Source organism: Aquarana catesbeiana, linkage group LG04 (assembly GCF_042186555.1).
Source record: "Aquarana catesbeiana isolate 2022-GZ linkage group LG04, ASM4218655v1, whole genome shotgun sequence".
Lineage (NCBI taxonomy): Eukaryota > Metazoa > Chordata > Amphibia > Anura > Ranidae > Aquarana > Aquarana catesbeiana.
In genome coordinates this window covers 659,012,595-659,084,683 of record NC_133327.1, presented here as the reverse complement: position 1 = coordinate 659,084,683, position 72,089 = coordinate 659,012,595, and the positions used below count along the sequence as shown (strand labels likewise).

The window sequence follows — 72,089 nt, the reverse complement described above, 5'->3', positions numbered from 1 at the left end:
TGCACTCTGCATTTGCAGTTGCTACAGGACTTAGTAAATGAGCAGAAGCTCTGCTGACTTCCATCGTCCAATCACGTGTAGGTAAAAATGCAGTTTTTTTTATTTTCCTTGCATGTGATTGGGTATTCTTTGCAAAGTGAAGCTTTACCTCATTTACTAAGCTCTGGAGCAACTGCACTTTAACTGCACTGCAAAGTACACAGACTATTTGTCTTTAGTAAATCAACCCCAATATGTCAAAAATAAGCACAAATGAACAATGGAAGGAAAACAAAAAGGTGTATGAGTCACATAAGCCACTAACATGGTAATTTATTGCTTTTTGATTCACATCAATTGCACAACGTATTGACTCGAGTATAAGCCTAGGGTGGGAAATGCAGCAGCTACTGGGTAAACAATGCCCATCTGCAGCCTCACTGTGCCCATTTGCAGCCTCACTGTGCCCATTTGCAGCCTCACTGTGCCCATTTGCAGCCTCACAGTGCCCATTTGCAGCCTCATTGTGCACATCTGCAGCCTCACTGTGCCCATTTGCAGCTGTACCTGTGATAACTAAAACAGCGGGTGTCTCCCGCTGTGTCATGCAGTCTGTTCAGCGGCCGTGATAGACGGAACACTGATACAGTTTCCCAGCATTGTATCAGTGTTCCTCTATCACGGATGAGGAGGAGGCGGGGCTTTGTTACAATGGACGGCCGCCGAACAGACTGCATGACATGCATGACACAGCGGGAGGCACCCGCTGTTTTAGTTATCACAGGTACAGCTGCAGATGGGCACCCTCACTCGAGTATAAGCCGAGGGGGGTTTTCAGCCTAAAAAATGTGCTGAAATACTCGGCTTATACTCGAGTATATACGGCATATATATATATATATATATATATATATATATATATATATATAGCACTAATGCCCCGTACACACGGTCGGACTTTGTTCGGACATTCCGACAACAAAATCCTAGGATTTTTTCCGACGGATGTTGGCTCAAACTTGTCTTGCATACACACGGTCACACAAAGTTGTCGGAAAATCCGATCGTTCTGAACGTGGTGACGTAAAACACGTACGTCGGGACTATAAACGGGGCAGTGGCCAATAGCTTTCATCTCTTTATTTATTCTGAGCATGCGTGGCACTTTGTGCTTCGGATTTGTGTACACACGATCGGAATTTTCGACAACGGATTTTGTTGTCGGAAAATTTTATATCCTGCTCTCAAACTTTGTGTGTCGGAAAATCTGATGGAAAATGTGTGATGGAGCCTACACACGGTCGGAATTTCCGACAACAAGGTCCTATCACACATTTTCTGTCGGAAAATCCGACCGTGTGTACAGGGCATTACTCTCGGTGGAGCTACTGGTTTAAGCGGGCTTGTTACCTTCACTCTCCTTCCCTCTGTTTTACCGGCACCGGGTCTAGGGTTCCGTTGAGTTTACCTCTGGACGATACAAGCACCAACACTTGAGTACGTTTTCAATGCTTTATTAAACGATTTACTAAGGAAGTAGCAGGAAAGAGGCAGAAGGGAAACTGCAGAAGAAACTCAAATATCTTCTTATAAGGTTCTTGACAAATGTCCTGGTAGAATTTGGATAATATAATAGAATGCGCTCCCCTCGTGGGACACAATCTTTGCTCGCCTGGATAGGCCTCTCTCACTTGCCTAGCAGCCATTACGTAGCACGAACAAAAAGTCTCTGCCACAGACTTGTTTGGGATAAACCTGTATGGTCCTCTGCCACAGGATGTACTGTTTTTTTCTTGTAGTGAAAGTCAGTCACAGTGCTTGAACCTTTAAGCCAACCCGGCAACACTATGCTGTATAGTTACTTTTAGGATACGTCCTCCAACCGAGTCACCAGGCCCCTCTCCAGACCAGCACGTTGCGTGATCCTTCCATGACGGGTCCTCTCCTGGGATCTCCTCGGTTGTCCAGCTTCTTCCCTTCTGGATAGACAGCTCAGGACCATTCGTCGGCTGCTGTGGTAAGCCCCAGACAAACTTCTGGGCCCACCCCTGCACCACTGCGACGTGGGCCTCAGGAACGGAGGATCACGAGATTGCTCTCTAACGCATATCAGCATGGATGGAAGTGACTGAGGCTGGGTTCACACCTCCAACGAATGCGGCTCACAGCAAGGGTCTGGTGTGTCCCTGTTCTCCGTTTCAGGGAGGAATCAGCGCCGAATTTTGGCTGAATTGGGCCCTGAAACAGAGCCAAAGACGCACAGCACTCCTGCGCAAGCCGCTCTACAGCCGCAACAGAGATATGTGAATCGGTTCCATAGAGAGCCAAGCACAATCTCCTGTAATGTGAATTGGATGAGGGAAACCCACATTCAATTCTCATAGGTGTGAACCCAACCTGAGATGTGCACACAGAAAAGCAGGGCTGTAGGAAGAGGAAGCAGCTGAGGATCCCAATGCTGGTGTCCTGTCAGAAAGCCGCTACCCATCAGAAAATGCAACCGAAGTGACGTTCCGTTGCGGCCATCTTGGTACACCCGCAGTCATCCGCAGTAAGCCTATAGTCAGAAGGCGGCAAGCGGACATCTTTTTACACCCACTGGAGTCTTGCATTTCACACTTATTTTTACCAGTAAACTCTGCTTATATAGTGAAATACAGTACAGGTATTTGGAACTCTGTGACACTGTTTTGATGTTGAATTTTAAAAGCAGCGGCAAGCCTGCTGATCTCACAGGTTTGCTAATCTAGCAGAACACAGCTGCTTTTAAAATTCAACATCAAAACAGTTTGACGGATTTCAAAATACTGTATTTCTTTATATGGGCTGAGTTTACTGGTAAAAATAAGTGTGAAATGCAAGACTCCGGTGGGTTTAAAAAGATGTCCGCTTGCTGCCTTTTGACTATAGGCTTACTGCAGACGAGTGCAGGGTGCACCAAGATGTCCGTGACGGAACACCACTTCAGTTGCATTTTCTGATGGGTATCGCTAATCTGATACAACACCGGCATAGGGGGACCCTCTCAGTGTGACATTTCTGGACTTGTCTGAACCTTTTTCAAGCCAGAGCTATACTTGCTAGAGTTCTGAAGACCATTCACCATAAGGAAGACTCCAAGAGGTCATGTGACCGACCAGAGGAGCCCAGCAAAAAAGGTACATGTAAGGGAAAAAAAAAAAGTATGGTGGTGGTGGTGGTGGGGGGGTTGGAGCAAAAAGGGTGTGATTTGGGAACAAAAAAGAAACCAGAATGTCAACCTTCAAGTCAAACAACTTGACATTTCACACGGAAAGGCCAGTAATCCTCTATGTGTCTCTCATAACAGGTTTCCTTTAGCCCAGGGATTAAAACTCAGATCTTCTTTGAAGACCTGCAAGAAAAAGTCAACTTGCCTTCCTTAACTAACTGAAATGATTTGCAAGTTAAGTATTTACTACTAAAACACACCAGAAGTGCCCAATTTCCAAAGCCATCAGCTTCTAAAGAGCTTTTTCTATCGACCCAACTTTTGAGGGGGGGTCTTCTCTTTTCCACCCTTTCTTATAAGGAAGGAGCCTTCAGTTTCAAAATAAATATAATTAGTTAATTCTGATATGAGGAAATGAAGAGGTGACAGCAACCTATGTACAATTTTAAATATTTCTACATGATTCTTCCTCATAATATGATCCAGGCTGACAAAACCCCCATGGCATTGAGAGCAAACCTCTTTAACCTTTCATGGTGACAGGGTGTTCTCCACATGCGCAAATGGAAAGTTACGTGTCTTTACTGGACAAGATGACCACAGCCTCAAAGGATGTAAGTCTTTTTTTTTTTCAGTTTTATCCGATCAGTAATTTTTTGGGGTTAATTGCCTTTTAATACACTATAAGGACTCTCCTGTCTGCCTCTTTTCTCTTCCGGTGGCTACTAATGCCCCCTTTGGGCCATTAGCCAGCCTTTTATAGCCGAACACCTCAGACTCCCATGAGCCACCACATCCTAAATCTTATAAAATCCCAGACATAACAGACCAATGCTGAGAACTGTGGCCTACCCCATGGAGTGTTGCAGCTGCATCACATGACGTGCTACATGACATGGAACAAAATGGGGTTAATTTAGGCTTGGTTCACACTGCCGTGACTTGGAATCCGAATTGTGAGACCCCAAGTCGCGTGAAATCCCATGTTAGTCAATGAGAGCTGTCTTAAAGCGGGGCTCCAGGCTCCTTCAGAAAAAAATTTAAATCAGCAGCTACAAACACTGTAGCTGCTGACTTTTTATATTACGACACTTACCTGTCCAGGAATCCAGCAGTGTCCTCGCCCCAGCGATTTTTTAATCGGCTCTCGGGTGCTGCCGCCGCCATTTATTGTAAATGGAAACCGGCAGTGAAGTCTTGTGGCTATACAGCCAACTCCCTACTGTTCTTTGTAAATGGCCCGGCGGTGGGGGAAGGAGGAGGGGGGCCACTCCCCCCCCACCGAAGGGTGCCAAATGTGGCAGCGGAGGGGGGGAGGAAGCAAACAAGCAGAATTTCCCCTTTTGGGTGGAGCTCCACTTTAATTAGCACTACTGAAGTCGCTCCGACTTTAGAAAAGGTTCCTGTACTACTTCAAGGCAACTTCTATACAACTTGTGTCCATAGACTTTAACTGGTTCCCGACCGGCTCACACAGATACACTGCGGCAGAATGGCTCTCCTGGGCGAAACCCCGTACGGGTACGGCCTTCCCCTTTTCGGCCACCAGAGGGCACGCGCCCGCTGCATGGTGGGGGACCCAATGCGCGTGGCCGGCGGTCGTGAGCACCGCCGGCCACACGCGATCATGTGCATGAGCGCCAGCACGGGGATTTGTGTGTGTAAATACACAATTCCCTGGGCTATCAGAGGAGAGGAGACATATCGTTTGTTCCTAGTAAGGCCTCATGTACATTGCTGCTGGTAGACAGACGTTTAGGAGCAGTTGGGCATTTTTTTCAACTGCTCTTGAACCCTCCTCTATATTATCTTATCAGTACACAGGGTCGTTTACAGACGTTTCTAGGCAGTTGAGTTTAGAGGCTATTTTTGGACCGCAAAAAAAGGGTTCAGAAGCTGAGTTTAGAGGCATTTCAAGCGCCAAGCGCTTCTAAATGCAGCTAAATGTAACTCGCGTTTAGCCGCATTTCGTTTACAGGCGTTTTTTGTTTTTTTTAAATGCTTCTAAACGCAAACGCGGCATGTAAAACGCGGCATGTAAACGCGGCAAAACGGACGTTTTAAACGTGGGTCACTATCTCTCAAGTTAAATCGTTCAGGAGAGGTTGTAAAAACGTCCCGTGAATGTGATCCATAGGAAACCATGTTAAATAGGCTGTAGTGTGTTTCTGCAAAACTGAAAACACACAAAAAATTGCATAGGTGTGAACCAGGCCTTAAAGTGTTACTAAACCCAGGAGCCTGCATTCACTATAGCTGGTCTCCCACAGTACACAGATTTTAGTAAATATAAACTGCTAAATACCTTTTCTCATCAGCAGTATATAGCAGTCTTGTGACTTCTATCAGTGTACGGTTAAAGCTTGTAGGAGTAGTTTTCATTCTACTCTGACTGTCCTATGAGGCTGCAGGACCCCTGACCCTCTGTCTGGATAGTGCTGGCCCTGTGCTGATCACATGCACTCTCCCAAGAAAAAAAAAATCTCTTTAGCAATACATACCAAACTGAGCATGTGCGGAGTGACTCCAAAGACTCTGTCTTATCAGGAGATGGATTGGGGACTCTGGAAGAAGGGGAAGATCAGAGAAGATGGAATTAAACAGTCTTTTTACACAATGCAGAGGATTAACCCCTTAGGTTTCACAGTGAGTATAACAAGCATGCTTTACTGCATATACAGATTTTACTGTTCTGGGTTTAGTAACACTTCAAAGGGTAAGTCTACCCTAACACTAAAATCCCTGCATCTACAGACATCTACGATCTAACATTAACCTATCTAACCCTGTAAAGAAGAAATCAGTATACATACCTTTTTTGAAGCCGATCCGACCCGATCCCACGCTGAGCTGTCAGCTGCGGCCTCTCTGTGGAGGCGAGTGCAGAGGACACAGCCCCATAGTAAGTCTATGGGTGACTTACAGTAATTTTCCAGCCGTTGTTTGTTGTCTCCTCTGCAGAGCTTCCGCCGATGGAGACCGGGCCGGCTTCCAAAAAGGTATGTATACTGATTTATATACATATATATATATATATATATATATATATATATATATATATATATATATATTTATATTTATATATTTATATACTGTATAGGGCTAGATAGGTTAGTGGATCTCTGTAGATGTAGTGATTTTAACGTTAGGGTGGACTTATCCTTTAAACACTCAGCCCATTCATGGACTATGGGTCTTAGTGCCTGTATGAATGAGGCCTTAATGTCACCTGGCAGGGGTGCCATACCCTTCCACCCATGCAGTCAGCTTTTCTATGACCTGTGTGTTTTTGGGAATTTTTTTTGTTCTGGAGACCCAACTTTGGAAACTTTCTGATTTCAAATTGAACACAAGTCTAAAAACAGCAAAAGGCTGGGGTTCATGAGGAGCGCCCCCCCACCACCACCACCACCACCACCACTACCACCACCAGCTTCTCCAACCATCCACCCTACATACAAGTATGAACTGAGTAGTGCACATATCGTGGCCACCAGGGGCAGTCCGTCCATTAAGGGCGCACGGACACCACCCCCTCTCTCCAGCCACCCACTACATGGTTAATGGATAGATTCATGCATTGCATGAATCCATCCATGGCCCCGCTGCCACCCCCTATTCAGGCAGCCGGCCCCTTTTCTGACACCGGGCACCTAAATTACAGCGGCGGGGGTGTTTTTTTGAAGCACCTGATTTGAGCCATAGGCTCTAATAGGCTTCAAAATAGGGTGGACTCGGAGTCTACCCAGATGTGTTAGAAAAGCAAATTAATATTTGCTTTTCTAACACTGATTCGTCACTTCGGCAATCAAAAAGCATGGGTCTGTTACCCGTTTCCCGATTGGCTGAAAGGTTAGGCGACCCTATTAGATGCCTAGGAGGATGGTAGGTGATGCACGTCGGAAGCTGCCATGATCTCAGAAGAGAAGAAGAGGACACGGAAGGCGCTGCAAGATGCCTGCCGCAGCCTGTCCCCCTGCCCGATGATCCCCAATGTGCCCGCCTATTGGGTAAGTCCCGGTGGACCGGCAAACAGCAGGGGGGGGGATTGTTGCTTGCCGCCCCCCAGCAAAAAAACACCAGCCGCCAATGGTGGCCACAGGAAAAAGTATGCCCCATGTCGCATTCATCAGGCAGTACTGTCATCAAAAGCAACCCATTCAAATAGGTGGGGCTGTAGCGCAACTGCCCCGCTACCAACGCGTAATGCCGCGTACACACGACCATTTTCTCAGTTGGAATGAACTCTGAAGGACTTTCAGACGGAGTTCCGATGGAGTTCCGCTGAAACTGTCTTGCCTACACACGATCACACCAAAGTCCGACTGTCTAGAACGCGGTGACGTACAATGCGTAAGATGGGACTAGAAAAAGGAAGTTCATAGCGACTAGCCAATAGCTTCCGTCTCGTACTTGCTTCAGAGCATGCGTCGTCTTTGGTCCGTCGGACTAGCATACAGACAAGCGGTTTTCCCGATAGGAACTGATTCCATCAGAAAGATTTGAAACATGTTCTATTTCTAGGTCCGTCAGAATTTTAGAAAGAAAAAGTCCGATGAGGCCCACACACGATCGGAATGTCCGATGGAATGATTCAGTCTGACTTTTCCTGCCGGAAAGGCCGACCGTGTGTACGGGGCATTAGGCCCTCGATTGCGTTGCAGTGCTCTGGCGTTTTAAGTGTTAAAACAAGCATCCAGGACATATCACCTCTCAGTCGCCTGTCAACTGCTCTCTGAAAAGCAATCCAGCATGAATTGCTTTTCAAAGGAGCAGCAATCTCAGCTGTAAGTTTGTGTTATTAGTTCTCGTTGTTCAGCTCGCTTTATTTACACACAATTGAGCTGTTCTGCGGTTGTGCCAAGCGGAGTTCTGTAGAGTACATAAAGTTCTCCGATGAGTTCTATTATAATTATTGTTATTACCATTTATTTATACAGTGTCCTGACATTCAATAGCACTTTCCAGAAGAATGTTCAGTAGGCATACAATGTACCAATACAGAGCCTAATGGAATATAGAAAAAATATGGGCTTGTTAGAACCTCAGTCAAGCAGCAAACAGGACAGATATTTATCAAGCAACTCAAAGACAAGATTAGACTTGTAGCGCTACCCCAGCAAGAGCCGCTGGATAGGATGGGTCGTCTTGTTCTTTTGCCCAGACCTTCTCAAGAACCTCAGCCTCTCTGACTCACCTAGTTGAATTCAGACAAATACAGCACCACACATCTTACTGAACAATGCCTAGCACTCAGGGCACATGGGTGCAAGCGGGAACATGGGGCAACGGAGTTCCGGCACCTCCAGCACTGAATGTATGTAATAGCAAGTGGCGTGGGGTGTGCTGGAGGGTCTATTGATGCTGGCTGCAGGGGGATCTATTGTCAATGGTGGGGATCTGTGTTTGTGTGAGGGTCTATTGTTGCTGGTGGGGGATGTATTCTTACGGGGGGGGGGTGTCTTATGTTGCTGGGAGGGATCTACTGTTGAGGGAGAGGTCTATTGTTGCTGGCTGCTGGGAGATCTGTTGTTGCTGCTGGGGGGATCTAATGTTGCTGGGTGTAGAATTTTGTTGGGGATGATCCATTGTTGCTGTGTGGAGGGAGTCTATTGTTGTGTGGGGGATCTATTGTTGCTGGGGTGGGATCTATTGTTGTGTGGGGTCACTTGTTGCTGCAAGGGATCTCTTGTTGCTGCGGTGAAGTCCATTGTTGCTGGGGGGGGTGACTATTGTTGTATGGGGGATCTGTTGTTGCTGGGGGGGTCTATTGTTGCTGGCTGAAGGGGATCTATTTTACTGCTTTTCTTGTTATCATTACCACATTCCATACAGATTACTTAGCACCACAAAATGATACTTGGTTCTGTATTCTCTAACAGAGGTGGTACTGGGAGGTGGGTAGGGGGTGGAACCAAGGGACGGTGCTCAGAGGTGGGCAGGGGGAGGAGACAAGGGGTGACTCCGAAGGGGGAAGGTTCCTGTACCTATTCTCTGAGAAAAAAGGCTCTGCTAGCACCCAGTGTTCATGTTATACCATAAACAGGCATCAAATCAGTGAGTGAAAGTAATTAGATATATTACAAGTTGATTCAGTTGGTAACCAGGCAAATATTAAGTTATTTTAACATGGTACAGGCATTAACTGACATACCAGGTATTTACCTGCAAAAATGCTGGGTAAGGTTTGAAATTCCATCTCCTGGTCAGCATAAACAGTAATAACTGTACCTTAAAAGAAACCAAGAGCAGTAATGGGATCGGAGCTACCAACATACAGTATAAGGCTATACTGCTCACGTGCTCTATGGGCGGCTATGCTCCACCTAAGGTGGTTGAATAGGCATTTGTAGATGTTAAAATCGATGGGGCTAAGGGGAGATACCGAATGATAAATGAGAGAGGCAGTCACCAATATGGCTCTTCTGCCGGCTATCCTTGGGGCCCTTTAGGAGCATTGGTGCACTTGATTAAAGTCTTTTTATGAACCTGCAGGCTGTGTAGTAGATGTAGGCTTATTTTAGTGTAGTGTTTATGGCAGCTGTCAAATACAGTGGCAGTTTAATCCTCTGGCAGTTCAGGCTTGGGGAAGGTGCAGTGTGGCATTAATAGCAAGATACTGATTTTAAGTGGTTGTATACCTTTTTTTTTTTACTTTTACCTTATTTTGCCTTATTATAGGCTTACCTGTAGGTAAAAAAAAATATCTCCTAAACCTGTACGGTTTAGGAGATATTCCTCTCCCAATGAGCCGCTGACTGCAGCGGCGCATGTGCATAGGGGATTCTCGGCAGACAGCCCGGCAAACTCCGGAGCTTGCCGGACAGAAGTCTCCCGCGTGCATGCGTGGGAGTGCCGACATTGCGGCTCCGACCACTCACAGCGCCGGAGCCGCGATACCCGGAAGACACGCCGAGGGGAAATGTCAGCTCCCTCGCCGTGGACCGCGTGAGATGCCAGCGCCTCTATCTAAGGTAAGTATCTCATAATGAGCTAGTATGCGGTGCATACTAGCTCATTATGCCTTTTCCCTTGCAGGTGTAGAAAAAAAAACAGCGGGTATACAACCGCTTTAAATCAAGAGCAGTCTAATTCATGGACATCCTGCTGTCAGCAGCTTTGTGTATGCAAGTGAAAAGAAATATGGGCCTGGGGCCCTCTCATCAACTCCTGGAAGGTGGTAGAAGGCTTCCATGGCAGGAAGGGGCCCCTTCAGCTCTACTCTGATGAAGCCAGCATCCAGCGGTCCGTAACAATGGACCTAGTGGAAGCTTGGGTCTCCAGGCGGTAATGTGGAAGGAGGCTATGATGTGCGCTAAAATACTGGATGTTTTGTGCTTCCGTTTGCAGCTGGTGCTGAACCTGACCAGCTTGGCCTCTCTGCAAACAGAGAGTGAGTGAAAGACCAGCTCGGCCTCATCTGCCTGGACCCCTGCAGCACCAAGAAAGCGGTCTTTTCCCAGGTGATTATTTTTAAGCCCCCCCCTTGGCTTAGCTTGTTGGTATATGTGGTACCAACAGTCAGTTGCTCTATTACATGGCCATCATTATCGACTACACTTCCCAGGATTCCCAGCGGCCTGGATCTCCTCCTCCTGGCTAGAGGATAACATTGCAGCACAAAAAAAAAATGGAAAAAAAACCAATGCTTTTTTATACACACAGTTGTAGTCCAGAACTTGGCTACTCATGCAAATTAAGGTGCCTGCCATGTAGAGAATATGCCAGTTTTTTTGAGAATTTGCAACTCTTGTGCCTGGAATCCCAGGCAGCAAACAGACAGATTTGCAAAGGTCTGAGACAAATTTAGCAACCCAAGATGGGACGAAATTCACTCCAAACAGATGCGCAATTAACGTCTCGAAACATTTCCATAAAAAACATAAGGGAAATCTTGACGCGTTCTCCTTTTTTGGTATTGAACCGGTTAAGTGGCCCCTGAGAGGAGGAATATGCAAATAAATGCACATTTTCACCAGCACACCAAGGATCTTCAAATGTCATCCAAAGGTTTTTATTGCAGAAAGATCACATCACAAGAGAAAGTGCGAAACCCTGAGAGGAGGAGACATGCACCATGAAGTGTGGTGGATACATACCCTTAATACAAGGGTGCCCCAGGGCATGAACAATAGAATGGACATGAATCTCTTTTTGAAATGAATTTATATAATTAATTATAGAGATTATTGAAACAAATTCCACCTATGTATCAGCCCCCTTTTTCTCCTTTGATTTATGCTTTTTTCTTTATTGGGACTTCTTGTGCTTGTTTTTTTATTCTCTGTTTGTTTGTTTGTTTTTTTGTTCCATGTGCTAATAATTACATTTCTGTATGCTATGAGGAAATCTGAAAAAGACAAAATTCGTTAGAATTTTTTTGTATCATGCTTTTATACTTGTAGCCAATAAAGAATCACTCCGAGTTGCCGGCTTTCATCTCATTGACATCTACTGCTTTGGAAGTTGAACGGCCCAGCCAGAGCACTGGACCCCAGCTCCTGGATAATTAATATAGCGGTTGAGCTCGGGTAAACCTTTTTTATTTGCCCAGAGACCCAATTAAGGTCTGGAGCAGGTTTCAGCTGTGCTGCTTTAGAGCAGTAGAGGGAGAATTTATGAATCAAGCTGAAACGTTATAGAGAAGGAATTGTCTCATAATCTTTCTCACTGCTCCACTTTAGCATTATTTTGCTGAGCAATAGATTTGATAAATGCACCCCATAGAATGATACTGAAGACATAAAATATTTAAAGAGGAATTCCAGGCATGGTATGCCTTTACATATTTACATATACAGTTATAACTTTGTATACAGTATACCATACCTGGCTGATGCTCCTGGAAGCTGGAAGTTACTGTAGTAGGCACTGCTACTCCAGGGATCTCCACTTGCTTTTGTGTCCCATATGAGGTGGAGGGGTGGGGCAGTGACATCACACTCTAGTCTCCACCTTGTACAATCAGAGAATGCTTTGCATTTATTCAGAAAATGCGAAGCATTCTATGAATGGCACTCGTACTGAGCAGCTGACCTCCTGTGTTGATGCAATGCCGTGACATTCATTCTGAATAGCACCTTAATGCAAACACCAACAGACGTGCATCTTAGCGCAGAGCAACTCACGTGCATTGCAGTACACTGGTAAAAACTAGTGCATGCACCAATTTTTGACAACACACCCCACTGCATTTAGTGCATTGCCTTGAGTTGTGCTGTGTTGTAATTCACAGCCGCCACAAGGGGCATCGCATCAATGCATTCAGGCCTGATTTACACCTATGCAGGTTGCAGTTTGCATATTTCAGGTGCATTTTGCGTTTTTTTAAATACACGTTTTTGATCAATTGAAATCTATGGAACCAAAAAACAGTAAAAAGTCCCTGGCCCTTTCCGTAAAATGTACAGATGCTACATCCATAGGAAACCATGTTAAATGGACTGTACTGGCTTACGAGATTGATAGCAGCAATGATTACAAATAATCGACTGGATATAAGCACATACTAGCCGCCGCAGCAACAGGCGGTGAACAAGGTTTACCTTCTCCCCACTGTATACTATTGCACCTCACTGATGTGATAAGGAACTAACCGTACATGGGAGTCATGGAAAGCTACTGACAGTGCAGCCTTCGAACGGGGTGGTAATGTACCCTTATACAGGCTAAAACACCTGTCATACCATCTATATTAAGCTTGCTTGCAATCATGATTGAATTATGCCGTGTGCCTCAGATATATGCCATTGAGTGACTATATGTCCTAATACTTGTGATTACCAGAGCTAAAAACCAGTGCATAAACCGCTAATGCGATCAGTGAAACCTTTTGGCGTTTTTTGGTACAAAGTTGTAAAGGATTGAACTTTTGCATAAATACTTGTAAAAAAGCTGCACAATTAATCGTTAAAAAATCGTGATCTCGATTCACCCCCTCTGACCATCTGTCCTGCTGAGTTTGCTGACTCTTTCATATAAACAAGTGGAGAGATTATCAGCTCACTCAGCTGTCAAAAGAAAGCATTTGGGCAGTCTGCCAAGTTTAGAACTTGAAACATTGTAACTAACTTCCTTCTTAGATCAAAGGGATAGAACTTCTCTGTGTAAACAAATAACCTGGCAATCTGCCAAGTGTGTAAATGCAGGAAGTTTAAAGTGGGGGTCCACCTATCTATCGTTTTGTTTTTTTTTTAGTTCATTCACAAACTTTTCTTCTCAGCATTACATACTCACATATTGTGTGTAATATGTCCGCCTGTGTCAGATTTCGTCGGAAAGAATAACTTATATTATTCACTGCAGGCGGTTTCCATCTTCATTGTGGGCATTTGAAGCCCACAAGCATTTATTTCCTGGATGTGGTGAATGCTGTGCTCCCAGCATTCACCGCTTGTTCCCGCACATGCTCAGTGGCATGCTGGGAAGCCTGAGACTAGCTCCCAGGAGTCTGGGAGAGGCTAGAAACACGCCTACTCCCATGGGAGGAGAACCAGGAAGTACAAAGAAGAATAGAAAAATAAAAGGTAATTACGGCGATTTAAATTTTTTTAAACGGCATGTCAGCATCTAGGCAAGGAAGAGAATACATACAGATATTGTTCAAAATTTGGGTGGAACCCCGCTTTAACCACTTAAAGTCTAAATCTTTTTCTGACTTCTTTCTTAAGTTAAAATCAATATTTTTTGCTAAAAAAATTACTTGGAACCCCCAAACATAATATATATATATATATATATATATATATATATATATATATATATATATATATATTAGCAGAGACCCTACCTTAGGGAATAAAATGGCAATTGCTGCAATATTTTATGTCACACTGTATTTGCCCAGCGGTCTTTCAAATGCAATTTTTTGGGGAAAAAATACACAATAAATTAAAAAAAAAAAAAAAACGAAACAGTAAAGTTAGCACAATTTTTTTTTTGTTTTAATGTGAAAGATGATGTTATGTTGCGAGAATCGCGAGAGAATCGTGATCTATCCTCTAAGCAAAAAATCGTGATTCTCATTTTAGCCAGAATTGTGCAGCTCTACCAGCTACAGATTACCGTAGCCTGGAGGGAATCCCCTTATGATTCTGCCGTTGTGTTTTTTGCCTGCCCCAACTTTTTTCCTCAGCGCTATCAAAAGGATGAATATACTGCTTGACACTGTAGCTCCCATCATCAATAGTCAACATATGATGAATTTCCTTTTGTTTATTATCCTTCTTTCTCAATGACCAGCACACGTTCACTTTCTCTTCCTTCTCCCCCTTCTCCCCACTCCATAGTTGAATTAGCCCACTGCTGACCATTTAATAATTGACATAATAGGGAACACATTTGATCCCATCCCATCCAATTTTTTTTTTTTGTAATCATTATTTTATTTTGTATAAGAAAACACATAACAAGACATGTCCAATAGTCTGTAAAAAGAAAAAAAAGAAAAGAGAAAAAGAAAATAGGAACTCCGACCTCGCCGGGTCTCTTATACAGAACTCGCTCTATTAGACTAGTTGAACAGAAATTCAATCACAAGATCAAAAGCATCAGGCTACATGTAAAGTAGCCCAATGGAGTATACCGGATGGAGGATTATTTGGGGGTATAGGGGGAGCAGAGTCTAGAATAGCTGTAGAGACATGTGATCTTATTAGAATGTATCATGCTATGTGTAGCACATACATCAGTCGTGAGCTGAGAAGGTAGATCCTCTGCCAAATTCTGCAAGTATACGGTCCCCCGGCCTGCGATCGGGGCAGAGGGGGGGCACCACAGCCTCCATCAAACCACCCCCCACCCCTCACACGCTGGAGGGACCGAAAAGAGATAGCGGTGTGTATGTCTGACGGGACCCCCTATGATCCTGTAACATCGGGGGCTGATCTCATGGGTATGGGGGCTTCCTGTGATAATGTCTATCAACAGCGGGTTGTTTATTTCCCCAACCGGTAGCAGTATATCAATAAAACATTTAACTTTTGTAGAGTATATATGAGGGACAAAAGAGAAGAAGAGAGACGAGGAAGAGGGGAAGAGGGGAAGAGGGGGGGTTAGGGAGGGAGCGAATTAAGCGTACCTGTGGTCCATAAGGAAGATTCGTCTATGACCACATCGGGTGCACCGCAACACGAGCATCTCCCCCATCTGGCCAGACTCATTTGTAGTAACTCATCAAGATGTTAGGCCTCAGTGCTCTAGGGTTTCATTGGTCTGCGGGTTTTGAGGGAAGGATCTGCTTACTCTAGTAGGGCAGTGTCTAAGCTGGAGGGTACCCAATTTGGGTCGGAAACAGATTCAATCCAGGGTGCCCAGAGTGCTGAGTATCTTTCACGAGATCTTCTGCAGGTCGCTATCCAGTCCTCAGCCTCCTGTATCTCATTTACCCCATCAATCCACTGTTTCTGGGTAGGGATACTGGATCTTTTCCAGTAGGTTGGGAGTAGGCGCCTTGCTGCGTTCAGCAGGTGGGGCAACACGCTTTTTTTATACTGGCTAAGTGAGGTTGGGGGTACATGCAAAAGAAAGTGCTTTCATCCCATCCAATTTAATTGATATTTGGAACATGGTAGCAGTGGACTAAAACAACACGTCCAGACTTGGCTAGTGGTATATGTATTGTTTTATGTTTGTCCTGTATGTTCGATTTGTCTGTGACAATTTTGTTCCATGTCTGATTGAAATCAATCTGTTTTAACATACTGCACTTTAAATAATTAATCTTGAATTAACTTTCACAACTGTTATAGAAATAAAGCTGTTATTTTTGCATAATCCTCATGATTGATAATTGTTGCAAATTGTAACCCCTTTCTTAGCCCACCTCTACTGGGCTAAATTCCCCCTCTCCCCCTTTTTTACTTAAATGGACTGTAGTGTGTTTCTGCAAAAGTGAAAACGCATAAAAAAATGTATAGGCGTGAACCAGGCCTTTCTTGTTCTAATAATGCAACATGGTGTGAACGGCCCCACAAGTAGCACTGGGACATACAAAAAGAAAGAAAGAAAAATAAAAACATAGAACTTTGCAAATCTGTCTCAGTTTGCTGATTTGAATCTAAGTGTAATGGTTGATAAACATCCCCTATGCAATTATAATGTGGGCTCCAAAAAAACAGCAGAAAAATGAATTTCACTGTGAACTTTCCAATGACACTTCTCACAAATCCATAACATACCTGCATGTTGTACACAGCTCATCCATCAACTCACCTACCTAGATGTCCCCAGGCAATTCCAGTCTGACCTGTCTGTAGCTGCTGCAACTGTTTTTTTAAGAAAAGTTAAAAGGCAGAGAACCTAACTGAGACTCCATCTGTCTCTCTTTGGAAAGAATGTCTTTTTCCCCAAACCGTTCCCTTTATTTTCTTTTTTTATAATGGTCTAACATTTAAGACTTCTTATGCCCCGTACACACGATCAGATTGTTGGCCAACAAAACCATGGAATTTTGTCTGAAGGGTGTTGGCTCAAACTTGTCTTGCATGCACACGGTCACACAAATGTTGGCCAACAATTAGTGACGTACTAGACGTACTACGTGGTTTTTCAGCTCTTTAGCGCCACCCTTTGGGCTCCTTCTACTAATTTTGTGTTAGTAGAAGTTTGGTGAGTGTTGATTCGCGCTTTTCTTTTCACGTTTTTCATTTAGCGCTTTTCAGTTCACGCTTATCAGTTAGTTTCTGAACGACCGTTCGTCAACCAGACATGTTGCGGAATCGGAGGAGATAACGTTTATTTATTATTGGCCTTGGAGTTATTGCTTTGACATTATTTTTTTGGTTGAATAATGATTTGATTTGGTATATTTTCTATATTTTTGGATGCATAGAATGCACCTTTTGGTTAAGTTCTATTGGCAGATAGAATGTCTATTTTTTTTTTTTTTTAATGCATAATAAAAATTGTGTAGAATAATACTTGGCTATGTGTTTTACTTCAAATGACAGTTTGGGAGTAGGCAGTTACATTAAAAAAAAATACAATGTAAAATTGACAAGGGACACCAACATAGTTGTATCTTTGATCTTAAAAACTACGAGATAATGGTGTTGTGGTAACTTGCACAAATAAAAAAAAAAACATAATAATATTATTCTTGATATCACTAGAAAAATAAAGCCTTTGAAAATTTGTTTGCAATAACTCCATCAGTATCACCAGCAAAGCAGCTTCATTATTATCCCATTAAAGAAGAAAAGAATTGTGCGCTGCATTTGGAGATTTCATAATTTATCACGTCATGAATGTTAATTCTCCATTACGAACGCTAGTTTACAAGACCGACCGTTTCTGGCTCGTCCTTGCTTCCGAACATGCGTGTTTGTACTTTGGACTTTTGTCCGATGGACTTGTGTACACACGATCGGAAAATCCGACAACACACATTTGTTGGCGGAAAATTTAAAAACCTGCTAGCCAACATTTGTTGGCGGAAAATCCGACAACAATTGTCTGATGGAGCGTACACATGGTCAGATTTTCCGCCAACAGCCTGACATCCAACATTTCCTGTCGGAAAGCCTGAATGTGTGTATGAGGCTTCTAGGATTTCTTGGACACAGAACAATATTATGAAAAGTAGACGTGAACTCAAAAGTAAAGATCTGCTATATTTGAACCCCTTCCCACCGACCGTACGCAGATGTGCGGCCTCGGCTTTCGGGGGTTATCCTGGGATGATGCCCGCAGCTTCAGGCATCATCCCGGTACTGTTTTTTAGAGGCAGCTAAAAACCGCTCAGCTGTTATACTGGAGAAGCGGGAGGGGGCGTCCCCCCTCCCGCCACCTCCCGCTGCCTCCCGCCGCTCTTAATGGGCCTTCCGTTCCACCGGGAGACCCGGCAAGCCACAGACTGGAACAAAGCTGGAAATGGCTTCATTCCAGTCTCCTGAATGTAAACACGGAAGCGACGTCATGACGTCACTTCCCGTTTACTTGGCTGCCAATGGCGCCGGTTTTAAAAAAATATACAGTATTCAGAATCGCCGAAGATGGCGATCTGAATACTTTGAAGTACAAAGGAGGGATCGGGGGTCTTTTAGACCCCCGATCCCTCCATAAAGAGTACCTGTCACCACCTAACACAGTCACAAGGTATGTTTACATTCCTTGCGACAGCAATAAAAGTGATTACATTTTTTTTTTTAAACACAATTTATTAATATAAAAATAAATAAAATAAATAAGAAAAATTTTTTTTAAAGCGCCCCCGTCCCCGCGAGCTCGCGCAGCAAAGAAAACGCATACGGAAGTTGCGCCAGCATGTGTAAATGGTGTTCAAACCACACATATGAGATATCGCCGCGATCGTCAGAGCGAGAGCAATAATTCTAGCACTAGACCTCCTCTGTAACTCTAACCTGGTAACCGTAAAAAAAAAATTTAAAGCGTCACCTATGGAGATTTTTAGGTACCATAGTTTGTCGCCATTCCACGAGTGCATGCAATTATAAGGCGTGACATGTTTGGTATCTATTTACTCAGTGTAACATCATCTTTCACATTATACAAAAAAATTGGGCTAACTTACTTACTTACTGTTTTGTTTTTTTTAAATTCATGAAAGTGTCCCTTTTCCCAAAAAGTTGCGTTTAAAACACTGCTGCATAAATGCCGTGTGACATACAATATTGCAACAATCGCCATTTTATTCTCTAGATTCTCTGCTAAAAAAAAATATATAATAATGGGGCTTCTAAGTAAATTTCTAGCAAAAAATACGGATTTTAACTTGTAAACACCAAATGTCAAAAATAGGCTTAGTCATGAAAGGGTTAGGGAATATCTGGAAGTGTTAATTGTGCCTAAGCAGGGTCCTAATAAAATGTACCTTTTCTTTTCTTTTGAAAAAAGCCCTGTACTTCCTGGAGTGTGCCCTGGCACTCTTATGCTGCGTACACACGAGCGGAATGTCCGACAGAAAAAGTCAGATGGAAGCTTTTCATCGTATATTCCGATCGTGTGTATGCCTCATCGGACATTTTTTTTCGAAAATTCTGAAATAGAACATGTTCTAAATATTTCCGTATATTATCGGGAAAACCACTCGTCTGTATGCTGTTCCGACGGACCAAAAACGACGCATGCTGTGAAGCAAGTACGAGACGGAAGCTATTGGCTACTGGCTATTGAACTTCCTTTTTCTAGTCCCGTCGTACGTGTTGTACGTCACTGCGTTCTTGACGGTCGGACTTTGGTGTGATCGTGTGTACACAAGACAGTTTCAGCGGAATTCCGTCGGAACTCCGTCGGAAAAACCTTCAGAGTTTACTCCGACGGAAAAAACAGTCACGTGTAGGAGGCATTATACTAATGCCCCGTACACATGGTCGGATTTTCCGACGGAAAATGTGTGATAGGACCTTGTTGTCGGAAAATCCGACCGTGTGTGGGTTCCATCACACATTTTCCATCGGAATTTCCGACACACAAAGTTTGAGAGCAGGCTATAAAATTTTCTGACAACAAAATCCGTTGTCGGAAATTCCGATCGTGTGTACACAAATCCGACGCACAAAGTGCCACGCATGCACAGAATAAATTAAGAGACGAAAGCTATTGGCTACTGCCCCGTTTATAGACCCGACGTACGTGATTTACGTCCCCACGTTCAGAACGATCGGATTTTCCGACAACTTTGTGTGACCGTGTGTATGCAAGACAAGTTTGAGCCAACATCTGTCGGAAAAAATCCATGAATTTTGTTGTCGGAATGTCCGATCAATGTCCGACCGTGTGTACGGGGCATAACAGTCTTCTAACTGTCTCAAAATCCACATAGTTCTAATACATAGACCCCTCTACTGAGAACTCCTGGACAGGAAGAACTCAAATATGTTTAAAAGCAAAATTAAAATAAAATGTAAATTTAAAAAAAAAAAGTTTAGCTGCTGCTATAATTACACTCACTAATAGCAAGTATACCATATACACATTCATACACATTAAGCAGCGTTTCATTATTAAACGACCACTGATAATTTCATAAAATTGGTCAAAAATTACATATACCAAAAACTAATAGGAAAGATGATAAAAGGATAATGTCAATCAATATATGTCCTCAAAGTTCCATAAGCAATGTTGCACCCACACTATGGGATTATGCAACCATGCACATAATAAAACAATGGCAATTAAATTGGCACACAGTCCACCATGCGTGAATGGAATCTCTATATGAGTGACATCCATGGAAGACGGCTCAAATAAAATAAGTGATGACTCTCACCAACATCACCACGAGTGAGTCTCTCTCCCTTTGAAATCAACACTCACCAGATATAGGTAAGTATGAGGCGTAAACATTTAATATCACACCGAAGTCTCTCCATGGGTAGATCCTCCTCACTTCCAGGTATTACATCCCACGCTATCACACTGAAGATTCAGGTGCATGAGTTAGATTTACCAATGCATACCATCCATATCATGACAAGGAGTTAAAAGCTCACACAACCATGGGCCAAGGGGCGATTCCTCTAGAGATGGAATTCTTCTGCTGTATCCTGCATATCACTATCCCACCAGCAACTCTTCTGTAATCAGCAGCAACACCTTCTTATAACTGTACAGTGCCTTGAAAAAATATTCACACCCCTTGAAATTTTCTACATTTTGTCACGTTACGTTACAACCAAAAACGTAAATGTATTTTATTGGGATTTTATGTGATAGACCAACACAAAGTGGCACATAATTGTGAAGTGGAAGGAAAATGATAAATGGTTTTCCAAATTTTTTACAAATAAATATGTGAAAAGTGTGGGGTACATTTGTATTCAGCCCCCCTGAGTCAATACTTTGAAGAACCACCTTTCTCTGCAATTACAGCTGCAAGTCTTTTTGGGGATGTCTCTACCAGCTTTGCACATCTAGAGAGTGACATTTTTGCCCAATCTTCTTTGCAAAGTAGCTTAAGCTCTGTCAGATTGGATGGAGAGCGTCTGTGTACAGCAATTTTCAAGTCTTGCCACAGATTCTAAATTGGATCTAGGACTTTGACTGGACCATTATCACACATGAATATGCTTTGATCTAAACCATTCCATTGTAGCTCTGGCTGTATGTTTAGGGTTGTTGTCCTGCTGGAAGGTGAACCTCCGCCCCAGTCTCAAGTCTTTTGCAGACTCTAACAGGTTTTCTTCTAAGATTGCCCTGTATATGGCTCCATCCATCTTCCCATGAACTCTGACCAGCTTCCCTGTCCCTGCTGAAGAAAAGTATCCCCACAATATGATGCTGCCACCACCATGTTTCACGGTGGGGATGGTGTGTTCAGGGTGATGTGCAGTGTTAGTTTTCTGCCACACGCAACGTTTTGCTTTTAGGCCAAAAAGTTACATTTTGGTCTCATCTGAACATGGCTTCTCACAAACTGCAAACAGGACTTTTTTTGCCTTTTTTTCAACAATGGAATTCTTCTTGCCAATCCTCGATAAAGGCCAGATTTGTGGAGAGCACGACTAATAGTTGTCCTGTGGACAGATTCTCCCACCTGAGCTTTGGATCTCTGCAGCTCCTCCAGAGTTACCATGGGCCTCTTGGCTGCTTCTCTGATTAATGCTCTCCTTGTCCGGCCTGTCAGTTTAGGTGGACAGCCATGTCTTGGTAGGTTTGCAGTTGTGCCATACTCTTTCCATTTTTGGATGATGCATTGAACAGTGCTTCATGAGATGTTCAAAGCTTGGGATATTTTTTTATAATCTAACCCTGCTTTAAACTTCTCCACAACTTTATCCCTGACCTGTCTGGTATGTTCCTTGGACTTTATGATGCTGTTTGTTCACTAAGGTTCTCTAACAAACCTCTGAGGGTTTCACAGAACAGCTGTATTTATACTGAGATTAAATTACACACAGGTGGACTCTATTTACTAATTAGGTGACTTCTGAAGGCAATTGGTTCCACCAGATTTTAGTTATGGGTATCAGAGTAAAGGGGACTGAATACAAATGCACAATTTGAAAAACATTTATCATTTTCCTTCCACTTCACAATTATGTGCCACTTTGTGTTTGTCTATCACTTAAAATCCCAATAAAATATATTTATGTTTTTGGTTGTAACATGACAAAATGTTGAAAATTTCAAGGGGTATGAATACTTTTTCAAGGCACTGTATATCTGCAGTGTGAGATCTAAGGCACTGCTACCCCTAACTACTAGTCTCAGGTGATTTGAAGTGAGATTTGGTGATGTCACTACTAAACTGCCCAATGTTCTCCTTGCTAGAGTCTCCAACTCAAGGAAGCAAAGCCCTGCCTCTACCAAGATGGCCGCTTCCGCACAGAGGCATAAAGGAGATCAATGCATGGTAAGTAATAGGGAAAGATCAGCTGCAGGGAGACAACAGGCAATACCGGGGATTGGTTATTTGCCTGATTTTGGGGACAGCTTCCAAAGTTCAGTTACTCTTTAAAGTGGACCTTCACTCCTTTAAAGCACTTTGTATCATCTGAAACTTCCCAGTCCACCTTCCTTTATCCTTACTTAGGAAACAATAATGTGTACCTTGCTCCAACAGCCTTGTGAGATATCCATGGTAGATATCCCAGGAGGCATCAGCTTACAGAGAGAGACTGGAGGAGTGTGGGCCCAGTGACATGTCAACAGTGGCTGGCTGTAAGAAACCAGGAGAGGCAGCCAGCTCCTGATGATGTCATAGAGGAAGATGGCAGCGTGGGAACCAGTGTGATGGGGGATCGGCAGACCACAGAAGGACAACCCGAAACCTTCATGACAGGATCACCAGGTATAGTGAAATTTTTATTAGTAGTTTAGTAAAAGCTGTAGATTTAAAAAAAGAAAAATATAAACAACTTTTTCGATTAAATTACCATGTTAAAGCTTAAAGCTCAACTCCAGGCAATTAGAAAGTTATCCCTTGCAGTGGGGCTACACCCACGCCGCAAGGGATAATTGCTTGTTTGGGTCTAGGGAAACAAATAAAGAAGATTTACTTACCTTCTCCTCCCTGCTGCTTGACCAGTCCCTGCAGCATCTTCTCCCCCCATGCCCCCGTGGTCTAGGTTCCTGATGTCATCAAACTCAAAGCCATAGTACTGCATTGGATGTGATGATGTTGCACCATTAGTCAGGGAGTGGAGGATCAAGTAAGTAAACTAGTTTCTCATTTCCTCTAGACCAGGAGTCTCCAAACTTTTTAAACAAAGGGCCAGTTTACTGTACTTCAGGCTTTTAGGGGGGCCAGATCGCCAGTGGGAGTAGAAAATGTCATGTCGTCAATGAGAGTAGACAATGCTCCATCTTTGGTATTAGGGGATGGATAGTGTCTCAATGTTGGTGTCAGTGGGAGGAATAGTGCCCAATAATTAGTTTCAGTGGGAGGAATGGTGCCCCAATGTTGGTGTCAGTTGGAGAAATAATGCCCCATCGTTGCTGTTAGTGAAAGGAATAGTGCCCCATCATTGGTGTCAGTGGATGGAATAATGACTCATTGTTGGTGTCAGTGGCAGAAAATATGCCCCACTGTTGGTGTCAGTGGAGCATGCCTTTTATCAGAGGGAAGAATAGTACCCAAGGGCCAGATAAAAACAAGCAAAGGGCCACATCAGACCCCCAGGCCGCAGTTTGGAGACCACTGCTCTAGACAAAACAAACAATTAACCATTGCATTGGGGAGCAGCCCCACTGCAAGGGATCATTTTCCATTTTCCCGGAGTTGGGTTTTAAATGAGATTTCAGTGACTGAATTCATGTTTACTTTAGGCAGGCCACCCCATCCACTGGCTACCGGCTTATGTGTGGTTTAGAGACACAGCCAGGACATTGGGTGGGATGTTTATGCCTGGCACTCATTGACTTCCTGTGCTTGAGCAGTCAGTCAATACTTCTGCCTTCACAAACCTGCCCCCCCGACTCTGAAGAGCTAGCAATTATCCACTAACAGATAATTACAGCAGGCTTTATGTTACATCAGGTTAGGCAGCAGGGTGTAGCTAGAGGTTAGGTTAGGGTTTCGATGCACTTAATGCTTCTTTGAACTATCTATTAAACAAGTCTTGCTGGTAAATTCAGTCTTCATACTGTGTTCAATTTTTTTTCCTGTTGTTTTTAGGCTGAAACTAAAATGATTACAAGTGAAATAAAAGAAAAGCTGCATCTTTCATCTACTTTTTGCCAGCATATAAAACATGTGTATTAAAAATGGGAAAGGTAATGCTAAAGGCCCTGGTGCACAACCTGCAGCCCAGGGCCTGTATGTGGCCCTATGGCAGCCCTCGTGGCCCCTGCAGACAGCAGTCTGTGTTTTTTATTAAGGTGATTTTCCTGGGGCTGTAGCAATTTAATGGCTTATTTTATTTCTTTCGCATGATATTCCTTCTTTCTGGGAGGTCCATCTCTTTTTCATTTTTTATGGTTTGTTTTTACCTCTGATCCTTTATAATGGATCCTGCTGAGAGAAATATTAGATGAGGCTCAAGTAAGGTTTAAAGGGTCTGTAAGGAGTGCAAATCTGGAAGCATTGATTTGTAAGGTGGCTGTAATAACAGAAACCTCTTGTGTAATGTGTATCCAGTCTATGATTGTCTTTTGAAGCATGTCCCTAGTCTCCAACAATTGCTATAGCATGTCTGCAGTCTCTGACCATCTCTTGTAGCAGTGGCGGCTAGTTCTCAATATTTTTTTTGGGGGGGAAGGGGCGGCAAACCAGGAGACGGACGGGATGGCGGCGATCACACACCCCCCCCGTGCGGGAGACCAGGCGGCAAGGTGGTGATCAGAGGCCTCCTTACCCTAGTAGGCAGATGATGAGGATCCGGGATAGGGCTGCTGCTCCTCACTCCAGCTACTCCTCGCTCTGGGGCCGTTGCTCCTCCTCCCAGTCGAACAGGAAGTCTTAAGACTCCCTGGCTAATCGGATCTCAGGATCCACTTCCTGATTGGCTGGGAGGAGAATAAGGAAGACGACAGCAAATATTAATTTGCTATTGTCACACAAAGAGCCCACCTCTTTTTAAAGCCAATTAGAGCCTCAGGCTCTAATTACCTGCTTCAAAAAAAGGAAAAAAACCCCATTGAAATCCATGCTTCTCGCACCTTGCATGTAGATTAGGGGCCGGTGCCCCTGCGCCCCTTATGGCCGGGCCACCACTGTCTTGTAGTATGTCTGAAGTCTCTGATCATCTTTTGTAGTATGTCTGTCGTCTCTGACCATCTCCTGTAGTATGTTTGTAGTCTCTGACCATCTCCTGTAGTATGTCTGTAGTATCTGACCATCTCCTGTAGTATGTCTGCAGTATCTGACCATCTCTTGTAGTATGTCTGTAGTCTCTGACCATCTCCTGTAGTATGTCTGTAGTCTCTGACCATCTCCTCAGGCTCTAATTACCTGCTTCAAAAAAAGGAAAAAAACCCCATTGAAATCCATGCATCTCGCACCTTGCATGTAGATTAGGGGCCGGTGCCCCTGCGCCCCTTATGGATGGGCCACCACTGTCTTGTAGTATGTCTGAAGTCTCTGATCATCTTTTGTAGTATGTCTGTAGTCTCTGACCATCTCCTGTAGTATGTTTGTAGTCTCTGACCATCTCCTGTAGTATGTCTGTAGTCTCCGACCGTCTCCTGTAGTATGTCTGCAGTTTCTGACCATCTATTGTAGTATGTCTGTAGTCTCTTACCATCTCCTGTAGTATGTCTGAAGTCTCTGATCATCTTTTGTAGTATGTCTGTAGTCTCTGACCATCTCCTCAGGCTCTAATTACCTGCTTCAAAAAAAGGAAAAAAACCCCATTGAAATCCATGCATCTCGCACCTTGCATGTAGATTAGGGGCCGGTGCCCCTGCGCCCCTTATGGATGGGCCACCACTGTCTTGTAGTATGTCTGAAGTCTCTGATCATCTTTTGTAGTATGTCTGTAGTCTCTGACCATCTCCTGTAGTATGTTTGTAGTCTCTGACCATCTCCTGTAGTATGTTTGTAGTCTCTGACCATCTCCTGTAGTATGTCTGTAGTCTCTGACCATCTCCTGTAGTATGTCTGTATTATCTGACCATCTCCTGTAGTATGTCTGCAGTTTCTGACCATCTATTGTAGTATGTCTATAGTCTCTTACCATCTCCTGTAGTATGTCTGAAGTCTCTGATCATCTTTTGTAGTATGTCTGTAGTCTCTGACCATCTCCTGTAGTATGTTTGTAGTCTCTGACCATCTCCTGTAGTATGTCTGTAGTCTCTGACCATCTCCTGTAGTATGTCTGTAGTATCTCACCATCTCCTGTAGTATGTCTGCAGTTTCTGACCATCTATTGTAGTATGTCTATAGTCTCTTACCATCTCTTGTAGTATGTCTGAAGTCTCTGATTATCTCTTGTAGTATGTCTGTATTCTCTGATCATCCTGTGTGCTATATGTGCAGGCTTTGATCGTCTTTTGTAGAATGTTAGCAGTCTGTGACCATCTCTTGTAATATGTCTGCAATCTCTGACCATTGCTTTTATCATGTCTGCAGTCTCTGATCATCTCCTGTATCATATCCGCAGTCTGTGACCATCTCTTAAAGGATGTCTGCCATCTGTGACCATCTCCTGTAGTATGTTTGTAGTCTCTGACCATCTCCTGTAGTATGTCTGTAGTCTCCGACCGTCTCCTGTAGTATGTCTGCAGTTTCTGACCATCTATTGTAGTATGTCTGTAGTCTCTTACCATCTCCTGTAGTATGTCTGAAGTCTCTGATCATCTTTTTTAGTATGTCTGTAGTCTCTGACCATCTCCTCAGGCTCTAATTACCTGCTTCAAAAAAAGGAAAAAAACCCCATTGAAATCCATGCATCTCGCACCTTGCATGTAGATTAGGGGCCGGTGCCCCTGCGCCCCTTATGGATGGGCCACCACTGTCTTGTAGTATGTCTGAAGTCTCTGATCATCTTTTGTAGTATGTCTGTAGTCTCTGACCATCTCCTGTAGTATGTTTGTAGTCTCTGACCATCTCCTGTAGTATGTTTGTAGTCTCTGACCATCTCCTGTAGTATGTCTGTAGTCTCTGACCATCTCCTGTAGTATGTCTGTATTATCTGACCATCTCCTGTAGTATGTCTGCAGTTTCTGACCATCTATTGTAGTATGTCTATAGTCTCTTACCATCTCCTGTAGTATGTCTGAAGTCTCTGATCATCTTTTGTAGTATGTCTGTAGTCTCTGACCATCTCCTGTAGTATGTTTGTAGTCTCTGACCATCTCCTGTAGTATGTCTGTAGTCTCTGACCATCTCCTGTAGTATGTCTGTAGTATCTCACCATCTCCTGTAGTATGTCTGCAGTTTCTGACCATCTATTGTAGTATGTCTATAGTCTCTTACCATCTCTTGTAGTATGTCTGAAGTCTCTGATTATCTCTTGTAGTATGTCTGTATTCTCTGATCATCCTGTGTGCTATATGTGCAGGCTTTGATCGTCTTTTGTAGAATGTTAGCAGTCTGTGACCATCTCTTGTAATATGTCTGCAATCTCTGACCATTGCTTTTATCATGTCTGCAGTCTCTGATCATCTCCTGTATCATATCCGCAGTCTGTGACCATCTCTTAAAGGATGTCTGCCATCTGTGGCCATCTCTTGTGGTATGTCTGTAGTCTCTGGCCACTTCTTGTAGGATGCCCATAGTCTTTGTCCATCTTCTGTAGCATATCTGCAGGGCCTGACAACTTTCTGTTGCATTCTATTTACTGGATGTATTACAGTGGGGACGGAAAGTATTCAGACCTCCTTAAATTTTTCACTCTTTGTTATATTGCAGCCATTTGCTAAAATCATTTAAGTTCATTTTTTTCCTCATTAATGCACACACAGCACCCCATATTGACAGAAAAACACAGAATTGTTGCCATTTTTGCAGATTTATTAAAAAAGAAAAACTGAAATATCACATGGTCCTAAGTATTCAGACCCTTTGCTGTGACACTCATATATTTAACTCAGGTGCTGTCCATTTCTTCTGATCATCCTGGAGATGGTTCTACACCTTCATTTGAGTCCAGCTGTGTTTGATTATACTGATTGGACTTGATTAGGAAAGCCACACACATGTCTATATAAGACCTTACAGCTCACAGTGCATGTCAGAGCAAATGAGAATCAGGAGGTCAAAGGAACTGCCTGAAGAGCTCAGAGACTGAATTGTGGCAAGGCACAGATCTGGCCAAGATTACAAAAAAATTCTGCTGCACTTAAGGTTCCTAAGAGCACAGTGGCCTCCATAATCCTTAAATGGAAGACGTTTGGGACGACCAGAACCTTTCCTAGAGCTGGCCATCTGGCCAAACTGAGCTATCGGGGGAGAAGAGCCTTGGTGAGAGAGGTAAAGAAGAACCCAAAGATCACTGTGGCTGAGCTCCAGAGATGCAGTCGGGAGATGGGAGAAAGTTGTAGAAAGTCAACCATCACTGCAGCCCTCCACCAGTCGGGGCTTCATGGCAGAGTGGCCCGACGGAAGCCTCTTCTCAGTGTAAAACACATGAAAGCCCGCATGGAGTTTGCTAAAAAACACATGAAGGACTCCAAGATGGTGAGAAATAAGATTCTCTGGTCTAATGAGACCAAGATAGAACTTTTTGGCCTTACTTCTAAGTGGTATGTGTGGTGAAAACCAGACACTGCTCATCACCTGTCCAAGACAGTCCCAACAGTGAAGCATGGTGGTGGCAGCATCATGCTGTGGGAGTGTTTTTCAGCTGCAGAGACAGGACGACTGGTTGCAAAAGAGGGAAAGATGAATGCGGCCAAGTACAGGGATATCCTGGACGAAAACTTTCTCCAGAGTGCTTAGGACCTCAGGGCCAAAGGTTTACCTTCCAACAAGACAATGACCCTAAGCACACAGTTAAAATAACGAAGAAGTGGCTTCACAACAACTTCGTGACTGTTCTTGAATGGCCCAGCCAGAGCCCTGACTTAAACCCAATTGAGCATCTCTGGAGAGACCTAAAAATGGCTGTCCACCAACGTTTACCATCCAACCTGACAGAACTGGAGAGGGTCTGCAAGGAGGAATGGCAGAGGATCCCCAAATCCAGGTGTGAAAAACTTGTTGCATCTTTCCCAAAAAGACTCATATTAGTCAGGTTGTATTAGATCAAAAGGTGCTTTTACTAAATACTGAGCAAAGGGTCTGAATACTTAGGACCATGTGATATTTCAGTTTTTCTTTTTTAATAAATTTGCAAAAATGTCAACAATTATGTGTTTTTCTGTCAATATGGGGTGCTGTGTGTACATTAATGAGAAAAAAAAAAAAAAGAACTTAAACGATTTTAGGAAATGGCTGCTGCAATATAACAAAGAGTGAAAAATTTAAGAGGGTCTGAATACTTTCCGTCCCCACTGTATGTGTGGCCCTTTAGTGATGTCAAGAGCTGCAGTTGAGGCTCCATTTAGAAAGAAAATTGTCCACCACTGGTTTAGGGTACCAAAGAGGCGGGGGGGGGCAGGTTACAAATAGTCTGTTAATGCTGCATTATATTTCCTGAAGACATTTTTAAATGGGTCAAACCTGATAGTTTGAACTGGTACTAGTATATGTACTGTATGTATGCATGTGAGATGGGGACCTTAGATCGTAAGCTTCTTACGCGCAAGGAGGGATGTAAATGTACAATATGTAAAGCGATGTGTAAATTGCTGGCGCTATAAAACTACCTGTAATATAAAAAGTAATAATAATAAATGTGTCCTTCTCAGGAAGTTGGGGCTGTGCAGGGTGTCTTGCGAGCATTGCCTTATTATGCCACACATATGCATGCATAATGAAATAAACTCTGACAAAACTAAGATGATATCAATAAAGTAGATAATAAGAATGGGCACACCCAAAACAATGTGTTTGATATAATGTTTGTATTATAATGGAAGTTATACAAATGTTGTTCCAATACCACTCAACTACATCAATGTAATATCTACCACATAAGTGCTAAGCAATGCAAGTAATAAGTAATTAAGTAAATAAGACGATTGTTACCAACATATACAATATATCTACAGTACATAGTGATCATATAATAGAAATCCACAAAGGGTAAAATACCAGTAAAGATAGAAGTAGTGGTCAAGCCAAGTTGAGTAATATGGAGACCCTACCATCCAATAATCTGGGAAGTCTCCCCCAGAAAAAAGGTCAGATGGTACATCAAAATGTTCTATCTTACATTATTACTCAACTTGGCTTTGTCAGTACAGAAATCTTTCTTGGTATTTTACCCTTTCTAGATTTCCATCATTTGATTACCTTATAGATATAGTGTAAATGGCCTTTAGCTTACTTATTACTTGTATTGCTTAGCACTTATGTATTAAGCCAGCCATAGGTTACTTTTGCTTATCTATTACATGTTTTGATAAGCACATATGTGTTGCATGAAAGAAAATGGGTTCCCCCATCAACACAGTCAGAGTTAATGGGGGTATGCCTCCCGCAGAGCTTCTCTGTTCTCCCGGTGGGGGTGGGACCGCTGGGAGCTGTCTCTGCTGGGAGAACACAGTGATTACTGCTAGCAGATATAGCTGCTGGCAATCATAGCATGCTTAAGGGGAAAAAAAAACACGCTTAGTCAAAAATATTACACATTAAAAGATTGAGTGAAATAAATGAAACATCACAAAAACTGGAAAATCATAAATGTAGTCCAAAGAGCAGCAGCTTATTGTGTGGTAGCACAAATAAAGATATGGAAAGGGGAGAAAAGCTGCGTTAATAAATGGAAAGTCCATACAATTGCTCGTGGATAAATCAATAAACAGTTCGATCTATGTAATCAAACACCAGGGTGAATCAAGTAGAATCAAACGTGCCGCCACCACAGGAGGACTACTAGCTTTTACTAGCTTTTACTAGCTTTGTGTCCACAAGCACACAGGTACAACATGCCATCAGCCCCTTTATCACTTGTACCACTAAAGGCGTGGTCTATCTACTGCAATGCCCCTGTGGGCTGCAGTATATAGGCAGAACGAAACTCCCCTTGCAAGTTCGACTTAATGAACATATCACAAATATTAAGTCTGGTTTTAAAAAGCACTCAGTATCAAAACATTACTGTTTGGTCCATAATAGGGACCCCTCTAACACCCTTTTTTTGGGCATAGATAAATATAGCCCCAATTGGAGGGGTAGTTCTTTGGTACGTGAAATTTCCAAACTGGAAATGCTGTGGATTCATAGGGTTAAAACATATACTCCTTATGGGTTAAACATAGAGGTCGATGTTAATGCCTTTATAGATAATTTTTAGTTTCCTGCTTTGTTATAGTTTGTATTATGTTTTTTTTTTTTTTTTTTGTAAACTTGATCTGAGTCACGTTGGTCGGTTTATAATTTATATTTCATATTTTTATTATTATGAAATTACTTTTTATTAGGTCCAATTTTAATATAATTTGGCTTGTTTAAAAGCCTATGGATAAGATTATTGCACAGGTGGCTGTTTTTGACTAGACCTGTGTTTTTATTATTTATATAATTAGTGATATTTTCAATAATATTTTATATATTAATTTTTATTTGGAGTTCTTATATCAATTTATCTAAAACCTTCCTACTCTTTTTACATAATTTTCACCAATTTATTTTTATTGGTTGTTAATTTTTTTAATTGGTACAGGTTAATATTCACTTAGCTTAAAATATATAAATAAAATATATTTTTATGTCAATATTTATCCACTTTGCAATTTAGTAGGTTCACTTTTCTTTCCTTTTTTTTTTTTTTTTGCTTCATAATACGCACATTCACAATTTATAATTAATATAAATATTTCCCCCATTATTGGGTGTGTGCAATCATGCACTCCAGTTTTCACATATTGTGTTTTTTATTTTTATTTTTATTTAACCCAATATGGGTCCTACAGGGTTATCATCCTTTAAGTGTCCCTGGTTTACCCGGATATCTAATCAGTTCATGGCAGGTTCGTTTTGAACACTCATCGAACCATCCAGCTTTCAGTCCGTCAGCTGATCTTCAATCAAAGCAAAGGCCCTGGCTGGGTATAAGCCATCAGCCTGTCTTTGCTTACCAGCTGGTAAGCAGGTTTTACTTATGGTGGCGGCACGTTTGATTCGACTTGATTCACCCTGGTGTTGTGTTTGATTACATAGATCGAACTGTTTATTGATTAATCATAGCATGCTAAAAATCCAACCTGCTGGTTGTACCCGAGTCTATCCATTCATAAAATCAACATAACCATAGATTAATCAAATCTTGGTCGGTCCCTGCTGATTCGATCTATCTATGACAGGTTTTAGACCAGTGGTGGCCAACTTAATTTCAAAAGGGGACATTAAAACAGAACTAAACCCACCGATAAGAATGAAAATTAAACCCGTGCCGTGGAAAAAAAGTGAAAAAATAAATTTTATATATATATATATATATATATATATATATATATATTTACACATACACATATATATGTAATAAGGCTGCCGCTGTAGTGCAAGGTAAGTACCCCAAAATAGCAAAAATAATTTATACTCAGCGCTGCCTCTATGAACCATTAATATGCATATACACGCATCAAATATGTTTCATATAACAACATGTATAATAAAGTGCTTAGTGTCAATATAGTGCAAATGAAGTGCAATCAATAAAGTTCAACAGATGTGCAAAGTAAAGTGCAATCAATAAAGTTCATCAAATGTGGGGTACGGGATTGGTGACACGTTGATATAATCTTGGGGACTTCCTGTGCTCCCCTCCTGGGTCCCCACTCACCAGATAAAGATGACAAATGCGCTTGTGTTATATATCAAGATGGTGCCTAACCGTCCAATGAATAAGTTGGTTGATTGTGCCTCAGAGAATGGGATCTCCTCTCCTCCACCACATGATGTAATTCCTACACACTTTACTCAGTCAAGGGACGGTCAGAATAGTAAAGTTTGGACAAATGAAGGAAAGGGAACATATAGTGTAATACTGCAAAATTTATTAAAAGGTTTAAAATCATTACACTTACATCAGAATCTTTAAAAACGTGCAAAATTGCCGCCTTGGCATCCAAACAGCCTTCACAGATTATCCTTAGCTTGACATGTTTCGCCCCTCCCACTGGGCGTCATCAGAAGCTTATGGAGTCTGTGATTGGCTGTCTTATATAAAATTTTAAGTACTGCCTACTACACCCAATGACTCCCACTACTCTCATTGATGGCGCAGTATGAAATTGGCCTCACTTCCGGTTTCCGCAGGAACCGGAAGTGACGTATCCACCAATACCGGAAGTGGTCAGCGGCGCCGGAAGTGATGTAATCCTCATTGATAGAAGTAAACACCAGCATCCTGCTTCCTGAATTAACAGGAAGTGACCAGGAGCCATCTAATGTTAGTAATTAGGTATTGCATTAAAAACAGACCATAGTATAGTACATATGTTAAACATTGTCCCAAAAGCAGTATACTCTATATGAAGAAAAAGATACACAAACAAATAATAATCAAAGAGTTGGGAATGACATAATGATGAAATAACTAGTATTACTAAAGAAATTATGAAAGAAAAAATAAAATAAAAATAAAGATAAAAATAAAAATAAAAACAAAAACAAAAATAAAAATAAAAATAATAATAAATATAAAAATCAAAATCAAAATCAAAATGAAATAAAAATAAAATAATAATAAAAATAAATATAAAAAACCCTCCGATACTCACCTCCACCCACTCACCTCCACTGCGGCGTCAGCAAGCTCCCTCACTGGCATTGCCATCTTCTCCCTGTCTTTTTCCAAGTCTCAAGTCTTTGGCCATCTTGATTGCTTGGGCTGGGATAATGAAGCTCCCATGCATGCACCGACAAGAGTTCATTCATCCCAGCACCAAGGAGTACCAAGGATGTAAACTGAGCTGGGGATGTGCAGATCAGTGTGCATTCTAAAGCATCTATATAACATAGGATAACATAGGGGACTATAAATAAAACATTTTTTTTTTAAATGGATGAATGTGAACAAACATTCACACGGCCCCAATGAATGTTACCACATTGCGTATAATATAATTATCTCCTATGATCATAAGTGCCATCTAATGGCAATAATTAGGTATTTTTTAGAAACCTCAATCAGCAAAAACAAAAACACATTATAGCCACTAGATGGCACTTATGATCATAGGAGATAATTATATCACACAAAATATGACAAGATTCATGGGGCTATGCAAATATTTGTCACATTCAAACAGCAAAGTTTTCATACAAAGACCACCTAGTGTGTCTCTTCTGCAATAAAATTCTTTCTGCTTGAAAGTTTTTAAATTCGGGGTTAAAGAGAAACTCCAGTCCCCCCACAAAAAAATTAAAAGTCAGCAAATTCAAATACTGCAGGAGCTGACCTTTAGCATAAGGATACTTCTCTTTCCAGGGATCTAGCGCAGTCCTCACCGAAGCCAATTCTTTAATCGGCTTTAGATCCATGCGCCGACATTTTAACTAAGGGAAACCAGCAGTAAAGCCTTACGGCTTCATAGCCGGCTTCCCACTGTGCATGAAGGAGGCATGCTGTGCTTTGTAAATGGTCCTGCAGTCTTCTAGGACCTGTGATGTGTACCAGAAGGCTGTGGAGGAAGGGAGGAGCCGCACTTCCACTCTGATTGACCTGACCGGAACTGCGAACTGGTAACTCTTTGTTCCCCCCTTCCCTCCAAAAAGTGCCAATTGTTAAATGGGGGGGGGGGTGCAAACAAGCAGAACTTCTCCTTTTGGGTGAAGTTTCATTTTAACTGCAGCCCCTTGACTTCAACAAAGGGCTGCACATAATAATCAGTGAATGTATTACTAGAGAAAACTGTAAGAGACTCCATCTATGCAACAGGAGATGGTCAAAGGCTACAGACATGCTATAGGAGTTGTTGGAGTCTGGGGACATGCTTCAGAAGACTGCCATAGTCTGCAGACACATTACATTAGAGTGCTAGAAATCACTGCTATTAAAGCCCCTTTATAAATCAATGCTTTCATATTTGTGCTCTCTATAGCCCTCTTAAAAACTACTTGTGCCATGGCAAGATCAATTCTAAAAGATCAGAGGGGAAAAAAAACATAAGAGAGAAGGAATGCACAGCACAGAAGAATGAAACATAGTGTGAAAAAAATAAACCAATCCATTTATTAATAGAAGCCATTCTAAAGAGCATTTTTCCTTCACTTGCCTGACTAAGCACCTAGGGAGGAAAAACACAGACTATGTTTGCAGGGGAACCAAGGGCCACACAATAAGAGCCAAAGGGTTCCAGGATGTTAGACACACAATGGAAAATCCACAACGCGCAAACTTCCCAGAAAGATAGCAGTAGTGGTAGCAATACCATGTCGAAAAATAGTGAGGTCCTAAAGTTCCAATGTTTTGGGGTACTGTTTGACCTTCTTTGTAGAGGGGACCTCCTGAAATAGTGGATTGTTAGGACTTTGCTGTTTATTCAAACAAAGATGCAGAGGAAGCTGGGAGAGATTTTGGTGCCAACAAAGGATGCTGGATGATGTTGCACCGCTGGACAGGGGGGGTATTGGAGGGTTTTTTCTGCTTTAAATTCCCCTATAGCAAGACACTTTGCTACCACCGTTCTAATACAGAAGTGCAAGTAAGTAAAAAGCCTACATTAAAAAAATATACAATATATCAACAAGGTGATCATATGATGGAAAATCCACAAAGAGCAAAATAGCCAGAAGGAAGTAAAATTGAGGTCCTAACCATCCAACATGTTGGGGTTCTGCCTTATCCTTTTTCAGCGAGCACTACCTGAAAGGCTGGATCGTTGGGACCTCACTAATACTCAAATAAATACCCACAAGAATGATTTGGAATGAATGAACTATTGTGTACATGTGTGGAAGTTACACCATCCCAAATCGAGAAATCAAGATGGCCAAAGACTCTGAACCCCCAAAGAAGCGAAGCAAAAGATGTTGTTTACCATCAAGAGAGCTTGCAGGCATTGCATTGCTTGAAGGGAGGTGAGCATTGGATGGCTTAGTTCCAGTTTAAGACTCCTTGGAGGAGAAGATGTCGTTGCCATTGAGGTAGCTTGCAGACGTTGCATTGCTAAAGGAGACTTCATATGTTTTTGCATTTATAAGCATTTTATCAAACATATGATTATAGGTGTGCTCTTACTTATTATATACAATATGGACATTATAAATCTGTCTTCTTAGAACTCATGCACACTGGGCGTTTAGCCCCTTTGCATGAGTCTCCTGCTTTTTTCCCAAACAGAGAGCACATACATGCATAATAAAAAAAACATAAGGCCTCATGCTTACTGGGGGTTTAGCCAGTGCATGAAGCTCCGGCGTTTAGGTGCGATTGGACGGTACAAGCACAGGCAGCAGCCAGCAGCCTGTAGAACTGTATGAGAGCCTAACAGCTACTGTGGCTGGATGGTGCATGAAGCGGTACTTATGTTTAGGGCAGTATGCACCCAGGAATGAATGCCTGTAATGCAAGCAGTTTGTCCTTGGGCACATACTGCCCTAATTCTTAATGCCGCTTGGTGCACCGTCCAGCCGCAGCAGCTGTCAGCCCCTTTTAAACTTATACAGGCTGTCGACAACAGGGTTGGACAGTGCACCTGTACCTTCCAACCACACTTAAAGGCATAGTTCACCTTTACTAAAACACAGCTGCAGGTAAGAGGAGTCTGTAGATAAAAACAAACTTTACATCCTTGAACCAAAGTTAAATAATATTTTTACTATAGGCATGGGCCATTTATATATCTCCTGAAGCCTGACTGAAAGACTCACAGAGATGGCAGTATCCCATCCTACCTTGTTGCTCTGAGGTTTCTGAGAGACTCACAGCCCTTACTGTTCACTTCCACCTTCACAGGAGCGAGAGCTCCTCAGCTCAGAGCTACTACCTAAGAAGAAAGAAAGAGCATGTGAGTGGCTTTGAATCCGCGAAAGAGCTCACTCCTGTGATGTTGGAGGTGAATAGTACCAGCTCGGAGTCTCCTAGCAATGTCCTAGCAACAAGGTAAGATGGGATGCTGCGAGCTCTGGGACCTACACCTTTAGCAAGAACATTTTTCAACTTTGCTTAAAGCTGTACAATTTGCTTTTATCTACAGGCACCCCTGACAGGTAATTGGCAAAGGTGAACTAACCCTTTATACACCGGGAACTAATGCATGGAATCTAAACGCCCAGTGTGCACGAGGCCTTAGTTTTGTCATTTATTATATTATGCATGTACAGTATGTGCTCATCCTTAATATTTGCATCCCATTTGGGGAAGTTTATTGGATGTTCAGCGCCCCTAGACTAGTCATGTTTGCGTTAGTAGAAGTTTGAGATTTGGAAGAGACCATTTATTGACTAACTAGACTGTAGTGCCGGGTTTGGAGGCAGGCCAGCTTCTACCTCAGGCTATGTTTACATTATAACACAAGTTTTCACATAACTTTCCCCAATTGAATTCTATATAAAAGGCCTTTCTCAAACGTACTGTATACAGGAGGCTGCTGGCAGCAGGGCACCACTGCCCCTCAACTTTCACCTTATTGAATTCTAGGTGAAAGTTGTGTGAGTACATATTTGGGGACCATTTATTGGCTAAATATACTGTAATGCCAGCTTTGGAGGCAGACTGGCTTCTACCTCAGGAAATGTTTCCATTGAATCACAGAATGTATTTATGTTTTCACCTCAACTTTCACCCAAATAAATTCTGATTGAAAGTTGTGTGAATACATATGTGCAAAAGTTTATGGGATGTTCAGGGGTCCTAAAGTAATAATTTGGGGACCATTTATTGTCGAACTAGACTGTAATGCCAGCTTTGGAGGCAGGCCGTCCACTACGTCTGGTAGTGTTTGTATTATACCACAGAATGTACATATGTTTTTACCTCAACTTTCACCCAATTGAATTCTGAGTGAAAGATGTGTGAATACATATTCGGGAACATTTATTGGGATGTTCAGGGGCCCTAAATGATTAATTTGGGGACCATTTATTGGCTGATTGCAGCACCAGGTTTGAAGGCAAGCCAGCCTCTCCCTCAAGCAATTGTTGCATTATACCACAGAATGTACTTTTGTTTTCACCTCAACTTTCACCCAATTTAATTCTGAGTGAAAGTTGTGTGAATACATATTTTAGAAACTTTATTGGACCCTAAATGGCTCATTTGGAGACCATTTATTGGCCAACTGGACTGTAGTATCAGCTTTGGAGGCAGGCCGGCCTGTGGCAATGTTTGCATTGTACCACACAATGTATTTATGTTTTCACCTCAACTTTCACAGAATTTAATTCTGAGTGAAAGTTGTGTGAATACATATTTGGGAAAGTTTATTGGAATGTTCAGGGGCCCAAATCTACTAATTTGGGGACCATTTATTCGCTGACTAGATAGCAGCAGCAGCTTTGGAGGCAGATCAGCCTTTACCTAAAATGTTTGCATTATATTACACAAAGGGGTTGATTTACTAAACTGGAGCGTGCAAAATCTGGTGCAGCTGTGCATGATAGCCAATCAGCTTCTAACTTCAGCTTCTTCAATTAGGCTTTGACAAAAAAACTAGAGACTGATCGGTTTGTATGCACAGCTGCACCAGATTTTGCACTCTCCAGTTTTAGTAAATCAAACCAAAAGTATTTATGTTTTCAGCTCAATTTTCACCCAATTGAATCCTAAGTAAAATTTGTGTAAATATATTTATAAATGGACATCTCCTATAAAAGGTGCACCTTACAGCCCCAGTAGCCTCTTATAGACTTATACAGGCTGCTGGCAGCTGTGCACCACTGCCCCTTAATGTTTTACCCAAAATTAATTCTAAGTGAAAGTTGTGTGAATACATATTTGAAAAAGTTTATTGACCTAAATTAGTTTGTGGCCATTTATTGACTAACTGGACTGTAGTACCATCTTTGGAGGCAGGCCGGCCTTTACCTCAAGCAATGTTTGCATTATACAACACAATCTACGTATGCTTTCACCTCAACAGTCACCCAATTAAATTCTGATTGAAAGTTGTGTGAATAAATGTATGAAATGGACATCTCCTATAAAAAGAGCACCGTACAGCCACAGCAACCTCTCATAGACTTATGCAGGCTGCCCCTCAACTTTCACCCAATTAAATTTTTGGTGAAAGTTGTGTGAATACATATTTTACAAAGTTTATTGGCTGTACAGGGTCCCCAAATGATTCAGTTTGGGGACCATTTATTGACTAACTAGACTGTAGTGCCAGCTTTGGGGGCAGGCTGGCCTCTACCTCAGGCAATGTTTGCAATATACCATGCCATGTATTTACGTTTTCACCTCAACTGTCACCCAGTTGAAATCTGAGTGAAAGTTATGTGAATACATATTTAAGAAAGTTTATTGAATTTTCAGGGCCCTAAATGAATCATATGGGAACCATTTATTGACTGAATAGATTACTGCAGCAGCTTTGGAGGTAGGCCAGCCAACATCTACCTCAGACTTTGTTTGCATTATAACACACACATCTACTTTATGTTTTCACCTCAACTTTTACCTGATTGAATTCTGAGGAAAAGTTGTGTGTATAACTATACATATTTTAGAAAGTTTATTGGATGCTCAGGAGTCCTAAATGGCTCAATTGGGGACCATTTACTGGCCAACTAGACTGTAGTGCCAGCTTTGGAGGCAGGTCGGCCTTTACCTCAGGCAATGTTTGCATTGTACCACACAATGTACTTATGTTTTCACCTCAACTTTTACCCAATTGATCTCTGAGTGAAAGTTGTGTGAATACATATTTGGGAAAGTTTATTGGGATGTTCAGGGGCCCTAAATGATTCATTTGGGGACTATTTATTAGCTGACTAGATTGCAGCACCAACTTTGAAGGCAGGCCGGCCGGCCTCTACCTCAGGTAATTTTTGCATTATATCACACAAGGTACTTATATTTTCACCTCAACTATCACCCCATTGAATTCTGAGTGAAAGTTGTGTGTATACATATTTTAGAAAGTTTATTGGATGCTTAGGGGTCCTAAATGATTCATTTGGGGACCATTTATTAGCTTGACTAGACTGTAGTGCCTGTTTTGGAGGCAGGCCAGCCTCTACCTCAGGCAGTGTTTGCATTATACCACAGAATGCACTTATGTTTTCACCTCAACTGTCACCCAATTGAAGTCTGAGTGAAAGTTGTGTGAATGCATATTTAAGAAAGTTTATTGAATGTTCAGGGGCCCTAAAAGAATAATTTGGGCACCATTTATTGACTGAATAGGTTACTGCACCAGCTTTGGAGGCAGGCCGGCCTCTACCTCAGACTATGTTTACATTACAACAAATGCTTATGTTTTCATCTCAACTTTCACCCGATTGAATTCTGAGTGAACATTGTGTGAATACATATTTGGGGCAGTTTATTGGATGCTTAGGGGCCCTAAATGATTCATTTGTGGACCATTTATTAGCTGACTAGACTGTAGTGCCAGCTTTGGAGGCAGGCCGGTCTCTACCTCAAACAATGTTTGCATTATACCATACAATGTAGTTATGTTTTCACTTCAACTTTCACTCGATTGAATTCTGAGTGAAAGTTGTGTTAATACATAGTTTAGAAAGTTTTTTGGATGCACAGAGGCCCTAAATGATTCATTTTGGGGACCATTTATTGACTAACTAGACTGTAGTGCCAGCTTTTGAGGCAGGCCAGCCTCTAACTCAGGCAATGTTTTTTGCATTATACCTCAGAATGTACTTATGTATTCAGCTCAACTGTCACCCAATTGAAGTTTAAGTGAAAGTTGTGTGAATAAATATTTGGGAAAGCTTATTGGGATGTTCAGGGGCCCTAAATGATTCATTTGGGGACCATTTATTAGCTGACTAGATTGCAGCACCAGCTTTGAAGGCAGGCCGACTGGCCTCTACCTCAGGCAATTTTTGCATTACATCATACAAGGTACTTATATTTTCACCTCAACTATCACCCCGTTGAATTCTGAGTAAAAGTTGTGTGTATACATATTTATTAACTTGACTAGACTGTAGTGCTTGATGTGAAAGCCGCATTTCAGTCTGACTTGGGGGGACGACATGAAAGACATCTGTGCGGGTTCATGCACAGATGTCTATTGAAGTCACCCCTGAAGTCGCCAAAAGTAGCGCAGGAACTACTTTTTGGAAATCAGTGCGGAGCTGCAAAGTCGACGTTGCACCGTTTGCGGCGGTGCCATTGCCGGCTGTAAGACCTGTCAAATCGCTCCGATGTGAACGGGGGCTGAATTCTGAGTGAAAGTTGTGTGTATACATATTTTAGAAAGTTTATTGGATGCTTGGGGGCCCGAAATGATCCATTTGGGGACCATTTATTGATTAACTAGGCTGTGGTGCCAGCTTTGGAGGCAGGCCAGCCTCTACCTCAGCCAATGTTTGTATTATACCACACAATGTACTTATGTTTTCACCTCAACTGACACCCAATTGAAGTCTGAGTGAAAGTTGTGTGAACACATTTATAAATGGACTCATATAAAGGAGTGTTATATTCTTATTTATATGCTTCATATTTATTAATACACTTCATTTGTATTGATATACTGTGTCATGGCTGCTGCAGACGAGGCTGTATAAGGTCTGCAGTAAGACTCATGTGTTGGCATAGTACTGTAGAAGTTGGGAGGCATGGCTCTGTCAGTGATCGGAGCTCCCTCAGCCTCCAGTCCCCTCCTTATTGCTGCTGCGTTTTATCAGCAGCCCGTACTGCGCATGAGGCGCTGCGACCACACTGTGCATGTCTCCGAGTGACGCATTGCAGGTACCGAGCGACCAATCAGCGCCCAGATCTTTCGCCTCCTCACCGCCGTCTCGCCTATTCCGCGTCCACAGAAAATAGTCCCCGCCGCCGCCGTCCGCCCAACCGGCCCGAGCCGCCCGGCGCTCAAGCCCGCCGAGGGTCCCCGACCCCCCGCTAGGCCGTTTCCCGTTTCTTCCGGCCGCGGGGCCGGGGGAGGAAGGCGGCGGAGAGGATCCCCGCGCCGGGGAGAGCCGCGCCATCGATTTCGTCCCGGGGTGGGCGGGGCCAGCGCGGCGGCGGAGGGATCCGGGGCGGAGGGAGGTGTTTATGAGGAGCGGTTGGCGGCGGTTGGGAAAGTAGTCCGAGTCGAGCCTTCGAGGGGTGAAGTTGTGACTGCTGAGCCTGCTGGAGCTGCGCGATACCTTCATCCATTCAACATGGTGAGTGACGACCACCCGCCACCGTACAGCCTGACCCGGGGGATTTTTATCCGCTCTACTGACCTCCTAACCAATGAGGGCTCAGATCTCCCCCCCCCAGGGGGGGCGCCTGTCATCCGGGGATACGCCGGGAACTGACCGCAAGCACACCTTACGGCCATTGTCGTGTGTGCCGGTTGACGCACCATATGAGAGCTGGTTGTCTAGGCGACCATAGATCTGTATGGTGCAAGGGCCGGCTTGTTAAGGTGTGTCCTCCTCCTATTGCATCGTCTCCTTATACATTGTACAATCTATGGGCATCTAAGGCTGACCAATCTGATTGTATGGTCACCCCCATACATTACAATGACTTCTGATTGTATGATCACCCCACCATTACAATGACAGCTTGTATTAGATATTCCCTCCATTGCATGCAATCTCTAAATTTGTAGAATCCCTGGATTGATCAGAACTGCAGTGACCCATTTAATGTGTATTGAAGCTGTGAGGCCCCATTGTACAATCCTTTTTTGGATCTGTCGTGCAATCTGATTGTATGATCAGTTCCCCCCCCCCCCAATATGACAGCTTGTATTGGCTACACCTTTGTACAATCTCTAAAACTATAGTGACCCCTTCAGTGTGTATGGAAACCGGGAGGCCCCCCCATTGCATGACAGATCCAAAGGATTGTACACAGCCGGCTTACCTAATACGATCCAATTGTGCAGTCGTTAGAGTTTTGACCCGTTTTTATTTGGCATGTATGCAAGAGAGTGCATTGTATGACAGATCTGATCACATACAGACAGATATAGGCTGAACGCATTGCCTGGTACGATCTTGTATGGATTTATCGGGACTACAGCAATTCATGTGGAAGCGGGGAGGCCCATTGCATGACAGATCTAATAGATTGTATGAGGCTGAGCATTGTAAAGCTGGCTGTATACAATCTGATTGTACGATCCTCTAGATCTTGGCACGCAATGGGCCTCCCTGCTGCCATATGAATGAATTTAAATGGATTGCTATAGTTCTGATAAATAGGAAGAAGATTGTACTGGGTATGCTCTGCCTACATCTGGCTGTATGTGATCAGATCTGTCATGCGAATGGATTCACATCTAAGATTGTATAGTGAATAGGCGTTACTTCTGATGCAGCTGAGTTTTGTGATTTGTGTAACATTGAGCTTTGCTGGTTATTGTTGCATTGAGTAGTCGTTGGATACATTGTATCACACAAGACTTGACACCTGTAGTATGATTAGAAATGGTCATCTATACAGACCTTCAATGGGATAGCAGCCATGTGGTTAAGCTTTAGATTAATGACATGTTGCTTGTATTTGGGGCTCTGTAGGGAGCCGGTCCCATTGTAGCACAGCTGTCCATCATAGTGACAGATGGGTAGATGACAGGTCTGCTTGGCCAGAGATTTAGCTATGGGGAATACTTAATAAATAGTCCTATACATGCGTTCAGCTTGTACAATAGTGTGGTCGGAATAGGTCTGCTTTGTAAGGCTGAGACAGCATTAATGGTCTGCATAAATGACCAGCTAGTAAAAGTACTCTACTACTGTCCTGTGTTTAGTAGGGTTTGCCCCACCTTTGCTGGTTTTGGGGACTAATGGGGAGCGGTCATTGTTAGGGGGGGGGCGGGGTTTGGCTCTGCTAGGTATAAGTTTGCCATTAGCTGCTCTGGGTCAGAGTATTAGTGGGGCTTGCCACTTTGGTTTGTGGACTAAGCAGCGTTAGTAAATCAATGAATGCTGTCATTCATTCAGCATTGCTAGGTGTAGCCCGTGAAGGACAGGAAGGTGTCTAGTTACCAGGGTTTAAGGTTGAATAAAGCCAGGGCTTGCCGCATGCAGATCTCCTCCCACGCCCTGCCAGTGACTGACAGGCTCTTTGTAGCCTGAAGAGGCTCTGGAGTGGCTGTTACATAATCTGAAATAACCCGTTTTAAAACTGGGTCGTGTAACCGGCGCTGCTCTAGGATATCGGCGAGTGTGGCAGAGCCCTGAGCTCTCATTTTGGTCGGGTTTTTCAGCAGCTCTTGAGGTTAATGCTGTGCTTTTGCTACAGTGCACAATGTGCCCGTATGTGTGAATGATTATTCATGTGTTTGTAGGATTTCTAGAGATGTAAAATTGCAGGAAGTATTTTTCTTTTGTTTAGGTAAACAGCAAAGAACAGCTTGTAGGATGGCCTGCTTCTAAATTATTTTTTTTTTTTATTTAAAAAGGGGAAACTAATGCAGGATTGGTATGCTGTCCTGGCCAAAGTTCAGCAGGGAAGTTCAACAAGCCCCTGAGAGGGAGTTGTGCAAAAGGCTTGTCAGAGGCAGTCATCTCCTCCCTAGATCAGGGTGGGTCCAGCCGCATTGTGCTGCAGTTTCCGGCAGGAAGGGTTTCAGTCCTGCCCATTTAGTCTTGGGTGTTGTAGCTACCCCCTGGGACTGTGCTCAAAGTCTGAATCAAATGCTCTCCTTTCCTCATCCATTTTATCCTACAAGGCCAATTTGAATCAAAAGAACAGGTTTTGTGCACTTGCTCTAGCTGTTGCAGGTTATACAATATAAGTATATAAAACGTACATAATCTTGTAGGGACATGCGTGTAAGATCATGGAAGTCAGCCATGTACTCTCTCAATAGAACATATGTACTTTCTCAGATCTGTTGGGCATGCTGTTTAAAGTTACTCCTGGTTGCTGAAACTTTAGTGAATCCTGGCAGCAAAAATGCACATCGGTCTGCTATAATGTGAGCAATGGTATTGTGCATACCCAAGGCCTTGGACATCAGATGTGAAAGTAACGCCTTCAAGAGGTGGAACAGTCCATTCACTAGACTGGGATTTATCCCCCCCCCCCCCCCCTTTTTTTTTTTTTTTTTTTTTTTTTTTTTTTATTTAAAGTTTGTTTCCTGTGAGGTAATTTAAGGACTTGCATAGCTGAGAAAAATGGCTAGTTTGTCATTATTGCGGAACTTGCACTAATCGTATGGATTACAATGTTGGCTTTGCAGAACAAGCATACAGAAAGCTGACTATTTATGACCTCTAACTATTTTGAGACAGTGATCCAGAAATGAATGGCCAAACTAGTATTGGATCACCCATGAAAACCTGTTTTCAGTTCAGGCTTTTTTTACTGTAACTTGACTAAACCATTTTGTCTGGCATATAGAGTTGAGACTGACAGTGTCAAAACATGGTTAAGTGTTCAAAGCTTGTGTTTGGCTTTAAAATGGAATTTTAGTCAAGGCAGCTCCTTTAATATAGAGCCCATAGTGTATGTCCTGTATCTCTCCTATTCACAATGTACTCTGAGCTATGCATAGGTGTGCAGTTTCAGTGTCATCAAAAGCCAGCCAAACAGCTGAAGATTGAAACCTGGAATTATTTTGGCTGTAGATGTCAGTGGCTGGCAAGGAGCTCCTGCACATCACTGGAGTTGCAGTATAGTTCCACTTCAATGTGACTAGTCTGAAGCATGTTTGATACCTGAAGGGACTGTTGGGGAGTTGCCAGCTCTGGAAGTCTGGTGTCTTGCCCTCTTATAGGTGCGAAGTTGATTTTGGCATCTGAAATACTGTTCCTTTAGGACCCCACTTCTATGTTGCATTTACATGCTTTATTGCATGAACACCTTTTGGGGTGCTATTTATAAAGAATGAGATTCCAGGAAGGCAGTGCATTACTCTGCATAAGCAGATAAGTAACATTGTGGGAGCCTTTCCAGTCAGGCTCAGCTTGTACCAATACTTCAGCTCTGTGGAACTGATAAAGATAATGATCTCCATTAGCTGCAGTTCTGTATGGGTGTTTTGACTACAGGTAGTCCTGTATTCGGCTCTTGACTCCACCTGTTTCTCAGTTAGCAGCCTGGTCAAGTAGTTAACATGGTCTACTAACCAGACCTCCAGATTGGCTTACAGCACACCAGACTATCATTGACTTTGAGGGATGGTACACTACCTTCCATGTGTTACCAAAGTAGCCTGTTCTGACTTACCTGGCCTAGATGGCCAAAATAAGGAATCATTGACATATTTTTACATAAAGAGGAACTGCAGTCTGCTCACAATTTGTAATAAAAACATCTTTGCCATTCTGAAATTTCCCTCCATTCACTTTGCATATTTTATATATTGTGATTCTGTACTTGCAAAAAAGGCTTCAGAAATCTCCCACTAAGTATGGCTGCATCCATTTTAACTGGACAGCCGAAGCTGCTGCCTGTTTACTTCCTGGATTTACAGGCATACCTGCAGCTCTCATTGTCCCTCTTATGATTCACACCCCCCCACTTCCAAACTCTCACAAGAAAGCTATGCATGATGTCATAAGCTTAGGCTTTTTTCCAGACAAGAAACAGGAAGTGGGCTGTATAAGGTGTTTACTGGCAGAAAAAAATGTTTTACTAGCCAAAGTTAAAACCAGGCCAGAGGATTTAATGGAGGAAAAGATGGGGGGGGGGGGGGGGGGGGGGATGGATTGACACGTTCTCATACAAGTTTGTAAAAAAAAAAAAAAAGTTGGCTGAATTCTGTGACAGTCTGCAAAAGGAATCACATTTGGTACCTGTACTAATAAACCTGTGGTGGTGTAGGAATGCCATTGTGGTCTTGAGAATGATGGTCACCCACAACATGCTGCAGATGGAACCAGGGGGATGTCCGAGCTCATGATCTGCATTGGTTTCCATTTGACATAAAATTGAAGGCTTGCTGACTTCATGTTCTGGGATCTTCTCCTGGCTAGAAGTTTAAAATATCACTGACCCAGGCCATGTCACCGACCATCCTATTTGGGTATAGAAGGAAAATTTAGCAGTTGGGGGGGGGGATATGTGGTCCTTGGTTCTTGCAGTATAGCATGTGGTTTGGAGTAGCAATAGTCTCCACAGTGAAGTACCCTGCAGTCTATTCTAGTTATGTGGTGGCCTATTTTGGATCTAGCAATATAATAAAGAGCAAGGTAGCATTTCTGCTGTAGTACAGAATTTATTTTAAAGCTGAAATATACCTTGGTCATATTTTTGACTTCCTAGTTCTTCCCTTCCTCCTCCATGATTCATTTGAGTTTATGTGCTTCTGTATGCAATGCAGAAATGTATAGCTTTGTGGGAGGGGCCAGCAGGGTTATAGTCCTGTAATGTCAGAAGGCTAACCTTCAGTACCCTATTGGGTGTATTTGGGCACCTATTAATAGGTGGCTTTAAAACCACCCCATGTAACATCCACATGTGATGCTGAGCCTCTGGAAGAAATGCAGTGAATGAAAAGGGGTGGGACAGTCAAGGCGGGAAGCAAAGAGCTAGATATCAAACCTGGAAATGTGGGTTCTGATTTGCCGCAGCTTCTAACACACAATAAGCCTGGTATGCAGAGAAATTGTGGTTGGCATACCCTACCTACAGGTAGGGTAACCTGTACAACTGAGACTGAAGGCAAAGCTGGAGGTTAGATGGTAAGACTAACCTGGTCAATATTTGGCCAAGCAAATGAGCCATCTGCATTTAAAGAAACTCTGACATCATTGAGGGTGCAAACTGGAGTAACCAGCTAAAGCCAGCAGGCATTGACAGCAAAAGAATGGTCCCAGGATAGCTGGGTGCCATTGATGACCTATCCCTGGGATTTTATAGACTGATGAGCAATGCACTATAAATGGAGCTCCATAGCATCCAGTTATGGCTTGTCTTTGGTCTAGATTCTAGAATGTTGCTTGGAATCTATTAGTCCTTGTAGGGGCATGTTTTTAGTTCTTCAGACTGGTTAACTGCCCATCCAGCACTCACTGGAGTGCCAGGGTGTGGGAGTGGTTGGCTCTGGCTCTCAGCAAGGTATTGAGGGGTTGAGCCAGGATAATCTGGTATTTGGACAGATATCAGCAGATAGCCTGCTGGGGTCACTCACTCAGCCAGTCCAGTCTCTGGAGAGATCCTGACTTTACAGGTCACAAGAGTGCAGATCAAAGTGCACTCCTGTGATCTACAGAAGTAGGAACCAAAGGGCTTTGGCTCTACTTCTCCTTTTAATCACTTCCTAACCATGCTATAGCCAAGAATGGCTACAGCAAGGGCATCCTCCCAGAACCCTGCATCTGGTGTGCTCTGTGGTTACTGTCCTATGGACACAGCTGATTGCAGTAAAGGGCCCCTCACAGTGGCCCTCTACCATGTGATCAGCTGTGATTGGACACAGCTGATCACATGGTAAATTAACTTGCCAGTTATCAGCATTCCTTTCCTCATGCCCTGTTGCAGTGTGAGGTGAGATGGTAACGGGCAATTCTGACAGGGGACCTTTACACTGACGTCAGTGCACATCACTTCAGTTTAGAACAGGCGGCCCTCTAGCTGTTGTGAAACTACAAGTCCCATGAGGCATTGCAAGGCTGACGGTTACAAGCATGACTCCCGCAGGCAGAGGCATGATGGGACTTTGTTTCACTACAGCTGGAGGGCTGCCAGTTTGAGACCTCTGTTGTAGAAGAATTATTTGCTAAATTTTATAACCAAACAGGATTTTTTTAAAATCCCAATCTGTTCTCTCCATGACACTTATGCAGCTGAGGTGGGGGAGAAGAAACTGCAGTGCACTAATCTTCTTAGTGAATGGCTGTGCAGGAGGGTCAGCACAAGGCTTGGGCATTAAAGCCTAAAGGGAACTAATGCAGCCACCAAATCTAGATTGGTGGTAAGCTGCAGTATATATTTTGCATTTATTACCATAATGTGAACTCCAGTTGTGCTGCTGTATGGTTGGCTCTGACTTTCATATTTCTGTATTAATCAATTTAATGTATTCCCAAAAGTGGAAATGACTAGGCAATCTATGAATAACTGTCAGTTGTGCTCTTAACCAACTGTAAAGCCATCAAATAGTTGTGCAGCTCCCTGCCAACTGTAGCTCAGAGGCTAAGTTGGCAGTTTCTTTAGCTGTAAAGAATAGGTTTAGTTTTCACTAATGTAATGGCTGTACATTGCATAACACACAGGCTGCAGATGCTGTCGTCCAACCTGTGTAAGATGGCTGCTGTCTGCTACAATGTTGACAATGTTGACTCTTGTGACAAGTCTGGCCTCAGCACAACATACTGTTGCTCATAAATATAACTATACTTGGTGCTAGTGTTCAGTAACTACTCACTACTTCCTTTAATTCCAGGTAAATGACCCTAAAGTCAGATAAATCTCTACTACTGTCTTTAAACAGAGCTGACAAGCAAATGTGCAAGGCCTTAGATTATTGGCCAATGAAGGCTCTTGTACATGGACATTCCAATACTGCACTTACAGGAGTGTAATGGGTAGACTTGGCCATGTGTTCTCATTAGCAGACTGGCAGAGGAGTTGCACTTAATTTCTAAGTATGTGTGGAATGACTAAGGTCTGTATTGGTTTGTTTTCTTCACTTTCAGAGACTTTCAGCAAGTGAGATGTTGAGGTGGCCACCATTGTAGAAGCGTGGCTTTGCTTATTCTGAGCCTTCAATAAAGATCAGTGATGCCTCACATCTGGGAGGACTAGTTGTGTTTTGGCAGCAGTGCCTTTGCTCTCTTTACAAAGTTATGTGGCTGTTGGTACACTTCCAACTACAAGAATACATGCTGGCTTTGTTACAGAATTAAATGCGAAATGATTTTTCAGGTACTTGTGGCATAACTGCTTCTAGATATTTCCTAGAACATGAAACCTTTAGGTCTATATTTGGTGCCTGTATCACATGACTAGCATAAAGTTACAAATCTGGTTAAGCCAGAACTTTTACAACTTAAATTTTACCACGTCTACTTTACAATGGAGCTCCTTCAGGAAAAGTCAGCAGCTACAGCATTTGTAGCTGCTGGCTTCTTTTAATTGTCCACAAAGCCAGTGGTGTCTTCAGCCGAGCCAATTTTTTTCAGTCGGCTTTCAGGTGCTGCCACTGAGGAAAACCGGCAGTGAAAACTCGCCGGTTCCCTACTGTACATGTGCAAAGCATGGTGCGCTTTGTGAATGGCCCAGGTGGGGTGAGGAGGGGCCAAACTTCCAGCTGACTTCACTGTGGGAGCGGGTACCCACTTCACACCTGATTTTTTGATTAAAATTTTTTTTTTTCTGTTTTAAAATGCTTTTGAGGTAAAAAAACTGTCAATTAGTTTTCTAATTAAAATTAATTTAGTTCATAAAATTGAGCTTGGTTATGTAGCATGAGACTATATTCTGCAATATTTAAATTTTTGGTAAACTCCAGTAAATCAAGTTCTGCAAGCTGATTTCATGCACTGGCAATGTTTTAATTACATAAAAATTTGAGTAGGTCCTCAACTATGTGTGGATTAATCTAAAATTGGTTCTGATATCGCTAGTTTATTTACCTGACAGCTTATTCTAAATGGGGAAACCTTCATTTTGTTTGCCAATATTAAAGATAGGACCTATACTTGCTGATAGTTACATACATTTAAAGAGTACCTGTCATTTCAGATCCATCATTGCAGTGCCTGTTAACCGGCATCCACTCACCTGCTGCTCCCATGACCCTCACCTTGTGTCACTGCAACATCACCAGCCGTCCCATTAAAGTGAATGGGACGGTCGGTGAGTCAACAGTGGGTCAGGAGCCGCTGCTAAACAGATGAGTTGCTCTTTAAAAATTTTTTTAAATCAAATCCATCCTGGAGGCAAATAAGCAGAGCTCTGCTTTAAAGGCAAACGGATCAGTAAACCAGATGCTGTTTGTAGTCCAGATCGCACTGTATAGAAATCCGTTTAGCTGTAGTTACTCCCAGGATTCAGTGTAACTGGTTCTGCATGAACTTTCTCAATGAAAGTCGCTTGCAACACATAGAACACGTCAGCAGAAACTGACACCCACTGTGGGGGGGGGTTTAGGTCTAAGGGTTTATGCACACTGGACATTCCCTAGACTCCTTTCTCCTGGCAGCAGAAAGATACACGTGTGTGTGTGTGTGTGTGTGTGTGTTTTTTGCCCCTCATTTAGCAGTGCCTAGCACTTTGGCATGAAATTTCATTGGCCAGAAAACTTATTCTGGCCAATGAAATGAGTGCTAAATGTGACTAGCATTTATGTTTTTGCTTTGTCCAGCTAAGGCCTCGTGTACACTGCTGGTAAACTGACATTTAGGAGCAGTTGGGCTTTTATTTATTTTTTTTTCCAACTGCTCCTGAACCCTCCTCTGTGTAATCTTATCAGTACATGTACACTGGTCGTTTCTAGGCAGTTGTGTTTAGAGGCTTTTTTTTTTTTTTTTTTTTTTGAACGAAAAAAAAATGCGTTCAGAAGCTGTGTTTAGAGGCATGCTAAATGTGGCAACTCATGTTTGGCTATGGGGGGGGGGGAACATGGCTAAATGGCCGTTTAGACACTGGTTTCTAGCTGTCAAGTTAAATCTTTCAGGAGAAGGCTGAACAACGTCCCCTGTACATGAAGCCTAAAATGCACCCCTGAATGCAGTTCTGCGTTCAGAAGAGGAGCATTAACTGCCTCTAAATGCAGCTGCTCCTAAACTCTGGGAAGTCTGCATAGGAGAATGGAATTTTACTGATTTGTTAAACTCCCGTTCACACTGAATGCAGCTTCTAAATCGCACTATTTTAAAGCACCTGGTCAGTGTAATTTCATGCACAGCTGTTGCACATGAAGTCACAAAGCCCTGGTTCACACTGGAGCATCTTGACATGTCAAATCAGCAGCAATTGCTGTCAATGGCACTGTCCTAATTGGTGTGATGCCGCAGCACTGCACTTAAAAAGTAGCTTCTGTACTACTTTTTGCAATTTTGGGCTGTGATTTTTACATTGATATCTGCACAGATGTCTCTAAAATCATGCCTGAAATCAGGACTGACCTGCAGGATTGAAATCGTGCAAGTTCAGCTGAACTTGCATGACTTCATTCCTGCAGCTCAGTGTGAACCTGGGCAAAATGGTGCATGAACCTTTTTAAGATCTGTAAGGTGGAGTTGCACCAGTTTGGTTCAGTAGGCACAAAAGGTGTTAATGGGCTTTAGTAAACTCAAAAGCTCCAAACTCCTGAGTTTAGGAACAGCAGCAGTGTGCATGAGGCCTAAGGCAGTGGGTCTTGTTGGAGGCTGGGCATCTGCAGACAGGAATTGAGCTTGCTGCAATGCCTTTCAATTCCAGTGGAGCTGTATAGAATATGAAACGGCACTATAGCCTTCAAGGACAGGATGCAAAAGCAGATGGGACAAGAGGCTGGAATTCAATTCAAAATAGATCACATTTTAATTTTGTTTGTATTTGTGCTGTAGTCTCAAAATAACCCAGGCAACATTTGTGCTTACATTTGAGCCTGTTTAAAGATTGCTTGCCAGGGCCAGTTTTGCACCAAAGCTAGCTACACCAGATTTAAAGTTTATTTCCAGGTATTCAACAGTCTCACTTGGATTTTTTTAATTTATTTTTGTAGCCTATGAACAGAACAAACTCATTAAGCCAAATTGCTCATTCCCCCCTGTGGTTTACTACAGCTTTAAAAGATGAAATGCCTTATGTACTACTAGGGGCAGCTACAGGTAATTTGGTTATAGACAAAGCTTTGCAGTGGGTAGTACTAGCCTCTACTTCACTTGTAGAGGATTATCCAGTCACCCTGGAATGGACAAAATATCCTAAACTGGGTGATATCAGCCCCTCCTTCCCTCTCTGAGTAACTTGTATAATGGGATTGCCTGCTTTGAAAGGCTTTTTCTTAGTGGTCAGTGAATGTGGTCAGCTTTGTATGGCACTGCTAGATTTTAGTTGTGAAAGCTGCAGCTGAGAAGTTCTGGACATACTTTTGCCTGCTGTGTATTCCAGATTGACACCGCTAAATTCTTGTCTCCAGTCTAACAGGGCTCTTAAAACATTTGCCAAAAACCTGCCTATGCAGGTTAAGGGGTAAACTGCAGCTTTGACCAAAGTTGAATGCCCTTGCTAGAGTGGGGCCTTGTATTCCTGCCAAAGCCTGGCTGAAACCCCCAGAGATGGTATCCTCCTATCCTGCCTTGTTGCTAGTATGTTAATATACTTCTAGCTCCTTCAAACTCCATTTTGTGAACTCTACTCCTGTTGCAGTAGTTCTGATCTCAGGAATGCTGCCATGGAAGAGATGGTGGACATGTGCAGGGGTTTGAGATCGGTGGTGTGCAGTAACTGCTGGTAGTCTTGGCAACATCTAGGACAGGATGATTCCAACTGTTTTTCAACCAGGCTTTGGGAGGTACATTGCTTTTACTATAGGTGTAGGCCTTCAACTGTAGTCAAGCTGCAGTTTTATCTACAGTTGCATAGGCAGTGTCTGGTAACTAAACTAGGGACCTAACCCTTTAAAATTTAGACTCCAGTCACACCTGAGCATATCACTTTACTGGGGTTTTATCTTCTTTTTACAGCTTCAGGCATTTTTGTTTAGGTGATAAGAAATTGGGGGTGGAGAGTTTCTATTTGAGCAGCAAGTCAAGTGTTTCTATGTCTGAGGCCCAAAAAAATGCTTGTAATCTGACAAAGAAGCTTGTGTACTTTATTTGAGCTTCAGGTGATAGAATGCTCAGATGTGGGCAGGGGCCTGCCAAATGAATGGGATTTGGCTTGAGTGTTTTTAGAGCTTCCAGCAGAAAATTGTTAAGGTGTGAACGGGGCCTTCACATCATCCATGTGAATTTACACAATGCTTTTTACAGGTAAATCTCTTTAAAATGTTAAGAGATTCAAAAGACCTGAGGCTGCTAGATGCCACCTTCTTGGCTGTGATGGCCATAGCACAAGCAGATCTGTCTGTCCAAGTAACAAGCTCCCATTACTGCCTCCCTGCATAAGAAGGGAGGGTGAGAATACTGGACGGGCACAAACCCCATGTAGGTGCGCTCAAGAACATGGCTGTGCTAAGTAATTGGTTTGCCTGGAGTATTAACAAGGTAAAGCACATTGATTCCACAAGTTGCCTGCAAAAACACTCCAAGTAAGTTTTGTGTGATTTAGCTGTTAATGACAGGTTTTCTTGACTGTCAATTTAAAGTGATATTAAAGCTTTAAATTTATTTACTCTGTGCAGTGGTTTTGCACAGAGCCACACCGATTCTCCTCTGGGGTCCCCATCTGCATTTCTGACTCCTCTCATAGTGCCCTCCTAGATAGCTGCGTTCTATGGGCACACTCGCGGGCTCGCTCCTGAGATGACCTGTCTGCATCTATTGACACAGGGCAGCTCAACCTCATCGCAGGAGCAATTTGCTTCCACTGCTATCAATCTGCCTAGTGAGGAGGCAGAGGCTGGGTGGGGTTCCTGCAGTACAGGAGGGTTTTTAACCTTAACGTGGGAGTAAACTCCCATGCATGATTTGTACTTATAGGTAAGACTTGCCTATATCTCAAACATGCGCTGTTGGGAGATTTACTGTACATACTGTCAGTTACATCACTGGTGCATGTGCTCTGAAGGAATGGCACCTGTGACCATCCATGTGCTGTAAACGGCGGCTCATGCATGCGCAGGAGTGACTTAATTGCAGATTCAGCCACTCACATTTGCCACAGCCTGTGAATCTGGAAAGTAAGATGGGTGAAGCCTCGTCAGCAGTGACGGCTTGCTGCTGCAAGGGCTTTGTTCTAAGGCGACACATACTAGCACATTATGGCTTTACCTTGCAGGTTCCAGAAAAAACATCCTATAGATTACTACTGCTGTAACTTCTAATGCATTATGGTTTATACCTGAATGCATTTATAACTACTTTAAGCACTATTAAACCTAGGCCCTGTGTGATACTTGTACTTTTGTACAGCTAGGCCAGCTGTTTCTACTGACTGAAGCAGACAAGGCTAAATCTAGGAACTAGAATAAATATAAACCTAGGGATGCTCTGTTGAGCAGAAGCTATCTTTGTCAAAGTTGTTTGGACAAGGCTTTTGGCGGCTGTTCAGTCAAATGTGATTTAAAAGTCGGAAGGCACATACAGTAGTGTCTATTCTTTGCTAGTGAAGGCAATCGTTATCACAGCACAAATTAGGATGCAAGGCTGCAGTAATTGTAGTGGGGGGTAGAAAATGTCTAGACTACTTGCATAGTGCTCCTGTAAGGAAAAGGGTGTCCTGTTTTAACATGCAAAGCTTCTCATGTATTTTAAACATTAGAAAAATGAATGCAGGAAACTCCACACAATTGCATTCCTGAAAATCTTCAATTTTTGTCCTGAAACTGGCTTCAAAGTGGAACTGATCCCTCTGATCTGCCAAGGAAGCTGCAATCTTGGCCTTTTATTAAAATTTGCAGCTTCCATGGTGCTGCACACAACCAACTATGACTCCAGCCATTTGAGTGCTTGAAAGCTTGAGTAGGCCTAAACACACTTGCAGTTGTGCCAATAATCACCAGACATGCCTTGAACATGGCCTACACTATGCATAATCTGGTAGGCAGTGGGACTGCTGCCATTGATATTTGATTTTAAGGAAGTAACATTTGTTGAGCATTTCTAAGTTTGTCCTCAATTTTGGAAAACCATTTAGTAAACTAAAACTATAGGCAAATTGTTTGTTTTTTGGCAGGGGTGGGGGGGGGGGGGGGTTGTTCTAACCCCTGTCAATTTATTGCCAGCTGTGTCTCCATGGGGAGATTTTCACTTCACTTGTCTCAGACAGGAAGTAATTGAGGGAATCTCTATCCCCAGCACTAGTGTTCCCATTGGCAGAGTTCTATTCTGATAGATGGATAGATAGATATTTTTCTCAAAATTGTGTTTGAGACCATTGTGCAAATACAGTGACACAAAATATTGCAACAATTGCCATTTTAATCACCAGGGCCTCTGCTAAAGTTTGGGGGTTCCAAGTAATTTTCTAGCAAAGTTCTGATGACTGTAAAACAAGTATCAAAAGTTTAGACTTTTAAGCGGTTAAACTTCCTGCATATTATCACAAGTTTTATCCCTTTTGATCTAAGAAGGAAGAGTTACAATGTTGGTTTGGCAGACTGCCAGAGTGAGCAAAGAACTCTCTATACTTATTACATGAAAGAATCAGGAAAAACTGTAATACAAATAGTTGAATCAAGATTGCAATCCTTTTTATTGTACAGCTCTAACAGACAGCAATAAAGACTGCCTGGTGTTCTAATCCCTCTCCACTCAACCAAAAACAAATTTATGTGGCATTAAGGAATTGTGGCCTCTATTCTCTGCTCTTTACAGCACATCAGTCCAAGATTTTAAAAGGCTTCCAGGAATGGCTTTCACTACCTCCTCCAGCATTTTTAAAATTATTCACACCACACTGTTTGGTGTGAAGCATTGTGACTACAAAATTTAGTAACACCCCTGTCTGGTGCCCTTTGCAGCTTAATGGGGAGGGGGTAGTTGGTGTAGTAAAACGGTTCACCTGCACATCTAATTGAGGCCTATGCCATATTGCTCAACAGGAAGTAAATTGTGGGTTCCTCATGTTCACTGCTCTGAGTGTTCATTTTTTTTTTTATCTGGTTACAACCTAAAATTTTTATTTGGGATATTTAAAATATGCTCTGCTCAAACTTAAAGGTGGTAAATGCTTTCTAATGAAACCAGAGAATCTGTTGCTTGTAGCACGTTTTTAAATTTGTTCCCTGGTCTTATGAGAAACATTCATATGTGGTCTCAAATTAATTTGGGGGGAAAAACTCAAATGGTATAGGACATGTGATTTTATTTACTGGTAATTATGGCTTTCTGTTTGCCACAGCACTTTCAGAGTGCTTTTGGCTTCTTGGTTACTTAGGACTCCCACCCATCTTAGCCAGCAGGCTTGAGGACAGCCTTCTCTAGGCAGTGGTGACCTATTTATGTAATTGCTTGGATCTAACGGTGCTTCAAGGGGTGATAAATGGTCATGATTTTTATAGCTGAAGTGATTGATGCGCTAACGTGTCAGAATTGGCTTTGATTTTCACTGCTAAGGAAGACTTTGGCTTATTTCCCCCTATGGCATTGTGGGCCATTTCATGTGCATGGTGCATTGGGCTTTCCTTCAATTTGTAGGTTTTTGAACTATGTTCAAAGAACTACAAGTTAACATACAAATTGTACAGTGAAGCAAGACTTTCAGTGCATCTTGATTTATGTCCAGCTAACACATTCATCACCTATCTGTAATGGGGAAAAGTGTTTTTAATTAATAAGATTGTTCAAACACTGACTGTAATGCCGCATACACACGAGCGGACTTTACGGCAGACTTTGCCCAGCGGATGGGATTTCCTTGGACAATTAGATCGTGTGGGCTCCAGCGGACTTTGTTTTCTCAAAAGTTGGACGGACTTAGATTTGAAACGTGTTTTTAAATCTATCCGTTGAACTCGAGTCCGGTCAAAGTCCGCTCGTCTGTATGCTAGTTCGACGGACAAAAAGCCACGCTAGGGGAGCTACTGCCTATGAACTTCCTTGTTTTAGTCCGGTCGTACGTCATCACGTACGAATTTGACGGACTTTGGTGGATTGTGTGTAGGCAAGTCCATTTATTCGGAAAGTCCGTCATAAAGTCTGCCATAAAGTCCGCTTGTGTGTACGCGGCATAACAGGAGCATACCAGTGTGCAAACTTCTGTTAAATTGCTTTGTAGTTTGGCTTTGCTAAAATGTAGGTGTAGCATTAAAACCCATGTGATGTTTTGTCTTTGCTAGGACAATTTATTTCCATTGAATTGTCACCAGAATAGGAAGGAAGAGCAGTCTGTAGGGGTGGGTTTTTTTTTTTTTTTTTTTTTTTTTTTTTTGTGGTCTTTGAGTAGCTACTGCTCTCTCTGCATTGGACAGAGGCAGGAGTCATTGGCTCATGTCAATCGCAGCCATTGAGGAAAGGGGGTGGGTTTAAGACATGTTCTGTGTATCAATGGACACAGAGCTGGCTCAGGAGCAAGCACACAAGTGGCCCCCATAGCCAGCAGCTTGCTATATGGGCACTTGGCAGGGGGGAGGAGCCCAAAGCACTGACAGGGACTTCAAGAGGATTGGGCCTCTTTGCAAAGCAATTACAAAGAGGTGAGTATAATCTTTTTTTTTAAATTTAAACCCAAAAGCAAATGCTTTTTGCAGCTTGCCAATTGGCTGTCATGGTGTTTCCTTTTTAGATATAGGTTTTTTTTTTTTTTTTTTTTTTTTTCTCTGCTCCATGGAGCTGTGATAAACCGAGCGGTCAGTGGTGTTCGATCGCTCGTGATTTGCTTTGCCATTTGTTTCTAAAGGCAACTTTTGAAGTGTTTTTACTTGCCTGTTCTGTGCAGTGGCAGTGCAGCCCCAAACCTGTTCTGGGGTCCCCTGCCTGTGATCTGGCAGCAAATGTGTTGGCTCTGTCCATACAGTGTGGCTTAAACCCAACACCCTCCTCAGGATTTAATTGATGGCGGTAGTAGTGATCTGAAAGCTGCTTGAAATTTCCTTGCCTTGTATGACCAGCATTGGGCTTTGTGGCAGTGGTTCAGTTTGAGCTTGTTTCATGTAGTGGTGTGGGGTTTTTTTTTTTTTTTTTTTTTTTTTAAATGTTTAGCGCAAGAAAATCTAATTCTTTTTAGATGGCTCCTGTAGAGGCCAGCATGGTCCTTGGCCATGAGTAGGATAATCTGATATCTGCTCATTACAACCTGACTGCTTTTCAGCTGCTGCATCACTCACTAAGTAGTGTGTGGTTTCCCCCCGCCACCCCTATCTGTGTCCCCGTTGTGTAGTTTGACCCTCTGTCCTCGGTTTACCATTATCAGTAAAAATCCCAAATTTCAGGTTCTCTCCAGAAAAGTAGAGGGGATATCTTTCAATGGGGACACTAGTGACCTGGGGCTCCCCAAGGGATTCTCTAGTGATTTCTTCCAGTTTGGCTGTGGGACAGGAAATGAAGGGCAATCTTTGCAATGGGATACAGATAGCAAAAAACTGGAGTTATAACCCTCCCTTACTCTATCCAAAATGAAAATTTTGCCTATAGTTCTGCTTTAGTCATTTGGCCTTGGCATTTAAATGGCTTCCTTAACAGGATTGAGCATCTTTTTTGCATTTCGATGGTTTTCTCACTTAAATGTTTGCATCATCCTCTGGCAGTACATATGTGGCTGTTTTGAATGATCTTCACTTAAGTATTGGTAACAAATGTACTGATTGTTGCTTCAAGTGGTTGTAGGCATGCAGACATCACCTCGGTACCATTCTTTAGAGTGGTCAGCTTTCTAGTAGTAACTGATGCAGCCGATCAGCCATAATCACAAGTAGTGTTTCTCTCCCAACCCCCCCCCCCCCACCTTCCACTGGGAGGCCCGAGCCACCAGTCAGCCCGTCGGCTGGCTAGAGACCCGAACAAAGCCAATTGCTTTGTTTCCACATTACTAGATCCAATGTCATGACATTGCTTCCTGATTACTCTCATCCTAAAGGTGCCAGTTTTAAAAAGTGTTCAAAAATGCAGATCTTAGCATTTTGAATACTTTGGGTGCAAAGGAGGAGGTTTGGAGTCTTATAGACTCCCTAAAGAGTACCTGTCACTGCCTATTACAAGGGATGTTTACATTCCTTGTGACAGCGATTTAAAAAAAAGTAAAAGGACAGACTTTAAATCCTCTTAATATCAGCCTTAAAGGGAGCTGCAAAATCAGTATTGTATCAATTGTCCCCCTGCCCTTTTTTATAAGGCATAGTTGATTGATAGTTGGTTGTAGGATGATCGTTGTGGAATCTAGACAGGCTGACTTTTTTTTTTTTTTTTTTTTTTTTTCCCAGTATATAGTAAATTCAGAGGGGAAACTTCTTCTACTTCTAACACTTGTGTTTTTTGTTTGTTTTTCAGGCTGATCAACTGACAGAAGAGCAGATTGCAGGTGTGTTTCTAAACTTTCCTAGCACTTGGTAGGTTCCCCCTGTGTCTTGGATTTGAGGGCCTAGCAGTCACTTCTGATTCATGGCCAGCTCTCAGGTGTTAGATCATGAGATTATTCTGATGCCCCTTGAAGCGGTGCACATACTAATGCTGGCCATACATTATGAGATCGTCCAAACTTATTGTTCAATGAACATACATTTTTGCTCAAACATCCCTGATTACTGGTTTGTGCCCATAAACTGGCCAAAAAACAAACTGTCTGAATTTTGGGTGTCTTGTTTGTATGGCCAGCATTAGGGCTACCTCCTCACCTAGGTGTGGAATTGGAAGCAAGTACCTACTGAATAGGGTACTTGTGACCTTAACCCCCCCCAGGCAAATGTAACAAGGGGTACAGTTAGAATTTTTGTAATTCAGAGTGAAGGTCTGCTTTAGGGCTTGTTTATAATACTAATGGCTGTGGTTCTGGTTAGAACATAAAACAGCTCCCCTCCCTATCGAACAGTACATCATAGCTCATTTCTCAGCACATGCCATTGCAATGGTGTGACTGAACAAATGGGGGCATAAGGCAGGCTGCATTGCTGCAGCCATTTGGTATGGACAGGCTCTTGGGTGTGGTATTGTGGGTTACAGGAGTGCACTTGGGTCCTCACTTGAATGTAGAACCATTTAAATCTATTCATAAAATGGGGACCTAGGTTTGTCATTTCATGTCCAGTGCATTACCTTAAACCAGGGAAATTGACAAGCATCCTAAACCAAGCCATCAAAAACCGCAGTCTTACCACTCAAACTGTTAAACTGCAAATCCCACCATCTAAGTATTTCATGGGACTTGTAAAGTGCCAGATTACCCCTGCCCTAAATGTTGGGGGTTGCAGCTTAAAAAAAATATATATATTTTTGTGGGCACGAGTTAGTACTGGATGGGAATGGCAGCTTGTGAAAAGGATGTGAAGCCAGCCTTGGGTTATAAAGTAATTTAGGCACCCTTGACAACGTTTCTTCACTGCTTAAGCCATTTTTGCCTACTCTTGATCATGTAGAACCTTGGGCCACTAGGTGCTGATTGTACATGGATCTTTGGCAGAAACCCAAAAATTAAAAACCTTGCCCCTCCTGTAATTCCAATGCCAGCTGAAGTTCTCTTAACATGAACAATGCTTGATTGTGAAATGCAGCACACTTCCTGGGTGTAGAATCCAAAGGGACCCTGTAGAATGAAGACTAATGTGGGTACTTGCAGGCACTAGAAGGAACTCAAACTGGCTTTATTGCCTCCAAGTGGAACAAGAACTGTGGCAATATTGCTCGAAGGGGAAATTAAAATTGGGCACAGAGAATTTGGGACTTATTGTAAAATGCCACATTGGCATTGTAATGGCAGCTCTGGTTCTCACTCTGTAGCTGGTGCTTTAGTTTCTTGTCCATCTGTTTCTGTTCAGGATTCATCTGCCTTGATTGGCTGGGCAAAGGGTGACCCAACTCCCAGACATGCAGAGAAGTTAATTTCAATATCTGTAGGATTGCCAGGCTTTTATACTGGGCTTTGCATGCAGCTGTTCATGTGCAATTCATAAATGACATGCAGGGAGAAGATTTTATGGCAAATGGTATATTCCACCATAAACGTCTGCCAGTAATAAACAGCTTGGGCAAGGTGTGGCTCACTTAAATTGAGTGCTTATTGGCTGGCTGTATGCAATGTAACTACTGCATTGCTGTATAACTAAGTCTTACTACTTGTGTAGCTTGCTAATGTGGTGGCTATACTATATTATTTTTATTTATTTTTTAATGAATGCTGTTCTGTTTCTAGAATTCAAAGAAGCCTTCTCACTATTTGACAAGGATGGCGATGGCACTATTACAACAAAGGAGCTGGGCACAGTGATGAGGTCGCTTGGGCAGAACCCAACAGAGGCAGAACTGCAGGACATGATCAATGAAGTAGATGCAGATGGTAAGTACTGTACACAGGTGACACTCACGCCTGCTTTTATCAATGCATACATAAACAGTAAGCTCTTCCTAAAATCTATAGGATATGAATCTGAGTGGCTTTAACAAAATTTGTGTTGACTTACATTGGTTCTCAATGTGTTTTATGGTGAATGTTTGAACGGAGGCTTACAGGTCTTATCTCTTTACAGGCAATGGAACAATTGACTTCCCTGAATTCTTGACTATGATGGCAAGGAAAATGAAAGACACAGACAGTGAAGAGGAAATCAGAGAAGCATTCCGTGTGTTTGACAAGGTAACCCCCTATTTTGTATGGGGGGAAGGGGGGTTCTTTAACAGAGATCCGCTTGAATGCTACCCTGAGCTAGATTTTAAATGCCTAAAAGCTCTCCATTCTAAGATTAAGATGAGATTGATAGACGGGTTGTTTCAACCTCTGTCACTTTTGCTGGACAGCTTGGTCTAAAGCTGAGAATTTTGACAATTGGGCAGATCAGCAGGTGAAAGGCCTAGAAAGAATATAATCTTGCTGTTGGTGTATGTGTTTTTTTTTTTTTTTTTTTTTTTCTTTGTGCAATTCCTTTTATTTAACCAACAGCTGCATTATACAAATTGAGGTATGGATAAAGCTAGGTACAATGACATATGTATGCTAGAAACAAATAATAATCCACATTGGATTCAGAGGCAGCTCAACAGATTCAAAGCAATACACAATGTGACAAGTTCCAAGGTATATAAAATAACTAGCAGAGCATAAGTATCTCCATCTTCCCAAGCCCATATAAAAAGCCCTAACATAATGCAACCCTGCAGGATAAAGAATGAGACCTGCCACAGTCAGAATTCCCCAGCAGCCAACAGATTTTGTCCTATCAAGTTATCATATATGGTCAGATGTGTATGAACAGCAAGGAAACTACAAGGGAGGGGTTTCCAAGCTGAATGTGTGCAACAGGAAGGTTAAAGGGATAGGACAAATGGATGGAAACAGACAAAATGCATACAAAGAGACAAGGACTTGGAGAGTGTAATATAGCTTTTAAGGAAACGCTGGCAGATATCAACAGAATTGCTCCCCCCCATAGTAAGGTTGGGTCTCCAAAGGCTGACTGGTTTATAGGGCTATGTGGCTGTTTTCTGGGCAATCAAGTACAACAGTTCTGAAAAGTCAGCAGGGTTGATGCCTCCATTGTATGTATTGTGTGGAATGAATTTGGTGTTCAATATCTGAGTTCTCTACACTTATGATCAAGCTTTTCAACTAAAGTGGTGGGTTGGGACAATAGCATTGCTAGTTAAGGTGAACAAAATACTAGAGGTCGACCGATATGGGTTTTTCTCTGGCCGATGCCGATATTTAGAAATCGCGGTGGCCGATATGTGTTTCCCCCCCCCCCCCCCCCCATCTCATAGTTAGACCCCTTTCACACTGGGGTGTTTTTCGGTGCTTTTGGGCTAAAAATGGCACCTGTAAAGTGCCTGCAAAACGGCTCCCCTGCAGTCTGTGTGAAAGCCCAAGTGCTTTCACACTGAGGCGATGCGCTGGCAGGATGTTAAAAGTCCTGCAAGCGGCATCTTTGGAGCGGTGTATACTGCTCCTCCACTCCTGCCCATTGACATGAATGTGCACTGCTGCCGAAGCGCCTGCAAAGCGTTTTGGCAGCGGCGCTTCAGGGGCGCATTTAACCCCTTCCTCGGCCGCTAGCTGGGTTATAAGCGCCCTGTTAGCAGCCGAATAGCGCTGCTAAAACTAGCAGTTTTACCGTCAACGCATGCCTGCTCCAGTGTGAAAGCAACCTTAAGTGAAATTTTTTTACATTTAAACATTTATTAAACAAACCTCCAATCAGTTCACTTGTATGTAGAATTTAGATAAACTATCTTGAATATTACACAAAAACAGGTAATCAAAACTTTTGGATGAAAAAAATGGGTTAACTTTACTGCTTAAAATTTTTTTTTTAAATTTGTATTTTCCAAAAATATTGCGTTTGAAAGACTGCTGCGCAAATATCGTGTGACATAAAATACTGCTATTTTATTCCCTAGGGTGATAGATAGATCGATCTAAGTGATTTTCTAGCAGAAAATACAGGATTTTTACTTGTAAGCAACAAGTGTCAGAAAAGATTAAGGGCTCTTTCACATGGGGAGTCTGTGTGTCCGTTTTTCATCCTTCCGTTTTTGGATAAAAAACGGACATACATGTATCCCTATGGAGTGTCGGATGTCAGTGGTGACATGTCCGCTGACATCCGATCCAAAAAGTGTAACGGAGGAAAATCCTACTTTTCCATCCGTTATCGGATGACGACGGACACTACGGTCCGTCATCATCCGATCCCCATAGGGGAGAGCGGCGCTCTGACAGGTCTGTCGCTGCACAGTCATCTTTCTGCTCAGCGGGGATCGGCGGAGCGATCACCCGCTGAGCAAACGGGTGTACACGGGGTGGTTCATCACTGATCCGCCCCGTGTGAAAGAGCCCTTAGTCTTTAAATGGTTAAACTGAGAACTCCTCCACACCAGCTCAGTTCATTCATGTAAACATTGTATCCTTCAGGTACTTTTTATCAGACTTGGCAGGCTGCCCAGAGGAGGAGAGACTTCTCTTCACAGAAGTTTTCAGGCAACTTGTATTGACTTCTATTACTGAAGTAATTTGCAAGTCCACTGATATCGGCCTTTTTTACCGGCACAATCGGGTGATGCCGATTTGGTAAAAACACCAAATATTGGCCGATATATATGCTGGCCGATATATCGGTCGACCTCTACAAAATACTGCTGTAGGCACCTGACTAGTTTCAGCCCCAAGATGCCACTACAATGCTGAGCTCATATTTGCTCCTAAAGAGGGAACTGCTGCACACCAGTTCTAACAGAAGTCAATTTTATTAATTGCATTGGTACCATCCATACCATATCTAAGTTTAAACATGGCTTGGACTTCATGAGCTTTGATCGTTGCCTGTGTGAATGTCAAGTTCATTGAACCAGTGAAGTATTTTATGGGGCGACATGCAGATGTTACAGGAAGCTTTAGGAATGTACAAAGTGTAGACAAGGTCTGTTGGCATCTTGAGTCTTTCCAGCTTAACACTACAGTTGCTAGACAAGCTGTCACCTGGATGGGTTTCCCCCTTTTTCTCTTCCCTTTCACCATTACGGTAAACCAGAGGCACTGGGAACTTTAAATGTTTGCCCTTGCCACTTGTTTAAACACATATCAGGTTGGGCTGCACTCCTAAAAACCAGCAGTGTTTTTGCAGACAACTCAAGTCTCTAAAGCTTAGTGCTAGGTTTTTAGTGTTTGGCAGCTTTTAGTACCATCAAGCACTTCTGCGCTGTTGGCCAATAAAGGCCTAACATGGAGGGGTGTTTAGAGGCAGGAAAGTCAGATGCCCCTAGAAGCAGCTGTAAAAGTCCAGTGTGCATGAGGCCTAAAGAGTAACTGAACTCCAGAATCTGTCCCAAAAGATTCACAGCAGGTTTTGCCTGGAAGATTCCTACAGCTGATCCTGAATGTCCATATGGTTAGACAGGGCTCTGCTTCTTCATGTCAGATTGCTGGTAAGTGAGCAGCACGGCAGTGACATCACCATTTCTCACTCCAAAGCTGAAAGGAAGCGGTTCCCAAAACGTTCACTTTAGATTTAATTATAAAACTAATTGAATCGCGCTATTAAGAAACAAATGTGCATACAAGTGACGATCAGTTCACCTTTGGGATATAGTCCAAATGTGTAAACATGGAAATTATATAATATATAAATTGGCATTATATAAATTAGATTTAAAGCTTCTAAAATGCTTGCAGTGTCTGGTCTTTCCTTGCAAAAATAGGAAGATGAACCACAGCCACCCCTACTGCTGTATAAACTGCACACTTAAAGGCTGTTAACATTTCTAAAATGCACATGTTTGACATGGGTTTTAATACCTTGCACCAGCAGATCATGGGTGCAGACTGTCACTGTACTTGTCTGCAGCCAGCTACTGAATGATGAAGCATTAAACTACCTTGAGCGCTCATCGGCACCCTGGTAGTTCATTGAGAACTAAAAGCCTTAACCCCCTTCCACAGTACTTTGTGGTGAATAAATGCTACAGCCAGATCCACAGGTGTCTGTTGCAATGGGGGGGGGGGGGGGAGCATGTGGGAACTGGAAAGTGTTACTTGTTCAAACCTTTGTGTGTGTGTGGGGGGTTTTTGTTTTTCCTGCAAAGAGCTAATCTCTAGTTTGATTTTGCATATGGGATGACTACAGGATAGACTCTGCAGGTAGTACCACTGTAACCTCTTCTGGCTGGCACAGAGGTTCCCCATGTGGATTATCTGCAGCTGCTGTAGCTCTGTATAGGGCTTGTTTTGGCTCAATATAGGTAAAAGGGTTGCCATTAAGACACTAACTTCCTGCAGAGATTGAGCAGATGGCGGTTCTCATTATGAAGGAACAAACTTGCTTTTTACCATGCACTATCCCCTGCTGAAGACATGACCTATAAAATTTTCTGTTTTTAGGACGGTAATGGCTACATTAGCGCTGCTGAGCTCCGTCATGTTATGACAAATCTTGGTGAGAAGTTAACGGATGAAGAGGTTGATGAAATGATCAGGGAAGCAGATATTGATGGAGATGGTCAAGTAAATTACGAAGGTAGGTTGCTTTGTGATTAGTCCTTGAATAGGTGGGCTTTGCTTACATCATGTTTTGGGAAATTGGGCCTCTTAACACAGGTTCACACTGGCAAATCTGCAATTCTTGCTGACAGGAAAGCTATTACAATAAAGTGAGCATGGCCAGGCTTGTACTTTTTCATGTGGGATTTGATTAGGCTGACCATAGAATCAGTAGTCTATTCCAATTGGTTACTACTGCAGGATAGAACATAATTGCCAATGTACTATGGCTAGATGGAGCATGTGTAGCTACAGAACACTCTGGAGCAAATCCTCAATGTTCACACTAGCCAGCTCTGTTCCCCTTCCAGCAGTGACTGGCTACTCATGTCAGTCTGCTTCTCCCAGCAGTGACTTTGTGGCATTCAATAGCTAATGTAAGCACAGAAGGGCGGCAACTAGTGGGCCATGCTGAGGATGCAAAGTAATTTAGTGCTTCCTCTATGAATTTGACAATTTGTTCCACAATGCCTGCAGCTACAAAGGTTAGTGGGACTTGGTGTGTGTTTTTTGCTTATCTTTTGACAAGCTTAACTGCTACAGCTGCTGCAGTTCTAGTTTGAAAAAGGTTTGCAGTAAAGAGCCTAAAATGTCCTACATCTAAAATTGATGAGCAGTGATTTAATGCTTGCTTTGGGAATTGCTCTAATGTAAACTAACTTTGTTAGTTTGTGAAAAGCTTTAACTTGCTGCTGTGTAGGCATGTGTGATTTGTTCCACATTGCCTGTAGTTAGAGGCCTTGTTTGAAAGATAAAGTTAGTAAGTCTAAATCTGTGCTGGCCTATACCTAATGCTGACAACCACTTGCCAACCAGGCTTTTTTGGCACTTTGTCTACAGAATTAAATTGGGGTGGCGAGGCTTTGTCAAACTGACTTTTAAACATGATGGTATTTATAGTTCCTGAACTAGAGGGCCATAGCTTAAAGATCCCTGCCCTAGGGAATAAAATTGCGCTTGTTGCAATTTTGGCAAGCTTATGCTATGCCTATGGTGTAATGCCTTTACAGGTTACCTACAGAGGGATGGGGGTCTGTTGGTTTTAGTTCAGCAGTAAAATTAAGGGGCTCACTGTACTAACTTTGCCATGTTAGCTCAGTGCAGTGATCTCCCCACTATTATAGCCTTGACAGACTTCCCTGGACTGCAAGTCCAGGCAAACAGTCACTTGAAGCCATTGGCTGCAAGTGTTGATCAGCAGCTTTTTTTTTTTTTTTCCACCCTAGCATAATTGTTTGACAGAAGCCAGATGTTCAGCCAGCTTCTGTTGGACAATCTGCTGTAGACATGGGCTGAATGTCATCCAGTTTCTGTTCGCTATTCAGCCCATGTACCAGGCTTTAGGTCTCCGATCCAAACAAGGCTGTCAGTTGACTGCTGGTGGGCTCTTTATTGGCTAGTCAAAGAATACATTTGAATTGACACATTGACGGATTACTGTTTTTGTTTCTCTTGCAGAGTTTGTACAAATGATGACGGCAAAGTGAAGACTGTACAGAATGTGTTAAATTTCTTGTACAAAGATGTTTATTTGCCTTTCTTTGTTTGTAACTTATCTGTAAAATGTTCCCCCCTTACTGTCAGATTGCATGTATAGTAATTTTAGAATTCCAAACATGTTTCCCATACTGTCACTGTCTTTTTCTTTACAACTTACTCTTTTTGGTTTCCATGAAAAGTTGATAAAGTAACAAATGCTGCATGTGGCTTACTCTGGATTTTTCTCAAAGCCCTTTGTGCACATGGAAGAGCTGGATGAATTGGATCACACAATGGAATATCTGGGCTCTACAGATTTTTATTTTCCTCCTCTCCCAAAGTTGGATTTCTTCAAGTAACTTGTCTGCTTGTCGGAATGTGGAGTAAACAACTCTAAACTACAGATAGTTAAACAATATTGAACTTATGTTGCACTAATGCAAAGCTGGTATATCCAGGTACATGTCTTGTATCTTTTTTTTTTTTTTTTTTATTCTGCCTTCCCTCCCATTTCTTTGCTCCAGACCTACGTATGGAACATCATCACTATGCTTTTTACTATTTTTTTTTTTTCTTCTTTTTTTCTTTATTTCTCTCTCCACTGTTGTGAAGGGTCTGCATGTGATTTTGTAAACTCCTTCACCAGTTAAAGGTTTACTTTTTTGGTTTAGCCACTTTTCAGAAAACCTGCTTATGGCACAATTTGCCTCAAATCCATTCCAAGTTGTATATTTGTTTTACAATAAAAATTAAAAAAAAATCCTTTTTTTTGTGTTGGAGCTACTGGTGAGAAAAGGTTCTAGAAGTTGATGGAGCCTTCATTGGTTGGATCATGGAAACTACATTTGCTTGAACTATCAGATGAGTCGTCTTGATCAGACTAGATTATGGGTCATCACACAATTTTGATCTTTATGGCAGAGTCCATGTTCTGCACTACACATCACATTGGAACTGGTTGCTGTGGGCAATGAGAACGAGTCTTGTGACTCTTGGGCTGCATTCACACTACAGCATTTCGGATCACTGGCCAATTTGCCAAGATCAGAAAGCGCCAATGTCACTCGCATTTGAGATGCCATTCTTTGAATGACACCAAATTGCGGTGCGGGTCTGCTGCAACTATTGTGTGATCATTCACGCTGCAATCTGCATCGCAGGAAGCATGTCTCCCAAAAATTAAGGCGCTACTTTAAGGCAACATGCTTCCTGCAATGCGATTTGAGGTGTTCAAATGAGTCTTGCAATATGTCATTCACACCAGCGCTGTCAAATTTCAGACCGATCCATGTATGCTGTGTATTTTTTTGGCCCTTGTATAATGCACTCCATGTTCCCTGGACCCATCTGTTGGTTAACCACTTCCTTACTGGGCACTTAAACCCCCCATCCTGCTCAGACCAATTTTCAGCGCTCACTCTTTTGAATGACAATTGCACGGTCATGTAATACTGTACCCAAATGAAATTTTTATCTTTTTCCCCACAAATAAAGCTTTCTTTTGGTTGTATTTGATCACCTCTAGGTTTTTTTTGTTTAAAATTAAGAAAACCAAAAATTTTTGAAGACTTTTTTTTATATTTTGTTAAATGTTTCAAGCAGAATTTTTTTTTTCCTCCATCCATGTAAGCTGATGAGGCTGCACTGATAAGGTGGCACTGGCACCACTGGTGGGTTTTGATGGTGCCCAGTGAATATCAGTGCCACCTGATGGCACTGGGGGGTGCCTTTCTCTTCAGGACTGATGTCCCTTCAACAAAAGCCAGTGATTAGCTTTTTCTCCTCACACTGTCTGTGTGAGGAACTTGCCAAGCTTCTGTTTCTATCATGTGATTGGCTTGCGTGGTAAGGGGCTAGGATCAGCCCCCTACTCCACACTTTATTTTTAAACTCATGGCCATAATAGATTTTTGTGGGGTGGGTTGGTTTTTTTTTTTTTAATAGCGGTAATGTCAGGGCTACTATAATAAACAATCTGGGTATGCATAGTTGAGTTGGGGGAGGAGTTTCATGCTCTACTGCAGTTCTGGAAGAAATTGGTGAAAGAAGCCAGCTAGGTAATGCCTTAACATGTAGTTTTTACTGACAGGAACTTGGCTGTGAAAAGTACAAATCTAACAATGCTGCCAACCTGAAATGGCTATAAAGTTGTCCCAAATAAGTATTTGTGGATGACTAGACTCTGAAACTAAACAGTAAAATACCACGCTACTTCAAAACTAAAATATGAAAAAAAATATGTAAAAGTAAGCAGCCACTAAAAGTGAGATACACTAAATAAAATAAGACATTGTAGCAGCGCTAAAACATACAAAATACAGATATGAACCAGTTAGTGATGTATGGCTATGCCAAGGGGCATAACAATTAAATCTATTAAATAAATCCAACATTTGCATTGATAAAGTCCAAAATTGAATAGCATTTGTGATTACACATCTACAATTGAGGTATTGTGAAAAGTCCATGAACACAGGTGTGCATGAATAGCTGAAGAAAAATCGGTGACAAATTCCTCCACGGCAAACAGTGTGACGCCACACAATGCACACTTACCACAGGAGGTCATGACTAAAACCTTATAGGCTGAAACATCAACTGTTCTCATTTGTGTTTGGTCACCGAGGCTTGTCAATAAATATTACAATTTTTAAGAGCGATCACCGGAGTGCGAGAGGGGTAGAGAAGGAAGCGCCACCTGAGTGTAGTATTAACAAATGATGTTTAATGACACCAGGTAAAAACACACTTGCAGGATAAAAACCATATTAAAGTCTCATCTGTATAGGTATGTGGTCCTCTGTGTTCCCTTTGATCCTGTGGTGGTGACGCTGCAGGGATGCTGGCCTGCAGAAGGTGGATTACCAGCCAGGAGCTCCTTCTGTGGCCATCAGGAAGAGACTAGGGGCTGGCGTGGAGCGCGCATGACATCACAGTTTGTCCGTCTGCTTCCGGGTTCGGTATCCAGGGGAGGAATCGTCCAGGGAGGAGAGCTAGCAGGGAGGTTGAGAGAAGGCTATGTGCTTGGAGCCACTGCTCCTTCAATAGGCCTTTTTTGTTTATACACTTACCACAAGGCAAGCTAGATGAGCCAATTACCCAGCCAGGGCCTTTATCCGGGGGTGATTTGCAAACGGTACCTCCAAATGGTTGTTATGGTGTAAAGAATATATCCAGCAGACAGCCAGGGTACCCCCGATCAAGCAGGTCCCATAAGAAGTGGTCAAATTTTTATTCAGAATGAAAAAGGACCTCACTATAGTATAATTCCGATAAGTACCATTTAATAGAAAATTAAACTTACAGCAACCAATGTTAAAAATGGCCGTCTATGCGAACGCCCATCCGCTTAGACAGAAAACACGTGATGACCTCAGCAGAGGAACTTTCATTGTAAGTTTAATTTTCTATTAAATGGTATTTATCAGAATTGTGGATGTGTAATTTATCATCACAAATGCTATGCAATTTTGGACTTTATTGCTGCAAATGTTGGATTGATTTAACGTTTTGTTCTGCCCCGTGGCATAACCATACTTCATTAACTGGTTCATACTCAGTGGTTCACGTTCATATTTGAATTTTGTATATGTTTTAGTGCTGCTGCAAGTTTTCTAATCTGAAACTAAAGGTAAGCCCTTCCAACTGCTGGCATAAACTAGGCCTTAAATTTTATCTTGCAAACCTTGGGACAACACATAGAAGTGTACAGTGAGCTGTTCAGTTGGTAGACAAGTGGGCATTTAAAA

General features: G+C 42.5%; 1 protein-coding gene across 1 annotated transcript; it reads left to right on the top strand.

Annotated features, from left to right (window-relative positions):
- The first annotated feature begins 42,225 nt into the window (after positions 1–42,225).
- LOC141140950 (calmodulin-1) lies at positions 42,226–69,850 on the top strand. Its single transcript, XM_073628509.1, has 6 exons — positions 42,226–42,371; positions 60,174–60,204; positions 62,029–62,172; positions 62,363–62,469; positions 66,703–66,838; positions 68,320–69,850. The coding sequence occupies exons 1-6, from the start codon at positions 42,369–42,371 to the stop codon at positions 68,346–68,348; spliced, it is 450 nt and encodes a 149-aa protein (XP_073484610.1). The 5' UTR covers positions 42,226–42,368; the 3' UTR covers positions 68,349–69,850.
- The last annotated feature ends 2,239 nt before the right edge of the window (positions 69,851–72,089 follow it).

Coding starts and splice junctions, on each gene's coding strand:
- LOC141140950 (XM_073628509.1), top strand. Junction 60,205..62,028: donor GACAGAAGAGCAGATTGCAG/GTGTGTTTCTAA, acceptor TTCTGTTTCTAG/AATTCAAAGAAGCCTTCTCA. Junction 66,839..68,319: donor TGGTCAAGTAAATTACGAAG/GTAGGTTGCTTT, acceptor TTTCTCTTGCAG/AGTTTGTACAAATGATGACG.